The sequence below is a fragment of the Enhydra lutris genome, unplaced genomic scaffold (genome assembly GCF_002288905.1).
Source record: "Enhydra lutris kenyoni isolate GAN:26980312 unplaced genomic scaffold, ASM228890v2 scaffoldscaffold6, whole genome shotgun sequence".
In the NCBI taxonomy this organism is placed as follows: domain Eukaryota; kingdom Metazoa; phylum Chordata; class Mammalia; order Carnivora; family Mustelidae; genus Enhydra; species Enhydra lutris.
Window position 1 is genome coordinate 15,620,383 of NW_019154090.1, and position 70,399 is coordinate 15,690,781.

The window sequence follows — 70,399 nt, forward strand, 5'->3', positions numbered from 1 at the left end:
TCAGGAGGCAGACCTGGATTCAAATCCTATATGACCTGGAGTAAGCATTTTTTTTTTTTAAGATTTCATTTATTTATTTAATTGACAGAGAGACAACAAGAGAGGGAACACAAGCAGGGGGAGTGGAAGAGGGAGAAGCAGGCTTCCCGCTGAGCAGGGAGCCAGATGCGGGGCTCAATCCTCCTGGGCTCCTGACGTGAGCCAAAGGCAGACGCTTAATGATTGAGCCACCCAGACGCCCCTGGAGTAAGCATTTTACACCTCAATTTTCTCACCCATAGACTGGGAATCCTATTAGAGGTTATCTCACAGGATTGTTGTCAAGATCATATTATTAAAGGAGACAAGTACACGAAAAGCACTTAACACATATTAGTTCAATAAGTGTCTACTATCTGACAATAATGAAAATATAACTTTCCCTCCACACTTACTTACACCTTTTATTTATTTTTTGTTGTTGGATTACACGGATGCACTCCTTGTCGGCAACTGCCTTGTTTCTGGAGAAGCCGTCAGGCTCCTCATGAAGGATCTGTGCTGTAGACATCACCCACTCTTTCCTCCTCAGGAAAGGACTGCCATCGTTTTGCCCCTTTCATCTGGATTTTCTCAGCCTTTCCTCTCACTATTGGCTCTTTGCCATCAGCCTTTAAATCTGCTCACGTCTCTCTCGTGCTTAAGACTCCACCTTATTCCCGTCGCTCTCCATCCTTCTCGCTCTCCCTTCACAGTCTAACTCCTTCGAGCTGCCTACACTTTGTCTTTACTTTCTCACATCCCACTCTCTCCTCATCCCACTGATATATTACACTGAACCTTTGGGAGCTGCCGATATTCTAGATTCCACCCCCACCACTTCACCAAATCTGCTCAATTAGGTCCCCAGTGACCTCCATATTCATCTACCCGAAAGACACGTTTTAATGTTTAACTTCTTTTACTTGAAACCTAAGCAGCATCCAGCAAAATTAACCTCTTCCTTCGGCTTTCCTCACTGCATTCTCCTAGTTTTCCTTCTACTTCTCTAGTCATTCCTTCTGAGTATAATCTAAGTGAATTCTTCTTCCAATTCCGAGAGTGTGCAACACAGTGGCCTTGAATGATCTAGGCCTTTCTTTTTTTCTTCTTTTCTCTTTTTTAAAATTTCTTCCAATATTAAGTTCCAGCTGTACCAGATTCATATCTGTACCCCACGAATGTACCTTGGAACGTGTTTGGAATGCACGCCATGAGGGCAAGGATCTGAGTCCTTACTGCTCCCACAATGCCTGGCACATAGCAGGCGCTCAGTAAATAAATAAATATTTTAAGAAATATTTTTTTGAATCGCCATAAATGAATGGCTGCAGTGTGAAAAACAGATTGGAGGCATGAAGACCACGAGAGAACAGCAACAACAAAAACCCCTGGAACCCTGATCTTTCAAAACCATACCTCTGATCAAACACATGCAACATACACACACTGCCTGCCTAAAATCCTTGATGACTCCCCAATGCCCCCAAGCTAAAATCCAAACTCTTCGAAACTTACAAGGAGATACAAGGAAAGTCTTTCGGAAGGGGCACCTACTTCTCTCTGAAACATAGTCTAGTCAGACCACTTCAGCTTCTTGGAGTCAGTCTCTACCCAGCCTATGAAATCCTTGCCAAGGCCCAATAAGCCTGCACTCTATCCCTTGGGCTTTGCACATAAGGCTCTCTCTGCCTAGAACATTGTGCATTTCACCAGCCTCACCTGGCCAATACACCACCAGCCTTCATGTCTCATTTTGAAAGTCATCTTTTAGAATCTCCCTTTGACCCCCCTCCCTAGCTTCAGCCCCTGAAATCTACGTAAAATGCCTTCTCTAAGCGTTCAGTCCCCTGTAAGTCCAAAACCATGGCTCAAATCGCAATGAATTCTTATTTCTACTGTAAAACTAGAGCTCCCTGACGACAAGATACCTCACTCACTTTACCCCTGGCAATCACCCCAAGCCCTGCCATACAATAAATACAAGCTCAGTGATGGACTTCCTTGTAGTAGTTGTAATGATAAAAGCTCCAAGATACGGAGGACTTACCTGCAAAGGTTTTAAATATAATTTGCCTTATAAGACAACCATTATCATGCCCATTTAGCAGATGGGAAAACTGATGCACAATGAAGTCAATCCTCTCTGGTCCCAGAAGAGTCGCACGGACACACATTTTCTGCGGTTTTGAGTTATTCCCCGAGCCCCAAACAAGGGGGGGGGGTTCTTTTTTTTTTTCTTCCTTTCTTTTTTTTTCTTTCTTTCTTTCTTTCTTTTTTTTTTTTTAAGAAACTTTCTGTTAAAGCCATGCAATGGGCCCCAAATAAGCAAACAGCCTAAAGCGCACACCAAGCCAGTGCCGAGCGGGGTTAAAGAGCAGGAGGGGGCGCCGCCCGGGAGCCGCGGAGGGGATAAAGCTCTGGCCGCAGCTTCCCTCCCGCGGGTCCCCCGCGCCCGAGCGCCGGCCTGCGGCGACGAGTCGACGCCGGGGCGGCGCGTTTGGGTCGCGACTGCCCGCTCGGCCCTGCTCACCTGCAGTTCCGCCGCCTCGCCGAGCCCGGGCCGCCGGCCCGCAGCGCCTCCGCCGGGCTGCTTGGCGCCCGCAGCGCTCAGCGGAGCGCGTTGCCTTGGCGACCGGAGCTGCCGAACTCCCGCGGCGGGCGCTACGGCGGCTCGGAAGGGACCGGGAGAGTTCGCGTCCCGTTCTGCGGCCTCCGAGCGGCGGCAGAAGGGAAAAGGAGGGGGGAGTCGGGGTCCTGAGCCGCCAGGGACCAAGGTGGGGTTTGGCAGCCTGGATCTTGGCCCCGGGAGAAGGGGAAAGGAAAGGAATACTGAGGGGAACGGGGGCAGCAGGGCGGGGGAGGGGTGGGGACTTGTACCTCGGAGCCTGCCTTTGCCTCAGTTTCTCTCTCTGTAACCAGATACGGAACCGTTCGAGAAGAGAACAGGGCCATAGGCAGAAGCTTGCTAGCCTGGGACTATTTAAAGTCGAGAAAACTGATGTGGGAGGAGTGACAGATGCATTTCCATTTAATCTCAGACGGGGACGTGTGGCAAAGAATGAATAAACTTGTTTATTGGGGCTCAAGGTGAGAATTAGATCATCAGATCTCATTTCAATATGGCAAGTTTACTTTAGCTCCTGACCAGCAATTATACCTCTTGAAATAATCCTGCAGATATACTGGAAGGTGAGCACAAAGGATATCCATTGCTCCCATAAAATGAATAACTACAAGCAGGAATTAAGAGAGACTAAAGAAAGTAGGTACAGATGTGGCTATAGTTTCAGTAAAGACCCATCTTCAAGCTATGCTTACATGAGTGGTCTGACTAGTCTTGTCTTTGCTTCTACTCTTACTTCCAGCCTTACCCAACCCTGCCCCCAGTCTGTTTTCCACCTTGCAGCCAAAATGTCCTTTTTAAAATACGAGCCTGATCATGTCCTTCCTCTGCTCAAAACCTTTCAACACTTATCCCTGTGTCACATTCAGAATAAAATCCAGAGTAGTAACCACGTTCAGCTTCATCTGTCATCATTCTCCCTCTTGTTCATACTCCAGACACACACTGGCCTTGTTTTTAGGTAAAGCATGTGTTTAAACAGACACACACACACACACACACACACACACACACACACTACACAGAAATGGTGTCATTTAGAATTCCCAAATGGTGCTCAATACGTAATCTAATTGCAGTTTCAACCTCCCCCAGAGATATAGTCTTAACCAGTCAGCCAGGAATTTTTCAATCCTCACGGAAGTGTCTGCCACCTGCGCCCTTTCCATCCCCCAAAGAAGGACAAGGTAATCTGCATAAGACAACAGGCTTTCCCCTTAGAAAATGGCCTTGCCTAGAACAATCCTTTTCTTTTACTAATGACGTTCTCGCTCTCACTCTCCTTCCATAAAAGTTTCCATGTTGTTTAACTCCTTGGGAGTGCCTTTCTACTTGCTAGATGGGTGCTCCTGGATTGATGAATCTCTTAATAAAGCCAATTAGATCTTCAGATGTACTTTGGTTGAATTTTGTTACTTACTACGTGCTTCTGTTTCATGGCTTTTCCTCTTGCTGTTCCGCGTTAGGACCACTCTTCCTCCAGACAGTGCTGCAGCTTGCTTTCCCATTTCTTTAGTATCTCTGTTCAAGTATCGGATCTTCGAACACACCTGCCCTGACTACTCTGTTTAAGCAGGGCCCCACCAACTCTGTGTTCTCCTCACCTCTTTGCCTACTTTTCTTCACAGCTCTTGTCAGTATCTGACATATTTATTACTTGTCTTTTTTCATTACACTGGAAGCTCTTCTAAGGGCAGGCATTTTGTTTTGTTCCTGTGGAGGCCGAGAAAATTAAGGCCATCCCACCTCAGGTTTAGCTGATGTGGGAAATAGAGGCAGAAGAAAATCATTCAAATTCCTTACCTACTGACAAGCCCTTGAAACAGACAGAGTGGCTCTCCCCTGGGGACTTAACTGCCCTCACCTTGAGGTTTTGCTAAGGACAGTCCTAGCCTGACTGACCCCCTACCCCGACAGGTCCCACCAGGATTCCCATATCCTGGTGGATTCCTAACAATTCCTTTATCTCTAAACCTCCAAGGTAGTATCGAGAATCATTCCCAAGTATATGGCCCACTGATATGCATCTAAAGGGTCTCACTAGAGGATTTTTATTATTGGTAATAAATAATCTTTCTCCCAACAATAGCTAGCCCCTCAAGGTCCTGGAGACCTTGCTTCTGAAAGTCCTTAGAGATTTACACCATCCATAATCCCCTTTGTCCTCGCTCACCGCGGAGTCCAACCCTACTCTGTCTTTAAAAACTCTGGCTGTAATCTGTTTCGGGGTCCAACTCCACTACTCCGCTGTGCCGGGTATACTTGGGCCCAAGCTTAAGCTTGTCAAATAAACCCTCGTGTGATTGCATCGGTGCTTGTCTCCTCGGTGGTCTCTCAGACGCGAAAACTCAGGCATAACAGTTCCCTGCTGCTTTCTCATCACTGGGAACTGCCTGGCACATAGTAAGAGCGTGATAAATATTTATTGAATAAATGAAAAAAGTTAAGTGGAAAGAAAGCAATCATGCACCACTATGTGGTTAGAATGCTACCACATGTAAAAAGGGAATGACATAATACATATAAGATTGGCATAGGCAATATGAACTTTGGAAAGAGATCTGGGAGATGAGAGGGTAAGATAAAACATTTTCACTGTATGTTCTTTTATGCAGTAGTTCTAAAAACCACGTACATGTATTATCCTTTCAAACAATATATATGAATGTAACAAATCAGAATATTCCACTTTAGCATAAAGATTATTTTGAGCTGAAAGCATTTTTAAAGTAGACACAGAAAAGTTCTCGCCTTCACTCCTATAAATTCCTATATATGAAGGTGTAGTTCCCGTCCTCTTCACCAGGAAAAGCAGAATTTAATCACAGGAGATAACCAACTTTAGACTTTTATCAGTGAGAGGAATCTACATAACAATCCATAGTAGTACTAAAACAATCCTTATCTCCCATTAGTTTCCTGGGTGTATTTACCTTCCCACAGTCCGCTTCCCTAACACCCTAAACTCCTTTTCATTATCTTATCACTTCTCTACAAATTTAAAATTTATCATCCTTTGTCAGAAAGGTATAAAAGCCTCCAGGCCTACTCAGCCCCATCTCTGAAGCTAGAGGGTAGAGGAAAAATTTCCCTCTTAGAGGGAAAAAAACAACCTAATTTTGACAATCAACATGCAAAGATAGGAGGGGCTACCTTGGTTTGCAGTGAGCGTCACACCCTAGAGGAAATGTGGTTCCTGCATGATGTGGGAAGTTGGAGGTGATCCACTTTCCTCACTTTTGTCACCTAGAGGAGGAACACTCAACAATTTAGGGTCAGAAACACCGAGAGATGGACAGGGTCCCACTGACAGAATGGTGCAGACCAGAAAATGAAACTTTTTTTTTAAGATTTTATTTAGTTATTTGACACACAGAGATCACAAGTAGGCAGAGAGGCAGCAGAGAGGGGGAAGGGAAGTAGGCTCCCTGCCAAGCAGAGCGCTGGGTGTGGGGCTTGATCCCAGGACCCTGGGATCATGACCTGAGCCAAAAGCAGAGGCTTTAACCCACTGAGCCACCCAGGCGCCCCCGGAAAATGAAATTTCTACTGCCAGCTAGACCTAATATTCCTCACTGAACGTAAACAGTGCTCACAGAATATAAACAAGTAACAGGTAAGGCCAGTCTGTTGGAACAAGGCAAGGACAAGGCCACTGTGGAACCACAAATAATGAAAACATCCTCCTCATCTAACATGAGAGTGTCCTGCTTCCTTCTCAATCTTAACTCTGGCCTCACTTCAATCCTCCCAGCTCCTAGGTAAAACAGTAGGATCCCTACCCATTGAATTGCTCCTGCTTTTTGACTGTATCCAATTCAAAACTGTTTTCCACTTGCTTAAACCCTCCTTACAGATACCCTGCACAAACGCAAATCCTACAATAAGCTCTTCCCAATTCCCTTTTAGGAAGATACCTCATGTTTCCTCTAATGTGAATTCTCCCTTGCCCTTGCCCAACAAGCTAAATAAATCTGATTCTTTTTTGTGTACAGGTTATGTTCCTGATGGGATTTGATCGTGGACTCTATCACAGTCTTAGGTTTCTTCAGCCCAGTCCAGCAGTATCCAAACAGGAAGACGTAAGGATTTTAAGGGTTAATGTTATGCCCGAGATTTCGTGTCTGAGAGACCACCAAGGAGCCAAGCACCGAGGCAATCACATGAGGGTTTATTTGACAAGCTTAAGCTTGGGCCCAAGTATACCCGGCACAGCGGAGTAGGGATTTGGACCCCGAACCAGATTACAGTCAGAGTTTTTAAAGGCAGAGTAGGGGTGGACTTGGCGGTGGGTGAGGACAAAGGGGATTATGGATGATGTAAGTCTCCCAAGGATTTTTGGAAGCAAGGTCTCCAGGACCTTGAGGGGCTAGCTATTGTTGGGAGAAAGGTTATTTATTACCAGTAGTAAAAATCTTCCCGTGAGACCGTTTAGATGTATATCAGTGGGCCATATGCTTGGGAATGATTGCTGACACTATCTTGGAGGTTTAGAAATAAAGTTTCCTAAGGTAGACTTACAGGATCCTGGTGGGACCTGTCGGGGTAGGGGGTCAGTCAGGCTAGGACTGTCCTTAGCAAAACCTCAAGGTGAGGGCAGTTAAGTCCCCAGGGGAGAGCCACTCTGTCTGTTTCAAGGGCTTGTCAGTATGTAAGGAATTTTAATGATTTTCTTCTGCCTCTGTTTCCCACATCAGCTAAACTTGAGGTAGGATGGCCTTAATTTTCTTGGCCTCCACAGTTACCTGGAAGGGTTACTTTCCGTGACTGCAAAGCAACCTGACTTGAGCAGGTATTTGGTGGTAGGGGTTGGGGGAGGGGGTGGTGAGGTGAAAGGCTCAGGGGGGAATTAGGAAAGCTTGAGTAATTCTCCTTCCTCTGCCTGGGGTGAACCATTGCACTTTGAGCCTTTTCCATTTCTGTAAAAAAACAGATTCAAATATATTACTCAGGCTTCTTCCAACCTAAATATTCCAAGATTCCAAACTCTACAGGTTTTTATATTCCCAGGTAAATGTTCCCTTCTTAAAAGGTCATCTGTATCACACTCTTATCATTGTTGCCATAGCTGCATACTACCTGCACTTTGATGTATATATCTCAAAACTTTTTCTTTAAGTAGAGGCTCATTTTTTACTTAAATTTACCAAGTTGAATTTCCATCACTTCTTAAATGAAAGACCAGCATTGCTAAAGCTGCCTCCGCCCCTCCAGCCACCCCAGTAATCTAAATAAACTTCAGCACACACCCTAAGCCTGAATGACTGATTAACTAACCCTTTTTTGTGTATCTATAGATCGTGCATTCTTTCCTAGAAAGAACAGAGTACATCTGCACCTCACTTACAAAACAGAAACCAGACCCTCTTGCACAAACCCCGGGAACTAAGGAACCAGAACCCCCTTGCACAACCTCCCAGCACTGCGATAACGTTTGCAACCCGGCATCATTGAGTCTGCACGTAATCAAGAAATGTTGGGGCCACTGCACTCCCTTTACTGATTAACTGCCCTAAACCCTTTTATAAGTCCCTGGTACAGGCAGAAACCTCGGAATTGGCCTTTGGACAAGACTGTGCCTTGTCTCCAGGTGGCCAGACTCCTGAATAAAGCTCTTACTCCTTTCCAAGCAAAACTCTCTTGAGTACGGGCCTTTGGAGCCACGGGAAGCCAACCTGGGGTTCAGTAACACTTCTTGGGAGAAATCAAAGAATTTCTGCAAGTACACACACAAACCCTAAAACAAAAAATGCTATTTAACTGTGGATGGGCTTACCTTTTGGAGAGATTTGGAAAACGAAGCCTTCGCTCTGTCAAAAATGGAGATAAGCAAATGTTAGAAGTATGTTAAGTCCTAGTCTCAAACTCTCTTTGGTTTGAAACAGGACTTCCTGACTCTGCCCATGGGTGCTAGCTAATGTGTTCATGTACCCCGAGTGGCATGTATACCCCTCATTTTCAGAAACAACGCCCATCCTTCCCCGATTAGCTTGGACTCATCTTTTGGTTTTCAGACTAAATATAAATTCCCAGAACTCCCCTCCAGGGGGGCGCCTGGATGGCTCAGTCCTTAAGCGTTTGCCTTCCCCACAGGTCATGATCCCAGAGTCCTGGGATCGGGCGGGCTCCCTGCTCCTCGGGGGACCTGCTTCTCCCTCTCCCACTCGCCCTGCTTGTGTTCCCTCTCTCACGTCTCTACCAAATAAATGATATAAAATATTAAAAAAAAAAACAAACCCCACCCCTCCGGGGTTGCCCCCCGCCCCCCAGCGACATTACTTTTCCCTCACACAGTAAGCATTAAATAAACTTTTTTTTTTTTCATTAAATAAACTTTTATTTAAAGGGTGGTCCCTCATACTACTTCCTGGTACTCATCACAATGTGTCGTAGTGCATGTGTGTTCACTGTCAGACTCTTTTTTCAAGTAGGCCGTAAATTCCTGAGCACTTCTGTACGTCAGATGTCCACACATAACGAGCTGCCAAGGGAATACAGGTGAGGTGAAGGAATAAAGCCTTCGCAGCTCCGCAGCTCTGGATTGCTTTCGCCCCATCTCCCACCTCCCCGCGAGTCGGTTAGCCCCGCCTCCTCCGTCCGCGCCAGGCTATTCTAGCCCCGCCTCCTCCCGCCCCTCCTGGCGGGTTTAGCCCCGCCTCCTCCTAGGCGTCTGGTCGATTTAGCCCCACCTTCTCCCTCGTCCTGTTGCTGATTTAGCCCCGCCTTCTACCTTTGCCAATAACAGAGGCTTTCCTGGCAGCGGCGGCCTAGGGCGGTGGGCGGGGCCACGCAATGACGCCACCCGCGCGTTTCCGGCCTGAGAAAAACGTCGCGTTTCTGAGGAGACGCCCGTCTGGCAGTTACCACCGCGCTAGAAGCCTTCCGACCGGCCGCCTGCATCACCAGCGTCACCATGGGGGCTGTGCTGGGCGTCTTCTCCCTCGCCAGCTGGGTGGGTTCGGGGTCTGGTGTCTCCGTCGGACGTGTCGTTTGGGGGAGGGCGATAGGGAGACCCAAGCCCAGACGCGATCGGGCCTTGGCCGGGAGCTTGGGGGGACGGGTCCTGGGCTGCAGAGAGTATCCCAGGCGCAGACCAAAATCCGTGATGCCCCCGGCCCCCCCCGCATCGGGATCGGGCGGCTCGCCTTCCGGGTTTGGGGGGGACGTCGGAGGCCAGGCCGTCATTGTTTACAATTTCGATTGCCCCGCCCCCGCGAGGCTTCCGGCCTCTGGGTTCCTCTGGAGCTGGAACCCGGACCGCGGAATGAGAGTTCCGGGGCGCGGGCGCTCTGCTTCGTTTCGAAGTACCCACATAAGGTGGCGTCGTTTAATTTTGGGGCGGCTTAAGTGATATTTTTATCCCGGAGCATGGATTTGCCTTTGCTAGAGACTATGTGGGAGATTTGGGATTTTAACCCAGGCTTGTGTGCAGTTTTGGTGCAAAGGAAAGAAGGCCTTGTGGATTATTATTTAAAATTGGAAGCCATGGCGTGAACATTTTGGGACTTGTCCAAGGCATTTATCTCTGGCTTCCCGTGACATGAAGCTAATAACCCCAGCATTCCTCCTCTTGAGAGCTGCTGTGAGGATAAAGTGAATAAATGGGTGGAATCGCTTTGTAGATTGTAAATGCCTTACTTTAAAAAGGAAATTTTAGGATCTGTGGAAGAGAATATGGTGAGTTCCCTCATGTAGTTTCTCCTGAGGAGCACGATTCTTTAAATCACTTCTTGTCTCATAACTTTCCAACGATTTAATTGACCAAGGACTCAATCTCAGCTCATTCCATTACCATTTCTTAGGGACAAAGTACAAAGTGTATTTTCCATTCTTTAAGGTTGTTGATCCTAAGTCAAAAGGGTATTTGGTCATTTACAGGTTCCTTGAGAGCAGTGGCTTTCCAATTTTTTGACCTTGACCCAAAGTAAGAAATAAGTTTTACATAGCTGATTTAATATGCCCATTTACACACAAGTTTCATGAAATAATTTTTACCTTTATCATCTGCTGTACAATTTTTCTGTCACATTAGAACAAATCCAGGTAAGTTGAATTTTACAGTCCAGCAGTAAGTCAAACTATTTGCAAAGTAGATTTAGGAAAAAGTATACAGTTAAGGTAATTAAGGAGTGAATTTGTAAGTTGAAACAAAGTGGTCTTTCTTACTGTGATAACCTGAAACACATTTTGCCTTTGATGTAACGCTAATATTTATATTCATGCCATCAAAGCATTTCTATCTGTAAGTTGCTTTTCTATATTTTTAATCCCCTTTATTCAACAGGAATAGCAAAGAGTGCAGTGTACCAGAGAATAGGATGAGTGAGGGGAGGAAAAATAGGAAATGAAGTCAGAAAGGTAGCAGGGAGCCAAATCATGTAGGCTCACAAATCATATTTGTATTGGCCTTTACTCTTTTTTTTTTTTTTAAGATTTTATTTATTTATTTGACAGATCACAAGTAGGCAGAGAGGCAGGCAGAGAGAGAGGGGGAAGCAGGCTCCCTGCTGAGCAGAGAGCCTGATGTGGGGCTCAATTCCAGAACCCTGGGACCATGACCCGAGCCTAAGTCAAAGGCTTTAACCCACTGAGCCACCCAGGCGCCTCTTGGCCTTTACTCTTAACAGATATGGGGATCCATTATAGAAAAGAAGAGTGATGTGATCTGACCTGTGTTTTAACAAGGTGGTTGTTGGAGAACAGACTATAGAAAAGAAAGGGTAAAAAAAAAAAAGAAAAGAAAAGAAAGGGTAAAGCAGTGTAGAGGAGAAAAAACTTTGCTCGATTCCTCTATTGGGTTAGTGGCCTGTGAATTAAAGTGATAATCTTAGCGAGAGAAAAAAGAGCTATGTACATGTGCTACACACATACTGGCAGGATGTTATTCATCATTCAGTGATGAATAACGCAAAGGGATGGTAGAAAATAGGGCTTATTATATACCTTAGTAGGGAAAAGGAAAAAGGAAGAAAAGGTCTTCTAGTTAGGAAGAACAAAGAGGAGATAAGTAAGTTGGTGATAGTACTTGTTTATGTAGTTGCAGAGGTCTTTTTCTTCTTTATGGCCATAAAACTCCCTTGGAGAGAGAATTTATGGCACCCTCATATCCCAGAAGTTCTAGCTTTTAGTCACATGTGGAAACCTCCAAGAAGACTTTTTTCCCCTGTATCTGTTGAATCTCAAATGTCTTCACCTTAAAACAATCTTTATACCACCTCTGGGTTCTGCTCATGTGGCTACAGGAGTGAGACAGGAGTCATTGCATTTAATCCAGCTTAAAAGATGATAGTAGTGGTTTGGACCAACACGATAGCTAAGGGTGCTAAGAAAGTGGTCACATTCTGGAGATACTTATTTTTTATTATTTATTTATTTTATTCTTAACTATTATTTATTATCTTCAAAATTATGTAGGCTCTATACCGGACTTGGGGCTTGAACTCACGCCCCTGAGATCAAGAGTTGTATGTGCGTGCTACCGACTGAGCTAGATATGTTCCCCAGATTCTGGATATATTTTGAGGATAAAGCTGATGTGCTGACAGTTTGGATGAGAGTTTTGGAAAAAGAGAAAACGTCAAGGGTGACAAGGTTTTTGGCCTGAGTAACAGAAAGAATAATAGAGTTGTTACTTACTGAGATAGGGAAGTGACATAACATATAGTAGGACAGCTCTGGTCCTCAGATTAAGTAGCTACTGTACAGGCTCAAGAGATAAAACAGTAGGTGGTCCCTCCAAAAGGCACTTAGATTTTCATGATACTTACAAACAAATAAATGGCTATATTCATTTGCTAGGGCTAGATTAAAAAAAAAAAAAAAAAAGCCACAAACTGGGTGGTGGCTCAAGCAACAGAAGTGTGTTGTCTCTCCGTTTCTGGAGGCTGGAAGTCCAAGATTAAGATGCCAGCAGGGTGACACCCTCATCCTCAGCGTGATGAGGCAGAATCTGTTCCATGCTTCTTCCCCAGTTCCTGGTGGTTTGATATTCCTTGGCTTGCAGATCTCTGCCTTGGTCCTCACTTGGTGTTCTCCCTGTGCTGCCATGTCTATACCCAATTTCTCCTTTTTATGACACCAGTCATATTTAATTAGGTACCTACTCTTCTCCGGTATAACATCATTTTAGCTAATTACATCTGCAATGACTCTATTTCCAAATAAGGTCACACTCTAGGGTACTTGGGATCAGGACTTAAACATATGAATTTGTGTGTGGGGAGGTGGGGAGAGGACACAGTTCAACCCATAACAAACAGTAAGCAGTTATTGTGAGATTATTTGATAGGCCAGAAAATAAATAGAGTTAAGAGTATGAGAATGCAGACAAAATAAATGTAAAGCAATTAATGTCATTGCTTTTTTTTTTTTTAAAGATTTTATTTATTTATCTGACACACAGAGATCACAAGTAGGCAGAGAGGCAGGCAGAAAGAGAGGGGAAGCAGGCTCCCCACCGAGCAGACAGCCTGATGCGGGGCTCAGTCCCAGGACCCTGAGATCATGACCTGAGCTGAAGGCAGAGGCTTAACCCACTGAGCCACCCAGGCGCCCCAGTGTCACTGTTTTTGGCTGTAAAACCTGTTTCTGTCTGCAGCCAGCTATAGACCTCTATTATGGTCTTTTGGTCCAGATTGTAGTTAAGAATCGAAGACTGAAACTGGATAATCAATTTCCGATGGCTCTTGTGGTTACAGATGTTGATGGCTACCATGATATATTGAGCCCCTGCTATGCCAGGCAGCATGCCAGGTGTTGTCTGTTCCTGACATTAGCTCATTCTTTGTATAGTAACTGTTCAGGTAGGTGGTGTTATGCCCATTTTTACAGATGAGCAGACTGGGCTTTGAAGCTAAGATGACCTTAGCATCTTGTTCCAAATCACACGGAACCATGATGAAGTCCCCCAAGGTACCATCTATAAAAAGTAAAGACTGGGACCGTACTGTGAGACCAGCATCCCCCATTACTTACATCTGCTTTTGCTGATGATTCTGACTTCACCTGACTTTGTAATTTGACTTAATGTCATCTTTAAAAGCAATTTGAGCACTTTCCTAATTAAGCCTACATAAAACGACTCAAGATTATGCCATTATCTGAAATGCTCACCAGATATCCAGGTTTGTTTGTTTTTTTCAGTTGAGGTAAAATTAACCATTTTTAAGTGTATAATTCAATGACATTTAGGACATTCACAGTGTTACGCTGTTGTTGATGTCATCACATCAGTGTAGTTCCAGAACATTTTCATCACCCCAGAGAGAAGCCTGATTCTCATTAAGCAGTCACTCTCCATCCCATGTCCCTCCTCCTCCAACCTTTGGAAGCTGCTAATGGTTTCTGCCTCTGAATTTACTTATTCTGGGTATTTCATATAAGTGAAATACAACATGTGACCTTTGGGTCTGGTTTCTTTCACTTAGCATGTTGTTTTCTAGGTTGACCCATGTTGTACCATGTATTAGTACTTCATTCATTTTCATGACCGAGTAATATTCCAGTATATGGCTGTATCACATTTTGTGTATCCATTTGTCACTTGGTGGGCATTTGGGTTATTTCTGCCTTCTGGCAACTATAAATAGTGCTGCGTTGAACATTGATGTATGAGCTTTTGTTTGAATACCTGTTTCAGTTCTTTTGGGTGTATGTTTAGGAGAGGAGTTGCTGGGTCCAGTGGTGGATTCTGTGTCTAAATTTTTTGAGGAATCTCCAGATTACTCTTAAATTGAGCTGAATGGCTCTTGTTATCATTGTATATAAGGGTTTCCATGTAGTGTTACTTGGTGCTATAATACCAGATTTGGTAACTAGGATTACTTAAATAGCAAGTGGAGGTAGATTTTTATGTTGTTTTTAAATAAAATATGCTCTCTGTATAAGTAACATTTATCAGGCTCCTCGTATGTTTTAGGCACTGTTCCATACAGCAGTGTCTGAGGGAGGAAGATTCTGTTATTCAGTCTATTTTGCAGATGGAGAAATTAGCTTAGCTTATGTAACTTGCTGAGTTAGAATAACAGAAATAATATTGACTCCAAAACCCATCCTTTTTTTTTTTAAAGTAGGGTCCATACCCATTGTGGGGCTTGAACTCATGACTGTGAGATCAAGACCTGAGCCAGGATCAAGAGTCAGACACTTGATTGACTGAGCTACCCAAGCGCCCCCAGCACCCACGCTTTTAGCCACTTCCTCCAGCCACAACTCTCTCATTTAAAGCCATCAAAGCCTGATTTGCCTCATCTTCTACTCTGTGACCCTTATGACATGAAGGAGTCCCCTGAAAGAGGTCTCAAATGGCTGTGGTGTGCTTTTTACAGGTTCCCTGCCTTTGCAGCGGTGCATCATGTCTGCTGTGTAGCTGCTGCCCCAATAGTAAGAATTCCACAGTGACGCGCCTCATCTATGCTTTCATTCTCTTCCTGGGCGCTGCTGTATCCTGTATCATGCTGACAGAAGGGATGGAATCACAGCTGAAGAAGGTAAGTAGAAGTAACAGTAGACTTAAGGTGCTGGTTATTTGTATTATTTTTGTATTTTGCACAGTTTCAGTTGTGATTGACATTCTTATTTCTTTACCGTTGTAAATCTCAATCAAGTTCGTTGTAATTGTTCGGTTTTGACATTACTTTTGGGTATGGTCAAGACATAGAATATGAAAGTTTTAGTCCTTTTCCAAAAATGAGGGTACTCAGAAAGAACATGTTCAGGTTCTTCTCTAACAACTGAGAGAAAGATATTCAAAGAATGGCAGGAAAATATTATCTTCCCATGTATGTTTCAGATTTAAACATTTGACCTAGACTAGCCCTACACCTGTGGAAGGAATCAGTTGTAGCATGAAAATTCATGGCAGAATGGCAAATAACCACATCAGTAAGAAAAGCAAAGACGAGAACACTTCATTTTTATTTGCAAAATGCAAATTGTTAATACTTTTTGGTGACAAGATTGTAAGTGAATTGGAAGGCAAAGAGAAAAGTCCCTCAGGACAGACTCACTCTTGTTGAAGTAGTCAGTTGTATAAATTCAGGCTTTCTTACGATGGGATATAATATTTATTTAAATGTGGATATTCCCGTAACACTGAAATTGCTTTTTCCAGATACCTGGATTCTGTGAAGGGGGATTTAAAATCAATGTGGCTGATAGAAAAGTGGATAAAGATTGTGATGTTCTGGTCGGTTATAAAGCTGTGTATCGGATCAACTTTGCCTTGGCCATCTTTTTCTTTGTCTTCTCTCTGCTCATGTTAAAAGTAAAAACAAGTAAAGATCCCAGAGCAGCTGTACACAATGGGTATGTACATTAATTTTATTATTTACTTGTTAGATTATGGTGTAGATCCTCCCCTTGAGCAGTTAATGTTGCCATCCTTATGGAAGCAGTTAGAGTATTTGAATCAGTGCCTCACATAGATTTCTGACCCATTGTACATGGGAGGTTGTTCGAGTGTCATTTTCAGTTGGAGTTCTGTAGCACAGAGGGGCTGAAGGGGAAAAGGAGAGTCTTATTCTTTTTTTTTAATTTTATTTTTATTTTTATTATTTTTTAAGATTTTATTTATTTATTTGACAGAGAGAGAAATCACAAGTAGGCAGAGAGGCAGGCAGAGAGCCGGGGGAAGCAGGTTCCCTGCTGAGCAGAGAGCCCAATGCAGGGCTCGATCCCAGGACCCTGAGATCATGACCTGAGCCGAAGGCAGAGGCTTAACCCACTGAGCCACCCAGGTGCCCTTGTCCTTTTTTAAAATACCTTGGTTCAAGTTCCTAGATCTTTATCAGACACCTGTGAAACAGTTCAAGGATTGTGCTAGGCACTGCATACACACAAACATGTATACTTTTTATTGTTAAAAGATAAAAATGTATCTGATTTATTAAACAGTGTACAGAAAGATAAACTAGATATATTTGGGCCATGGATTTACAAATCTTTCGTTTCCCATTCCTGACTGCCCCCAGTTCCCCTTTGACACATAATTCTTACTTGAAGACTGAAGGGAGTTTTGTACACTTTATACATATTATAATCCTCTTTTTATAGATGCAGTAGCTAAATTTGAGAAAGGTCAAATAAAATGCCTGAGATCTCTGAGCTAGTGAGAGTTGGAGTTGGGATTGAAATTCAGGTTTGTCCAGCTCCAAAACCTGATTCTTTCCACTCTGCCATACAAGGCAGTCTTTAAAGGTCATGGACTGAAAGGGGCGTCTGGGTGGCTCAGTGGGTTAAAGCCTCTGCCTTCGGCTCAGGTCTTGATCCCAGGTTCCTGGGATCAAGCTCCGCATGGGGGGTTGGGGGCTCTGCTCAGTGGAGAGCCTGCTTCCTCCACTCTCTTGCCTGCCTCTCTGTCTGCTTGTGATCTCTGTCAAATAAATAAATAAAAATCTTAAAAAAAAAAAAAGAGGAAAGGTATGTGCTGTGGGGAAGGTATGTGCTATGGTGAGTGCTGTGAAGTGTGTAAACCTGGTGATTCACAGACCTGTACCCCTGGGGCTAATAATACTATGTTAATTGAAAAAAAAAAAAATAAAAAAAAAAAAGATCATGGACTGAAAGCCAGGTTTGGTCCTAGCTTCGCCAGTGAGGAACTGTGTGATTGTGGGCACAAGGCACTTTGTTCTATGTTGAGAAAGAAGGATTAGGTGATAACTTATCCCTAGATCCAATAGTTAATTGCTGTATATGTAGCTAACATTGTTCGTTTAGAATACTCCAGAATTGTAGAAAAATTCCTATCTTTAATCGCTAAATGTAGGGAAATTCCTAAGTTAATATGTTTTTCTCTTATTATGTCTATGAATTATTTGTTCTTTGGGCTAATATTTGTCCTTAAATTGTATGAAAGATTGAGTGGAGCAGTTTCATGTCAAATGAAGAAATAAGCCCAGATAGTCATGGTGGGAATGCTACTGAGTCCTTATTTTTGCATTTCGGAAATTAACTTTTCTCAGTATAAGGGCAAAAATTAACATTTCATAAATGTACTTTTATATTTTAATAGGTTTTGGTTCTTCAAAATTGCTGCCATTGTTGGTATCATGGTTGGCTCTTTCTACATCCCTGGGGGCCATTTCACCACAGGTACGGCTCACTACTAAGAAGGCTAATTATATACACACAGTCTACAAATGATGGTGTTGAAGCTACAATTTCTTTACTGGTTTTGCAGAACTGGCAATTAAATGAGGTGGTGTTCAATTATATGACTTCATACTAATATTAAGGGAGTAATTACTTGATTAAACCCAGGAGGCATTCAGCCCATTTTTTTTTTTAGCTGTTTTGGAACCATATGTTGCCAATATTTTAATAGTTTACCTCCTCACTTGGCAGTACTAAGTTAATCCGAGAGCTTGTCAACATGGGGACCTGTAACTCATATGTGTTCTACTATCCCTGTCTTAATACACATTTTTTATCATAATATCAAGTGACATTTGTGGATTTCCACTGTAATTTTTTTATTCCCTTGTGGGGGGAAAGGCTTATTGTACCATTTGGAATGTCAGCTCCCAGGCTACCCTGGGCACAAGGTAAACAAGCTTTAAAAGGTCTGAAGCCCAACCAGACTTCTCAGAGAATGCCTTTGAGTTTGGAATAATGTTGCTGTACTGCTGGAGACAAAATATGTCTTTACCACCTCTCTCTTAATTGAATGGAAATTGTTTTAAAATTGGGTAATAACATCTGAAATGTTACTCCTATGGTAAAAATAACTTTGTTCTTTTGGGTTCTAGCTTGGTTCATTGTGGGCATGGCCGGGGCCTTTTTGTTCATCCTCATCCAGCTAGTGCTTCTGGTTGACTTCGCTCACTCTTGCAATGAGTCATGGGTAAATCGAATGGAAGAAGGAAATCCAAGGTGCTGGTATGCTGGTAGGTATCTGAACTCACCTGTAAAAGCCATACTGCATTATGCTATCTTAAGCAGGATATACAGTAAACATCTCCATTGATTTAAGTGTGTAAACTTCCAAATTAGAGCTTTCTAAAAACTGTAGTCTCCCAGTTGAGTCAATTCTGAATTAGATGCATTACCAGAAGGGGGAAGCACAGATTGTAGAAATCATTGGCTTCTCTCAATTCATTTATTTTGCGATTTGTAACATAACTAAATGTGTTCAGATAAGAGAAAAATGTGTTAGTGATGTAGTTCTGGTTTTGATTTCTGTGTTTCCACGGACAGGGAACTCAGGTGCATTATACATTCAGGACATCTGCCCACCTCCCTCAAGCAGATAGAAGTGAACAGTCCTTACTGCTTTCTTCAGAGTATGGCCCACACTCCTTATAAAAGCTTTCTGGTGGAAAAGGGGCACTTAACATTTCTAGGGTGGAAATACAGGTTTTATAGCTGGTAATAATGGGGAGGGAATTTGGAATCCTGTACTTATTAGGGGCGATGACCCAGCCATATTTCATTTAAAAAAAGCAATAGTTGTTGAAATTCCTAGCCCCTGTACCCCACGCATTTTAAACGTGATAGCTCCTCTTGTGTCAAGAACTTGAACGGCCAAAAGTCACAGAAGAAAACAAATTCCCTGTTACCCAACTCTGTGGTAATTAATACTTACTGTTAACATACTAGTCTGTATCTTTCCAGTCTTTTCTCTTGCATATGTATCTTCTATGTATAGAAGAAAGTCATTGAAGAAGATGTATACTTGTATCTTTTTTTTTTCTTTTAAGATATTTATTTATTTATTTGACAGAGATCACAAGTAGGCGGGGAAGGGGGGGATGCAGGCTCCCTGCCAAGCAGAGAGCCCGGGCCTGGGCTCAATCCCAGGACTCTGAGATCATGACCTGAGCTGAAGGCAGAGGCTTAACCCACTGAGCCACCCAGGCGCCCCTGAATACTTTATCTTATTAATTTTTTATATGTGTTATACATTTGGATAGGTTATAGTTTGACTTTTTTTAAAACCTAGAAGGAGCCTGTGAATATGTGGCAGTAAATACCTAATAATACGTCTCTGAGCACATTTCTGCTTTTTCCCTTAGAATAAATTCCTAAAAGTAGAAGAGTGGAAGGGTATGGATATTTTAAAGGCTTTTAGTACACATTATCAAACTGTCTGGTTTTCTTTTTTTGTTATTTATCTAGCTTGCTTTTTAAAAAATAACTAATGCAAAAAAAAAAAATTAAAAACTAAAAAAATAAAAAATAACAAAAGCAAAGCCAAAAAAACCCCAAAAGTGAATACTGTGTTCACCATAAACACAGATTAAAAATAATAAAAAATAAAACATGCAGATTTCCACCCACTTGCAACCCACCTTCCTCTCCAGATGTAACCATGATTACTGGATCTTTATGTATAATTTATGCACATAAGCATGTTTTTGTTACTTAGATGTAAATAGGTTCATATAATACATTGTTCCATCACTCGCTCTTCTCATCAACTATATGAGTATTTTCTAACATATCTGTGAGTACAGATACATGTTAACTCACTTAATGGTATACAGTTTCATGGGGTTCCATGGTGTGGTATACCCTAAGTTATTTAACCATTGCCCTATTTTGTTGGTCACTTCAGTTATGTATAATGACTCTTTATTTTAGCATGAGATTTAAGAAATTGTTTTATTGTGACAAGTTGGAAATCCTGAAACACCTCCCCATTTCTGACTCATAAAAATTTATTTTTTTAATCTGTTTATTTCCTTTTTTATAATTCACTTGAATCATTCAACTTTAGAAGAATTTAATAATGAGTTGCAGATTTGTCCTCCTTTGAAATAACTAAAAAGTAGAGAAATCTTGCATATTCATATGGAAAAACATTAAGAACTGTACTAGTACTTTGACATACAATACCATTGTATACCAACATCATATACATCATTTAATTTTAAATATGCAACCATGGAGGTTATAAGTAGAAACTGGTTTTCTTAAAATTGTGCCTTGAATTAAGTACAGGTTAATCGAGCTCATCATTGCTACAGTTGGTCTGAGTATACTGTTACTCTTCCATGTTTTCTCATCTTCAGAGTTACATAGCTAATTGTTGCCTCTCCATGTGAACAGAAAGGAATATTATTTTTGAAAATAGCAAATACGCCACTCTCCCACAGTGAGGTGGTCTCATCGGGACAGGAAGCGGGCTTATGTAGCCCGTGGCTGCAGAAGACTAATGACACAAAAGATGGCTGTCGTTTTCTGCTGACACCATCCCTCACATTTAGCTTGCTGGAACTGGGCCAGTTTGAGGGCCTACAAGTTTTGCAAGTTCCTAAGAAAAGCTTATAATGCACATTATTTAGCCGAATTTACTCTAGCTTGTTTTTCAGCCCATGGAATCAAGGTAGATAATCCAGAAAGTAAGTCCACTTGCTTGAATTGAGCACCAGGCCACCTCTAGCGCTGTCTAAAATGTCATCCTTGGGTCTTCTGTAATTTCCCTGTAAAATGTTGACCACCGTAACAGTAAAATAATGTCTCTATTTTTATATGGAGTAGAAGCAAATTGGTCTTCATTTGAAAAGTGTGTTACAGTTGTGAGCATTCCTGTGGGTTTCCCTCCTTCCAGCTTTGCTATCTGTCACCAGCATCTGCTACATTCTGTCCGTCGTCTTTGCCGGCTTACTGTACACTTACTACACCAGACCGGACGGCTGCGCAGAGAACAAGTTCTTCATCAGTATTAATTTGATCCTTTGCTTTGTGGTTTCTATTATATCGATCCATCCAAAAATTCAGGTATCGTTTTCTGCTTTATCCTCCGTGAAAAAAAAATTTCTTTTTAGTATTTGTTCATTTGAGAGAGAACATAAGAGAGAGAGAGTACAGCAAGGGAGAGGTGCAGAGGCAGATGGAGAAACAGACTCCCCGCTGAGCAGGGAGCCCGATGTGGGACTCGATCCCAGGACCCTGGGATCATGACCTGAGCTGAAGGCAGACGCTTAACCAACTGAGCCACATCCTCCTGTGAAAAATTTTTAATTATTGCCAGACTTAAGCTGATGTAATCTTTTATGTGAGTTTATGTTTATCCACTTAAACATTTTCCCATATTATAAGTTCTTCATAATTCTAATTTATTAACTGTAAAATGTGCCATTGAGCACCTATATCATGATTAAGTGAATAATTTCCCTATCATTAAAAAAAACAAACAAAACCCTAGGTAACCTGAGAATTTTATAGCTCTTATAAAATAGTTTATATTAGGAGAATGATTCTTACGAATCATGAGCTAAGCTGTTTTAGGGGGATTAAATTAGAAAATCACTGCTTAAAAAAAAAAATCATTGCTTTTAATATAAAAAACAAAACTCATGCATGTGAGTTTCATCATTTAAATACCATACTTTAAAAAATTCATGGAGGTTTTTTTTTTTAAGACTTTACTTATTTGAGAGGCACCTGGGTTGCTCAGTGGGTTAAAGCCTCTGCCTTCGGCTCAGATCATGATCCCAGCATCCTGGGATCGAGCCCCGCATTGGGCTCTCTGCTCAGCAGGGAGCCTGCTTCCCCCTCTCTGTCTGCCTCTCTGCCTACTTGTGATCTTTGTCTGTCAAATAAATAAATAAAATCTTAAAAAAAAAAAAAAGATTTATTTGAGAGAGAGTGCAAGTGGGCATGAGCTGGGGGAGGGACAGAGAGAAAGGGAGAAGCAGACTCCCCGCTGAGCAGGGATCCTGATGTGGGGCTTGATCCCAGGACCCTGGGATCATGACCTGAGCCAAAGACAGATGCTTAACGACTGAGCCACCCGGTGCCCCAATTCATGAAGTTTTAGATGAGAAATATGAAAAGAATGTAGAACACCTCTCCTTTCAAAAATGAGAAAACTGAAGTTCCAGAGAGATGATGGTCACTCAGCTGGTTAGCACTGCTGTGGAGCTTTGCTTCTACAACTAGTAGGGACAAGTGAATCAGCCTCTGCGGGATACTTGGGAATTCCAGGGCTGTCAAATGCCTCAAGAACCACTAGTACACAGTCCTCTTTCTTGGTTCTTTTTCAGGTTAACTCAGATTGAAAGATTACTTATCCTCTTTCAGCTGTCAATTAGAATCAGAAGGTTCTCAGTTGTTCATATCTCGGGGCAGGGCCGGTGGGGGGGGGGGTGTTGGGAGAGGCCAGGGACGTCCTCTGGGTTTTAGAAAGTCAGCCTTGCAGTTCCCATGGCATTGTTTTCTTTTTGATTCCACAGGAACACAGGCCTCAGTCTGGTCTCCTGCAGTCCTCTGTCATCACCCTCTACACCATGTACCTTACCTGGTCAGCCATGACCAATGAACCTGGTAAGGGAATGTCAGTAGTACATGCACTTGATTGAGAGAAAGTAGGAAATCACTCTTCCAGCAGGTGCAAACACTGGAGTTAGAACAAATGGCAAATTGGAGAACGTACAAAAGGCTTCGCTTAAATGTACGGTGCTCATCATATGATGCAGATACTCGCGTTTCAAGTTTTATTCTCCATGTCTGTCCATAGCTCTTCATAGCTGACAGCCTAAAGGACCGCAGTCTTTATACAGTCTAGGCTTTTCCCTGGACTAAGTCAAACTAGTTAAGAATTGGACAAGGCAACATTGTTTTGGCCCTTTGTGGCATTGTTGTAATTGAATTTCACTTTGGTGTTACAGGCTCTAGAGGAAATGGCTGAAAGAAGTTTCCCTTTATAATTACTGCATTGTGTCTCACTCAGTATGGTATTCTACAGACTTGTTTTAAAGGAAAACAGTTATTCCAGATCCTCCAACGATGACTCACTTACTGTTGTTGTACTCTCTAACTGTAAAAACAAAACTAGGGAAAATTTCCCTATGGTTAAAGCCTTTGTACAGCTACAGACCCAAAAAGATTTGCCAGTTAAACTTCAAGATCAGTAAAATCAGGATTGACATTCATGAATTTGGCAAGTACTTTGTTGTCGTGTGTCTTTTGTTTTTTCCTTAAACTATGTCACTGATTGCAGCACAAATACGTGTAACTAGTTGCTGAGTTTCCAGATTCTTCTAAGTATGGCATCCCCATGTTTTATATCAGGACTGAATGATGTGTGAACCCTTCCCTCACATCCTTTCTCGGAACAAGAGGAGTTCTAACTAAGGACAGTAAAAAATATCCCACTTTCAGATCGTTCCTGCAACCCTGGCCTGTGGAGCATCGTCACGCACATGACTGCGCCAACCTTGGCTCCTGGGAATTCAACTGCTGTGGTCCCTACCCCTGCTCCACCCGCAAAGAGTGGGCATTTTGTAGATGCAGAGACGTTCATTGGGCTGACAGGCTTTGTTCTCTGCCTTTTGTATTCTAGGTAAGTTAAAAAGTACTTGGGACAAGATTCTCATGAAGGTTAAACGTAGAGCAAAGAATCTATTTTGCTTTCAGAAAGCAGTGTGAGGGATTGAGAAAACGAACTTAACTCATTATTATTATTATTAATTAATTAATTGATTTATTTTTAATTTATTTATTTGACAGATCACGAGTAGGCAGAGAGGCAGGCGGGGGGGTGGGGGGAACAGGCTTCCTGCTGAGCAGAGAGCCCAATAAGGGGCTCGATCCCAGGACCCCGAGATCATGACCCGAGCTGAAGGCAGAGGCTTTAACCCACTGAACCACCCAGGCGCCCCTTAACTCCTTTTTGGTGAAAGCCCCCGACTTGCTTCATGTCCCAAGTCATACATATTTCTTAAAGCCTAATAAATGTTCTCATCAAATACTTCCTTCCAAACTGACATAGAGATACCATCTCCCTGGATAGGATAAAGTCTTCACCTGACCCCACATCGGCTAGAGTAGTGACTCTGAAAATTGGTTGGTTTCTCTTTTTTTGTAAGAAGGTCTTAATTTCCTCATCATTGTAAAAAATACTTAGAAAACTGCAGAATTCTATACATCTAACTTTAAAATCTCTAGTTAATCCAGGGCCTCAGATAGAACCTGTGTTAGCACTTTGCATTAACCCTGTTACCCATTTTTTATTGATATTTTCTATATAATGGCACATATTCCTTGAATAATTTAAAAATATGAGATAAAAATGGACAAGGGCGAGCATATATTTATATAAATTAATAATTGAGATAAGTCTGAAGTGGGAATTGAAAGTAGCCTCCCAAATAAATAAATAAATAAATAAAAAGAAAAAGAAAAAAAAAAAAAAAAAGAAAGTAGCCTCCCTCCAAATTTACCTCTTCCATGGTTAAGCATTTTGGTACATATTATTTGATACTTTTTTCCTTCGCTTACACTTAACTACCTTATTTATCAATTTGTATTTGTGTAATTATACATAATTTTATTTACAGTTATATATATATTTACAGTTATATACAGTTTATATTACAGTTATATATATATAAATTTTATTTATATCACTTGATAAATAATTTTTTAAAAATAGGAACGTACTATATATATATATACAGTATTCTCAAATATGAATTTGTCATAATTTGGACAGCTTTCCACAGTATGTGTAGATTTATCTTTTTTTTTTAAAGATTTTATTTATTTATTTGACAGAGATCACAAGTAGGCAGAGAGGCAGGCAGAGAGAGGAGGAAGCAGGCTCCCCACTGAGCAGAGAGCCTGATGCAGGGCTTGATCCCAGGACCCTGGGATCATGACCCGAGCTGAAGGCGGAGGCTTTAACCCACTGAGCCACCCAGGTGCCCCTTTAATGAGTGTTTAAAAGAAAGATTGGCAAACTATAGGCCTTGTAAATAGAGTTGTATTGCAATACAGCTATGCTTACGTGTTTTTACATCGTCTGTGACTTTGTTTTGCGTTTGGCCTAATGTGTTTTGTTTTGTTTTTGAGATACAGTTTCCATACTATAAAATCACCCTTTTAAGGTGTACAGTTCAGTAGTAATTTAGTCTGTTCACAGGATCGTGCAACCACCACCACAGTCCATTTTAGAAGATTTTATTTTGCCAAAAAGAAACCTCATGTCTCCTTAGCAGTCACCTCCCTATGCCTTCCCACTCCAGCCACTGGCAGAAACTTGTCTCTCTAAGCTTGTCTCTTGTTTATTCGAGTGTTTCATATATGTGGAATTGTAAAACATATGGTCTCTTGTGACTGGCTTCTTTCACTTAGTATGTTTTCAGGGTTCATACATGTTATATCAGTACTTAATTCCTTTTCATTGTTGGAAATGATGCTCCATGCTGTCGATATATACCACATTTTGTTTATCCTTTGTCAGTGTATAGACATTTGGGTTGATTTCGCTGCAGAACTATCATGAATAATGCTGCTGTGAGTATTTGTGTACAGGTTTTTTGTTTTTTTTTTAAGATTTTATTTATTAATTTGAGAGAGAATGAGTGAGAGACAGCATGAGAGAGGAGAAGGTCAGAGGGAGAAGCAGACTCCCCAAGGAGCTGGGAGCCCAATGTGGGACTCGATCCTGGATGTCCAGGATCATGACCTGAGCCAAAGGCAGTTGTTCAACCAACTGAACCACCCAGGCGTCCCTGTGTACAGGTTTTTTGTGTGGATGTACATTTTCAGTTTTCTTGGATCTGTACCTAGTGTAGAATTGCTAGGCTATGTGGTACCTCTTTTGAAAACTGTGAATGTGTTTTCCAAAGTGTCTACATCATCTTCTAGTCCCACCAGCAACATATGAGGCTGCTGGTTTCATCACCTCTTAACCGTTAGATCATAATTGTTTTTTTATTGTAGCCATTCTAGAGAACATGAAGTGGCATTTCATTATGGTTGTAATTTGGGTTTTCCTCATGACTGGTGATGTTGAGCATTCTTTTCATGTGCTTGTTAGCCATTTGTGTGTCTTGAAGTGATGTCTATTTAAATCTTTTGCCTATTTTTAAATTGGGCTGTCTTTTTATTTTTTTGTATACGGCTTGGAGTATGGGTACAACTCCATTCCGTTGTAGTGTGGATATCTAGTTGTCACAGCACCTTTTGTTGAAAAGAATATTCTTTCCCCCATTGCTTTGTCTGGTATCCCTGTCAAAAATCAGTTGAACCTAAATGTAATGGTTTATTTCTGGACTCCTAACTCCATGTCATTGATCTGTATAGGTATCCCTATGCCAGTACCACACTGTTTTGATTATGGTGGCCTTGTAGTAAGGTTTGAAATCAGAAAGTATGAGGCATCGAGATTTGTTCTTTTTCAAGATTGTTATGGTTATTCCAAGTCCCTTGCATTTCTGTGTAAATTTTGGGTTTTGCTTGTCAGTTTAATTGAGATTTGGTAAGGATTGCATTGAATCTGTTCATCTTTTGGGCATTACTATCTCAACACTATTAAGGCTAGTTCATAACATGGGATGTTTCATTTGGTCTTCAGTTTCCTTCAGTGGTAATGTAGTTACTAGTGTACAAGTCTCAGACATGTCTTGTTAAATTTCTAAGTGTTGTTTTTGATAGTTATAAGTGAGATTGTTTTCTTAATTTATCTTTTAGGTTTTGCATTGTTACCATATAGACGTGGAATTTTTGTATATTGATCTTGTATTCTGGAAGATCATTTATTGATTCTAATAGTGTGTATATTCCTTAAGATTTTCCATGTATAAGTCTGGTTATTTGCAAATAGAGATCATTTTATGTCTTTTCCAATCTGGATGTCTTTTTTCTTTTTTCTTTTTTCTTTTTTTTTTTTAAAGATTTTATTTATTTATTTGACAGAGTTCACAAGTAGACAGAGAGGCAGGCAGAGAGAGAGAGGGAAGCAGGCTCCCTGCTGAGCAGAGAGCCCGATGCGGGACTCGATCCCAGGACCCCGAGATCATGACCTGAGCCGAAGGCAGCGGCTTAACCCACTGAGCCACCCAGGCACCCTGGATGTCTTTTTTCTTTTCCTTGCCTAATTGCTCTGCCTTGAACCTCCAGTACAATATTGAGTAGAAATGGTGACAGTGGGCTATTTGTCTTATTCTTGATCTCAGGGGGAAAGCTTTTAGTCTTTCACTATTTTAAAAAAATATTTTATTTATTTATTTGACAGAGAGATCACAAGTAGGCAGAGAGGCAGGCAGAGAGAGAGAAGGGAAAGCAGGCTCCCCACTGAGCAGAGAGCCTGATGCGGGGGCTCGATCCCAGGACCCTGGGATCATGACCTGAGCTGAAAGCAAAGGCTTTAACCTGCTGAGCCACCCAGGCGCCCTAGTCTTTCATTATTAAATGTGATGTCACCTGTGGGTTTTTCGTAGATGCCCTTTATCAGTTTGAAGAGGTTCTCTTCTGTTCCTAGGTCGAGTGTTTTTATCAGGAAAAGGTATTAGATTTTGGTCAGGTGATTTTTCTGTGTCTGTTGAGATGATTATGTGGTTCTTTAGTTGTATGTACTTCCTTTATTCAGTCATTTTAACTTGCAGTGAGCATCTGCCATGTGCTAGAAATGCATAGATGACTACGGTCATTGTTGAGCTCTAGGACTAGCAAGAAAGACAGGAATGCTAAGTATGGCAGAGGGGAGCAGAAGGAACTGTGGGACTTTAACCCAGTGTAGTGATGACTCGATGCCAGGGAAGGCTTTCTAGAAGACATAGCACATAGAGAATTGAAGAATGAGGCTCACTGGGAGGAGGCTGGTGGGTGGTCCATTCCAAGCATAGAAGAGACTTGTGAAGTCACGGAAGCAGACATGGAGAGCACGATGAAACTCCTAAGCAGTTAGCCATTAAATGGTAACTGATGAGAGTGCTCTCTGTCTTGTGATGACAAGCAACAGTTGAGAACTTTAAGCAGAGCCCTTCAGAAGGCCTTCAGTCCCCAGATAGGGGCAGTTCAGAAACAACCTGCATGTATATAGGCCAATAGTAGCGATTCATCTCATGGCCCCTTGCTGATCCATCTTCTCTCGGATCACTTTCCAGCATCCGTACTTCCAACAACAGCCAAGTAAGCAAGCTGACTTTGTCAGGAAGTGACAGCGTGATCCTCCGTGATACAGCTGTCAGTGGCGGCAGCGATGAAGAAGACGGACAGCCTCGGCGGGTTGTGGACAACGAGAAGGAAGGAGTGCAGTACAGCTACTTCTTATTCCACTTCATGCTCTGCCTGGCTTCCTTGTACATCATGATGACCCTGACCAGCTGGTACAGGTAGGAGGCATGGACAAACCAGATGGAAGACCACTTGACACCCCGCCCCCCGTGGGCTGCCTGTAAAATTTACCTCCATTGCTTGACCTCAGAATCCCCTTCATTTACCCATAGAGTGAAGTTGTGTTCAGTGCGGACTCTTTTCTGAAATACTTTTGACTTTCTCTCCTTTTGGATTTAAAATCCAGTTGGAATTCATGTTACTTATTTATTTGCCAGAGGAGAGGGAGAACAAGCAGGGGAAGCAGGCTCCCCGCTGAGCAAGGAGCCCAGTGCGGGACTTGACTCCAAGACCCTGAGATCATGACCTGAGCTGAAGGCAGATGCTTAACTGACTGAGCCACCCAGGGGTCCCTAGTTGAAATTCTTAGAGTACGAATCATGGAGAATTCTTCTAGACTTGAGTTACTTAAGAGAGAAAATCGTAACATAAAGCAGTCTGACCCATTTTTGTTCACGAATTTTCCCTTGTGTCTAGAGATGGCCATATGGAGTATTCTGGTCACAGTAATGATGTGATAAGGAAAGTTTCAGGGACGTCATTTCAATCTAGACTTTTGCCAATACCTAGAACAGCTAGGTATTCCTGAAGAGCTTTGCTCAGCAAAGAGTTCTTCGTGCTGGTAAGATAAAAGCTTTTTGAGAGGCAGAATCCCCTGCACATGAAAACTAATAATAGCAGCTTTCATAAGTTCCTTCTAGAACCTTACTAGAGTGTAGTGTTAGCCAACTTTCTTTGCTTTCGCTGCGGGGTGCTACTGGATGCTGCCAACAGGCTCTTACCTGACCATCTTCTGCTTACTTAGCCCTGATGCAGAGTTCCAGAGCATGACCAGCAAGTGGCCAGCTGTGTGGGTCAAGATCAGCTCCAGCTGGGTCTGCCTCCTCCTCTATGTCTGGACCCTTGTGGCTCCACTCGTCCTCACCAATCGTGACTTCAGCTGAACCTCTGAGAATTCATAAAGGTCTGCTTTGCTGAAAGCCCTTACCTGTTTTACTTTTGCTTCAACTAAAATATTAAGTGAACACTTTGCAAATTTTGACTGTATCCAAGTTTATATCAGAGAGCAAGATTAAGTAATGCTTGATGCAGGATCTGAACTTTTCATTTATATGTATATTACGTTTATTTGTAAGGATATAGCGCAAAGGGAACATTTTGCGTTTTAAAGTGAACTACAGCTGTGCTGTGAAGAGACTTCTTTATTAAGATCTGTAGGATCCTACAACTTTGATTTAAAATGTAAGAGAAATGTTGGATATTTGAAGCCAATCGTTAATATATTTCTATTGCAGTCTCCTTAAAAAGCAAAAACAAAAACAAAAAAACCCCCACCATTTCTATGATAGGTTTCCTCTGTGAAAGTCTTTACTTGTGTGATGCAAGCAAACAGTGTATTCAGTCCTTCATCCCCCAAGAAGTGTAGCATCGGAGTATGGGATGGGGGGGAGGGGCAGGTTGCGTGCCGCTGGCTCCTTCCCCAGAAGAGCAGGGTGGCTGATCGGGCTACTGCTTCTACAGCTTGAGTTCGTCTGTCCGGTGTTGGACACTACAGCAGCGATGCCACGCAGTCCAGCTTTGCCAGAAGTGTCCGTCTCCATAAGCGCTTTTGTAGGTTTGGCGAAAATGAAAAGTCACTTGGGAAAACAGTGCCACTTCGGTTTATGTCGTTCTCCTGTTATGAGTATGTAAAAGTAAAATGCATGTGAATTTATTATATTTGCACTATAAAGGTATTTGATTAAAACAGAGACTTAAGCTTTTAAGCCCCTTTCTTTTACAGCTTTTATGAGTTAGCAGCCATTCTATGATTTTTAGACATTCATGGGCAGTCAGGTTTATCAGGGATCGAGCAGAATGTGCCTGTCTCTTCTAATACTTGAGGTCTGGCTAGTAAGTAAAGTCTTGAACTCGTCCAAAAATTGTACGCCTAATACCTTGCCTGGGGAAGACACTTGCATATATATATGAAACACAAGGCAGGCGCTGTCAGGAAACTTTGTCAAGAGAGGGTAGCCCACAAGGATGTCGACTAGAACAGTTCGTTCTCTGAGCACACATTTATTGAGTGTCTGCTCTGCACCCGGCGCTGTCAGGTTCAGGGCTCCGACGTTAAACACAAGATACCAGCTCTGCCATCTTGGACTTAGAGTTTAGAGGAGGGTGAAGATGAGCGGACAGGTGTACAGCCTGGTGTGGTGAGTGCTGGGATTGAGGAATTGCAGAGAACTTAAAGGAGAGTTGCCTGGGGTTGGGCTGGGGGGATTGTCCTGGTAGGCTTCCTGGAAAAAGTGGAATTAGAGGCCAGAAATTGTTAGTTTTCCGAGAGAGAAATGGGGCAGAGTGCTGGCATTGCTACAGGGTAGACAGAACTTCACGTTAAAGCAAGGGGATGCAGACTTGTTCAGGAAAGCTGGAATAGGGAGAAGAGGGCAGGACCGGGTCATGAAGGGCTTTGCAAACCACAGCGAAGAGTTTGAACCTTAGTTGAGAGCAGCAGGGAGCATATTGATGGTGACGTGAACACACGGTCTTCAGTCACTGCAGCAGACACGGAGAGAGGGCGTTGAGAGAGGAGACCAGGGCAGGCCATACCCCGCTTCAAACAGAGAAGTGGAAGTGAGGATGGGGAGAAACTGACAGCTGAGAGCTACTTAGTAATTAAAATTTAAAAACTGGCAATTGATTAGCTGTAGAGGAGAGGCCAATTCCTGAGTGATGCTGGTTTAATCACCTGAGTTGATGGGGCTTCCGTTTATATGGTGAGAGACAGAAAGAGAAACACATTGTGCCAGAAGGATGGAGTTGGTCCCTTAAGAATGGCTGAGAACATGGTCTTGGAAGCCAGACCCGGTTTGTAGCCAGCATTGCTGTTTCTGTCTGTTAACTGGTCGGCTAATATTTATTGAGTACATACTATGCCTTATGATCTTGGGCAAATGATTGTGTGACCATCTGTCTGAGCCTCAGTGTTTGCCTTGTTTGAATAAAAGTTAGTACCTAGTACATGTTATTGTTTAAAGAGTTAAGTTACTTTGCAAAGTGCTTAACCCATTTTTAAACACTCTGGTGGCAGCTGCTAATTTCACTGTGGGTTAAAATGACACTAGACAGTATTCAAAGGTCAGAGATGTTCAGCCACAGTCGGATGGAGGCTAGATTTGAGGTGTTCATACAGAATTAAAGAGATGGGACACAGAGGGGACAGTCTCAGTTGGGATGGAGGTGGGTGGGGTAGGGAAGCAGGGCTTGATACGAATCATTGGAACCACCTGTTTTAAACCAGTGCTTTATGTCAGGGTACAGAGATAAAGTTGCAGGGGAGGTGGGCCGTGGTGCAGATAGGAGAGGCTTAGCCCCTTACTTTGCCAGCGTAAAGCAGATACCCCCCGCCACTTTCCTTAATGGCAGGGTAGCCAGATTAAGACCTGTAAAGGCCGTAAACTTCAGAAACAATAAGGGTTTTCCATCCCCTACTTTACATAATGCAAAATAAAGCAATACTAAACTGTAAAATAAGTGTAACAAAGTCCAATAAAGTATTTTTTTCTCATGATAACTTTTGATATTAATTTGAAATAACAAAATTTCTTTGTGAAAATTAGGGGACAGTATCCCTGTTTGCTGGACTGTATTCTAAGTTAAGTTGGTCTGTTGCTAGGAAACCCAGGATTACTCAAGACTCAAGGGAACCATACTCAGGAGTGCTGAATTACTCATGAGTATACACACAGGTAACATCAGCAGGTCGACCAGGAGAGTATCTTGACTCATCAGACCTTGTGGTGTCCTCTCATTCCAGATAAGTCATCTGGTGTTTCATCACCAGGAATGGGCCTGTCTGTCCCTCAGGATTGCAGATTGACAGCCTGGTTTTGAGGTTAGTGATACGGTCTAGGAATTCATCAGAGGCAACAGCAATGGCTGCTACGTTTACCTGGTTGGAGCCAGCTGGGAGAAGGCTTGTAGGCCCATGTGGCCCCTGCCAGATGTTTACTCTCTAGACTGGTCTTGTAAAGTACTTGGTTGGGAAATAAAAGCTTCTCTTATCCATCAAGGATCCTGCCAAAGAATGGCTGTGGACCTGTTTATCGCTGCTATTGATGTTCTGGACAAAGCTGTACACCAGCACGTGTTTTTGTCCATTACAAGTCCTTTTCCTTTTTATGCATCCAAGTGAGAGTGTTGTTACATGAGTCACGGTTCAAGCTCTACAAATTGATAATGGGCGCCAGGCTTATCAATGAGAGCTGCTGCTCCTTTCTTTTATCCTTTCTTGTTGTTCTGTCCATCCGGTTACCTAGGAGCCCAAATCAGGCAGCCTTCCCAGTGGCGTCCTAATCACTGCTGAGTGACCTGAGCTGCACGCGACCTCCTCAGGTGAAGAATAGCAACATGAGACAGTGCGTGTGCCCAGCTGTGCCTAGACGCTCTCCATGCCCCAGAAGGTGGGGCAGCTTCTCCCCCTTTGACAGATCAGACTAAAGCTTAGAGGAGTCAGGAACTTGCCTGTAGTTACTCAGTAAGAGGCAAAACAGAGAAATAAACCAGGCCTTTGAGAGTTCCCTTTTCAGTTAGACTCCATTGTCTCTTGGCATAAGGTTATAGGCACGAGCTGTCAGACTACCCCTCAGCAACGAGGGAGGATAAGCAATCCCCCTGAAGGCAGTAACGACTAGGTCACTTTATCTAATGGCTGGCACCTTATTAGGTAAGAGGTGGAATATTTGGTTAAAACGGTGTGTTTCCAGAAAAGTGGCAACCGTAAAGGATTTTCTTCCTCACCATCTTCGAATGCAGTGGCAGGACGCGTGTGCTGCATCAGGTACAGGCGTGCTGGCCCAGTGCCGTGTGAGGAGAGGGCATTGGGGAAAACAGGTGTTTCAGAAAACAGACCAGAGAGCGTGGACTCATAACATGGGAAATACCTCCCACGGCTTGTAAACAAAAGCATTTGCTGATCCTTGTGACTCTGCTGCGCTGGTCGGAGCCAGTAGTCCGTTTCCCCAGATGTGGAAATGGACTGAGTTTAGGGCTGCAGCTTCCTCGGGAAGGCTGAGCTGAAGAGCTGGCGTGTCGCAGTGTAAGGACTTACCTGCCACATCGTCAGAGGTCAGCGGTAAGTGTATGGACGTCCTGCATGAGACCTCAGCTGACCCACCACCAACACGCCAGACCCACCATGGCGCCTAGCTTGTGCCTCCTATGGGGAGACCACACGCTCCTGTACAGAAACCAGCAGGGAGCAGGTAGAGGAACAGCCAAGCATGTGTGGGACCAGAGCGGATCAAGCCAGACCCAGTCATCCCCCGGGAGTCTGGTTTCCTTTTAAGTGTTTCCAGAATAAAATGTTCTCAGAGGTTAAGAACCTCTGCTTTATATTTTATACGAAGCTAGGAAACGATCTAATTTTTAGACTGTTGCCCTTTAAAAAAAAATATTCTTCCCTTCTTTCTTTCTGTGGTCTGTCGGAGGGTGAATGACAGTTAAAGGCAAACAGCCTGGCTCTAACCATCAGGAGAAGTCGGGCTAGAGTCTGACTACTTGGCTTTGGAGCCCAGCTCCGCACGTGACCTTGGGTGAGCTGCTGAGCTTCTCCGGATCTCATTTCCCCTGCAGGGGGCAGTAATGCCATTTAAGATGAAACGAGGTTCTCTACATGAAACACTACATAATGGACGCCTAGCCCTTAAACGCCCCTGGGAGTTGTTCGCTGTGAAGGATCCTAGACCAGTCTAGAAGGGACAGCTGGGCCTCAAGAACTGAAAAATGTGCCTGTCGTCTCTACCGCTGTGTAGACCCGTTGCTCTTCTTTGTATACGCTGGCATCTTCTAACGGTGTGTGGTCCTCAGAGGCGGCCAGCCCAGGCCACAGGTGCACGGGGCCTCTCCCTGCCTGACCTGGAGTGACGCTCTACCCGGCCTTCATGTACCGTGAATAATAAAACTTCAGAACCTTGATCCAAACTGTCACTGTCACAGAAGGACTCCACACATAACCTTACAGGGATTTTTATTAAGACCCAGTCATGCATACTAAAATTACATGTTTTCACCACTTTGACTTAGAAAATGCACTAGAAAAATAAACTTTTGGTCAAACACTGAAGTTAGATGAATCCACCACCACGTGTCTGTATACTCAGAGCTAAACTGAGTTTCGGTCTGAAGCGAGGAATGTGACCAGTGGCTGAAATGGTGCCCCAGTCTGGTGAGAAAGTGAGCTCGACTCCCCCCCACCCCCCGCCCCGTCAGAGTGGGATCAGAGGCTCCTGGCCCCCAGTGGCTTCAGGCATTTCCTCCCCGTACCAGGTTACCACGTGATGTGCCAAGAGATGGAGGCACAGCCACAATCCCCGACAGCGGCTGACCTGCCCAACTAAGTGAGCCGCCCAGCGAGGCCTCAGAAGTCGAGAAATGGCAAACAGTTCATCAAAAGCATCTCCTTCCGTGAGTCTCACGGGGCCTCCCTGTGGCACAAGCTCTGTTAAGGAATCTCTGACTGACGATTCCTGTCACTTGGCATTTTGAGCAAACCAATTCTGAGTCGGGAAAGCAGAAAGGAATTTACTTTAGATTTACAAAGTTAATAGGCCCCAATACTGACAGACATCACCGGATGGACTTCCATCCCGAACGGTTGAGATGCTTCTGTTTGGTGTCTCCACAGAGCCCCAGAACAGCCACACTTGCACCGTGACCTCTGCTAACACTTCACTGCCTCGATGAAAGAAAAGGCTTCAAAGGTAAATCTTAAAAGCTAAAAACTTTACAATGAAGTATTATAATAATGCCACAGCTTTTGCCTGCCCAAGTGGAAAAGTAATCCCATGACTGATCTGAGAATCCGGTGGCATTTAAAGAAACTGCCCACTGGGAGAGTTCAGAACGGCTCAGTGTCTCATAGGAATTTGGGGAAAATACCTCTCATTGTCTGCTCAAGTTCGGCAAAAATGTAGTATCTTACAAGCTGAAGTGTCTGTAAACCTCTAGAGACAAGTGGGTCCTTGTGAAAGCGAGATGAAGCTAAAGCCACTTCTGCCCAGAGCAAGTAAGCTCGGGAGAGGAAGCCAGGGTTGCACAGATGTTTCTGTACATTTCTTCCGGCCTGTCCCCGTGAAGGTAGAACAGGATTCCAGGAAGAGGCACAATGTCCCAGATTCTGTACAAGAGAAGAGGGAGAAAACCCCCATATTACCTAAGCTTACAGACTCACTTGGGAGCAATTGATTCAGACCTACATCGCCTATAAAATAACCCAGATTGGGGGAAACGGGGGAGAAAGAGGCCTCTAAAAGGTAGAGTACAATGTCCTTGTGGCAGTAAAGCCAAATGATGCCTAAAACAGAGGGTTCGGAGCTCAGAGTGGGGATCCCTTTAGCATGTGATTCAGGGGTGGTCAGTGGCTTATTCAAGGCCACACAGCAGTGTAAAGCCAGAGCTCCGGTCTCCTGGTTGACTCCTTTCTCTTTCCTGTTCCACAGTACCATTAATTTAGGGAAAAGTTACTTTTCAGGTGTTCATGAAATGGGCCAGACCTTCTCCCTGAAGGAAAACACTCGCGGTTCTCCCGATGCTCGCTTGTTTGCCCCACTGGTGTACCCCCGCTCCCGAGCCAGGCTCCTCGTGTGCTCGCTTCATCATCCCACCACCCTGCTGGGGCGGCTCTACACAGACACCTGGTAAAGCCGCACAGAAACCGCCTTGATTTTCACCCAGGGAGCTCCTGCTTTCGCAGCCTGGTCCAGTCCTCCGGAGGTGTCCAAACTATCTGATCTCCCTCTGGAACCAAAACCAAGCCCAGCAGCCGCAGAAGGCAAACAGATCTTGGCTCTGACTCAGAAGCTGAATGAAACCGCTCCCTGGGCCACCTGGAAGACCCTAGGAAACGGGCAACGTCCCGGTCTTGGAGATCCTTGTCTAGGTGAGCTTACACACACGCAAGCTTTTCAAGTCAAGGGACACGGGCCACACGGGCCAGGAACGCCGTGCGGCCTGTAAACGGGAAACTTGGTGGGGCTGACCAGTCCCTCTCTCCCTCTGTCTAGCTTGGGGGTGGTGGGGAATCTCTCCTTCCTCTCTGAGGTCTGAGAACACCTCTAACCACTTCCCACATCCAAGCAGTTGGGTTCTGAACCTTCTGCTTGAGCCATCCTGCTGGTGCTGTCAAGATCTTTTCAGCAGAGCCGGTCACGCTGTTCCTGGCAGACGGAACTGAGGGCTGCCTGGGGCCTGCATGCTGGCACTTCCAGCTCGGCGTGGCCCCTAGAGGATCCAGGGTTGGTACCCACAGGGCAGAGCGTTCCCTGGACTTGGCACTGATGAGGTGAGTCATTTCCACCTTCTCCAGGCATTTTAAACAGCGTATGAAGATGACGAGCTTATTCACAGTAGACGGGCCTTTGCCTTTCAGAGCGCTGCCCTCCTCCTCACAGATGGTCCCCTTGCCTGCTGGTTTCAGAAATGCATGAATTTTTAAGGAATTAATATGAAAGGAAATAGGTCAAAAGCCACCAGAAGAACCACCTAGTTTGATGGTTGGGCTAAGGCTGAAGTTCTGACAGGAAGGGTCTGAGGTACTGAAACGCAGAGCTAACATTCAGTCTCGCTGGCTAGACAAGTCTGGTCCACCCGTACCAGAGAGAGAGAAATGCAAGTGTGTCTGGGAGGATGGGGGCCCCAGAATGATCTGGCGATAGCACGCACTTGCATTCGTTTCCAGAGACCAAAATCTAAGAATCCCAAGTAATTAGCCATTCCCTGCTGCCAGGTTTCCAGTGTACGGCCAGAGCCTCAGGGATAGAAGGAATTCCCACAAACCTAGGTCATCTCACCTGCCCTTTTCCAGTTTAACCCTCCCTACAAAAAGAAGTTGGTTATCACCAGGTCCCAAGAATATACATACACTTTCCTTAAAGGCAGGGCCAGATGGTGACACATACCTCTTGGAAAGGCCCAGGTGTACCACAAAAAAGCGGGACCCAACCACTTGCCTCTTTGAGAGCCATTTGAGAGCCATCTAGGCAGAAAACAAATGCCTAGCATTCAATGACTAAACCAAATCCCAGAACGTCAGCCAAGGCCCTAGGCGTCATTTCATCCAGCTTCATTTTACAGATGAGAAGGGTGAGGCCCACAGAGGTCCAGGTCTTGTCTACAGTCCACACTTGTGAGGCTGGAGCCCTGGTCTCTTCATTCTTGGGCCAGAATTCTTTCAGCTCCTCGGGCCTGGCGTCTAGCGTTTTAGGTTAAGTAGAATCACATCCCTCTAGGATCCTGTATGATTGTACTGAGAACCAGGGCTAAGGCTTTGTGGGTTTGGGAAAACTTCCATTTCTATTGCAAGAGTCAGTCAATAAATCCCAGAGGTTCTCTGACGCCTCTGGCTCCCAAATTTGATCAGGAGGTGCTGCTTATGCCCTGATGCTCCCATGAGTCGATTAAGGTGCTTTCCAAACCCAGTGTGGCAGCTGGGGTCTGGGCCTCCAACTAGAAACTTCCTGGTGAGCAACCCAAGTCTGTCGTTAGGGTTCAGATGAAAGACACGAACTCCTGAAGTCTCCTGTATGGCCATCCTGTAGGCACAGCCAGGTTCTTTCACAGGAGTGTGCTGACTGGCCAGTCAGGTGGTTTTCTCCCGGAATGGGGGACCAAAGTGATTTGATCCTGATTTCTCTTGTTCCAAGATCTCCAAGAACCAGATACAGCTTCCAGGTTAGTGGCTGCAAACTGGGATTCCAAATGTTTGGGAATCACTGGGGACATCTTCCGTGTCTTCCATGGATTAATTCAAGTCACCAAGGGCTTACCCCAGGGCTCACCCTCAGACTCTACAGGCTTTAATTTAATTACAAGGAGCAAGACAGACTCCACGGCACCTCAAATTCTCCTTGCGCCTCTCCAAAGAAAAAGGAAAGGATTTCAAGAGGGTGGCACTCACAGGGACTGGCTAATAGCAGGAGTAAAGCTGGGACTTCACGGCCCGCAGGGAATCATCACACTGCGAGTCCGAGGTCAGCCCCTCAGGCGGAAGGGCCTGGCCCAGGATGCTGTCGCACACAGAGACCGGCTGGCAGAACTCCCTCACGAAGTCCTCCTCCGAGGCCAGCAGCACTGCATTCCAGGCACTGATGTCCAGCTCTCCGGCCGTGCCCCCATACTCCTTGGGGAGAATGCTTCTGGGAAGGCTTGTGTGGAGAGAGTTCAGGTCAGACCCATGGAGGAAAAACTAAAGGGGAAACGGAAACACATGTGTCCTCAGGTTAGTCAGTCACCTGCGGGCCAGGTAGGTGCTCAAGCATCTGTTGAATGAATAAAAGAACAACTGATGGCAACTGGACCCTTCCAGTTCCTCAAAAAGCTTGAGGATCCATAATTCCCTTCCATATATGCCATGCTATGTTGGCTGCTCCTTCAAAATGTTTCCAGGATCCAGGCCACTCTGTGGCCCGCCTCGTGGAACCCTGCCACCCCCCACCTCTCCCCTGGATTCCCATGACGACCTCTGCCTGGTCTCCCTACTTGAAGCCTGCTCTGCAGTCTCTGCTCTTCTTGGCGCTGGTCAGATCATGCCAGTCCTTTCTGTGGGGCCTGCCAGTGCTTCCCACCTCACATGAGAGGCTGAAGCCTGCACACTGGCCTACAGGAAGGGCCTGTCGCAGTCTGAGCCCTGTGGCTCCTCTGCTGCCCCTCTGTCCCCTCTCCCTTCCCTCTGCTGCTGCTCCCAAGCCCAATGTGCTCCTGCCTCAGGACAGCGTCGCTGCTGGTCGTCTGAGATCTGTCAGCACCCTCCCTCACCTCTGCCAAGTCTTTGCTCAAAGGCCAGCTTCTCACTGACGCCATCCCTAACCCCCCTACTGAATGCTACAACCCCTTGCCCCTGTTCTATACTGGCCCCTTTCTCTGCTTCATTTTTCTCCACAGCACTTATCACATCTTAATTCTAGATAATATACATCCGCTGGCCATGTCTCTCTCTCTCTAGCACGTAAGCTCCCCTGGAGGCAGAGACTTTAGTTTGTATTATTCATCTAGAACATTCTTGTATACTATAGTAGTTGATCGAGAGATATTTTTGAATGAATGAATGAACATATGAAGGACGAAATGAACAAGATTATGGACCACAAATAAGGTCATTTCATAGATATAAAAGGCCTGTTCCAAAGGCTGCTTTGGCTTTAAAAGCAGGTTCCAAACAGGATCTCCAGGTACTGAGATAGGTTCAAACCCAGACAGGGACGCCACTAAATTATTCTCAAACCTGGCTATGTATCAGAATCACCTAAGAAGATTTTAAAAGCACAGACTCCTGGGCTCCACCCCTGAACTGGAGTCAAAATCTTCAGGGAAAGGGCCTAGAATCTGGATTTTACTTTATATTTGTAAAGATTTTCTTTTTAAGTAATCTCTATACTGAACATGGGGCTCAAACTTCAACCCTGAGATCAAGAGTGGCACATTCCACCGACTGAGCCAGCCAGGTGCCCCCTGTCTCTGTTTTAAAGTCCTTCCCTTGTAACCTTGAGATTCTCTCTGTTTATCCTTTGGAAAAAAAAAAAAAAGTACAAAATTTAAAACCCAGTCTTTAGAGGGACCACAATGTTCCTAGGCCTCGGGAAGAAGAGGAAAAAAACCAGACATCACATGCAATCACAGTACTAGCAAAGGGTGAGAAGTGGCTCTTTTAGGTCAGAGAGGAAGACCACCTTTCAATGTGCCATCTCTCCTTCTTAAATAACAGATAAGCTAAAACTCACCTATCTCATAAACCAGGAATTATTCCACAAACTTGATACAGCAAGACAACAAATTTGGTAAACAGAAGGGCTTAAAATAGCATTTTTAAACCCCAAGGAGCTGTTTTAAGACATCACCATAACTTTTTAACTACCTGCCCAACACTACCCTTCTCCCTGTCCTCTTACGCAAGAAATACAATGTTGGTTCACAGTTCCCAGGTCAGGATATTCAATAACGAGTCTAAATGACTACACAGCATTTAACTCTCAGGAGAGCTGCCCACTCTGCTCTCTCCTCTGTCAAATATTATATCCTATTAATTTTATCTTCTTTTCATAGAAAGGATTGCTCATTTATTTTATCTGTAACTCCGTACTTTCCAAATTAATCATCCCATGGCAAAAATAATAAACTAAGAGAAGTTCATTGATGTCACAAATAAGGGAGCCAAAAAAAAAAAAAAAAGTATCAGGTCAATAAAATCATCACTTACTCTGTTTGCTATTTTCTCCTTCAGAAATGGTTTTATGATGGCAAAAATGCCTTTAAATATTCGAGGTTCATTCACTACATGGACTGCTTTTATCCGAATGGGGAAGCCATCCTGTGGGGGAAGGGAAGGAGATGTTAGAACATGTGGGGCATCCACAGACAGTCCACAGCCTGCCCCCCTCCTTTAAATCTTCTTTAGGCCCCCAAATCAGTCTGATTGGTCTGATTCTCATGGCCTCCTCAAAGCCAGCTTAAGTGGGGGCTAACCAGGAAGATAAGCCTCAGAGAGATGGTCTGTCTTAGGGCCTAGTCTTAGGCCAACAAATGGAGGGCTGCTCCTCTTGTGGCAAACAGAACAAAACAAAAAACAAAATAGGACAAAAAACAGAGTCTGTGTAGCTGGATCTGGCAAACATCAGACCTTCAGGATTGGTGTTATCAAAGGGTATTTCTTAGGACGGTACTAGGTGTGATGCAAAAAAAGGTTCCATGGTAGGTAGGTAAGTTTGAGAATAGCACACTGTGTAGTCACACGGCCTTCCTGAGCTGCAGGACTGTCGTGTGCAAATGTGTTCTCACGAAAGGGACATGCTAAACTACATTTCCCAAACTTATTTAACCCTGGAACTTTCTCCCCCCAGATCACCTTAGGAGACTAGAAAACACTGATCCAAACTCCTTCTCCTGATACTTGAATCTACAGGGCATCAAAAGAACAGAAGCTAAGGGAAGCCAGAGTATTGGCTCCACATTTCTGATAATGACCAAATGGGACACTGATGTTTAATCAGCCTGGCACCTAGTAGGCGCTCACATGCATTGTGGGATTCACAGAGGAAACTGTTTTATCGCTGGTGCCCCACAGCTCACGACAGAGAGCATCCACGGGCCAGTCAGAGGGAACAAAGAGCCAAACTGTTAGAGCCGTAAGACTCAGGCCAGGCTACCCCTGCGAAGGCTGTGTCCCTATCCATCAAAAAGAAAAAGTAATTCGTGCTTGCTTCAGCAGCACATGTACTGAAAAGAAAAAGTAATTTTTGCCTTGTCTATCTCAGAGGAGTCCCTGTAGGACCGAATGAGTTATAATGATTGTAGGAGCACTTTGCAAACCATTGAACATTGTGCAGATAGGGGAGGAACTTTCTGGTTCCCCACACTTTTTTTCGTGGGCAGTAAAGCAAGGTTTATTGAGCAATAGCAAAGTGATAGCACAAAGCTCCCGAAGAGGAAGGGGACCTGAGAGGGTTACCCTACACTTAAGTTCTAAAACATAGGGTGCCTGGGGGGTGAGTTGGTTGAGCATCCAACTCTTTTTTTTTCCCCCCCAAAGATTTATTTATTTGACAGAGAGATCACAAGTAGGCAGAGAGGCAGGCAGAGAGAGAGAGAGGAGGCAGGCTCCCTGCTGAGCGGAGAGCCCGATGCCGGGGCTTGATCCCAGGACCCCGAGACCATGACCCGAGCCGAAAGCAGAGGCTTTAACCCACTGAGCCACCCAGGCGCCCCAGCAGCCAACTCTTGATGTCGGCTCAGGTCGTGATCTCAGAGTCAGGAGATCGAGCCCCGCCTCAGGCTCTGCACCAGGGGTGGGGGGTGTGGGAGTGTTGGGGGTGGAGGGTGGTGGAGGGTGGAGTCTGCAAAGATTCTCTCTCACCCTCTGCCCCCGCCCCCATACACACGTGCGCGGGCGCATACTCTCTCTCTCAACATAAAAACAAAAAACCACACATAACACACAAGATGTTAAAGCATCTGTCCAAAACAGTCCAACAGGCTCCCTGTCCCCAGGTCCCAGAGGGCAGGGCAGGGTCTAGCACATCAGACAGAAACACAAATTCTCAGTTTCTTTTGTTAGAATTGCTCCTCTGTCTTCTGAAGAAGGGAAAGAAAGAGAAGGAGGGAGTGGGGAGAGGGGGAGGAGGGAGAGGGAGGTGGGAAGGGAGGGAGAAAGAAAAAACATACCTAAAGCCTTTCTCTGGCTTAGGGCTCTTGCCCTAAAGCTGATCTTGCCCAGACTAAAGGGACCTCAGAAACTACTGGAGAATCTGACGAGAGTGAGCAGTTAAACGGGACATGTACATTCCTTCCCATAATGTTTTTGAATCTTTTAGACTGTAGGGGAAGTGGGGTTTCTATATTGTGTGGGACCAGCGGTGAACAGACAGGGACCTCTGGGAAAAAGCCCAAACCACCACAGAATAGGTTCACAACAAACAAGGGCCGTACCTGAAGGATGCCAATGACCTTTTTGGCTATAAAAGGGCCAAAGTGAGATGCTTTTGATAAGCTCACTCCTTTGTAGTCCGCAAGAATCACGATTCCATTCACTTGGGTTTCTTCAGACTGAATGAGTTTTTCTAACGTCAAGTATATAGCTCGGATGTTTTCAGTAATTGGGTAGTTGCTCGGTATCCATCTGTCTGAGGCCGTAAGAAATGGACGGAATGTTACAGAGATGAATACAAACAAGTCATCACAGGCCAAGATTTATCTCCTTGCTAGAACTCTTGTTTAAAAATGGAAAGAAAGATACTCTACCAGCATGACTCTCTTCAGGTTAGTAAATGGGACACCTTAGCTGCAGCTGGTGTTAATTCCAAAGGCAGCAGCATGTTCTGAAATGGAAATGCAACTGAGCGCTGAAGTTAAAAGCCGGGGCTCTGAAGTCAGACACACCCCGGGGTTTGAATCTTACCAGCTGCGTGAGCTGCTTCCTCACGCTGAGCCCCCGTCTCCCGAAGTAGGATGGGATCGTAATACTAACCTTAACGGTCACCTGTGCTATCTGCCAACAGAGGTGCGCCCAGATTTTCATACCACTGCCCTGAGCCACTTCTTCCCACGCTAGCCTTGCGGTTTGGGTACCAGTGACCTCCCTCCTGGCGGCAGAGGTGGACGTGGTCAATGCGGGTCTTACATCCTCCTGGCTACAGTGCATGACCCCAGCCTGATCAAACAGCCAAAGGGGACTCAATTCTGCAACTGTGGAAGATGCTCCCTTAGTATTCCCTGTATATCTAAGGAATCCTTCCTTTCTCTGGGAAGAAACGGCAACTTTTGACTGTTAAACCGCTGTTCTCAAGAAAATCCCACCAGCACCTGCGTGTCCTTCCCTTAGGAAGATGAAACGCCACATGACTGCCGCCACCACGGGGATATGGAATATGTGCAAAATTCCTATGAACAAAGTGTTTGTCGGAAAGCTGTGCCAGCTCGCTGTTGGATGTTGCCGCCAACTACACCTGCTTCTGCGTAACCGGAGGTCATCCTTCTCAAGAACGTATGTCCCCAAAGAGGCCAAGCTAATACCCAGTTGAGAACAAAACCTCCTCAGCGTGCCTCCCCCTGAAGAGCTGCATTGGTGGGGAGGGTCTAGCTCTGTTCCAGACACACGGGGGGAAAATTCATCTCACGAGCAAAGGGTTGAAATCGCGCAAGTGCAAGTGTTGAAAACACATAAGCCAAGAGGTGAAACCAGTGAGCTAATCTGTTTTGTAATATCCTTACGAGTTGAGTACAGAGGAGTAGTGGGAAAAACCTGCTGACTGGTTCCTAGGTCTGCTGCTGCCCTAAAATCTCCACTGTGCTGCTTGTTTTAAAATAAACCACCCTAATTTTGGAAAGGTAAAAACAGCAGGTTAAGCAGCTAACACTGTGCCTGGTACATAGCAAAGGCTCAAGAGGATGGTCTGGTTTCCAAAAAGGGCTTGGTAAATGACCGAAGTGATGTGGCTTTAAGAGAGGACAGCACAAGGAGGTCTCCACTCCCTGTTAGGCGTCCTTCCAAGAAGACTAGGTACGCGTGAGCAGAAGAGGGCTCCCGGCAGGCATGTTCTCCTGCTCCTGGCTTTGGTTGGGAGAACACCGCAATCTTACTTTCAGATTTTGTCTCTGCTCCGCTCTGACAGAGAATGATAAGGCTGTGGGGGTGGGGATCAGTGGACAATGCCCCTTCACTCCCGAGTTGATAGCACATTTGGCCCCCCTAATTAAAACTACTGCCAGAGAAATGGAAGACATCCTGATTACCATCAGTAAGTACTGAGACCAAAAAGTGAATCTGGAGTGAATCAATGGCTCAACAAAGTAGAGGAATGGCGGGAGAGGAAAGGAGGGAAAGGTGGAAGAGGCATGTGGCAGATGGTCAGACACTCCTCCCGTCACCCGCCCAGCCCCACTGATGCCTGCCTCACCTACTCACAAGGGAGGGACGCAGGGCAGGCCTGTTTGTACCCTATGATCAGGGCTGCTTTCTCAGCCCACTACATTCTCCATGCTAGAAATTCGGAATTTCCACGGAGGAACTTAACTGGGTGGCCCAGGAAGTCTGGGCACTAAGGGGTAGGAGACCTCGCCAGGGGCACGGAGGCAGCAAAAGCCAGTCTACAGAAGAGCCAAGAAGATACGCAAGGCACAGCAGAAATGTGTGGCCCAGAGGGGTACACAGATGGACAGAAGCAGAGACAGGGAGAATGGCTAGCTTAGTTCCTGATCGGGGAACGAACTGGATTCTGGTTCTGGGGCCCAGGGCCCTGGGAAAGCACTATGCTTTTGGCTCGCTGGTTCTGCGGGAGGCTCCTGTTTCATCAGACTAACTCCTTCCTTTCTTCCTAAGCCAGGTTGAGTAGCTTTTTGTCATCTGTCATCAAAAGAGCTTTGAGCAAACCAGGGAGAAGGCAAAGAAGACAAGGCATGGGAGAGAGGGTGTGGGGCACATGCATCTCACAGAGCAGGGCACGCGGGCCCCTGCCCACCGTCTCGGGGAGTACCTGGGCGCATGCACAGGATGTGGCAGCCCCGGGGGGCGGTGTGGGGCAGCACGGTGAGGAATCCCGAAGCGAGGACATCCTTTAAGGCCGAGGGCTTCAGGTTGTTGAAGACCTCAGGCCAGCTTCTCCTGCAGCTGTGGTAACTGACCAGGAGCTGCAGGGCTCGGTCGTAATCGAACTTGCGGGCCCGGAGGAAGCGCAGCAGGAAGGCGTCGTCCAGGGAGGTGCTCAGGTTCGGGCACTCCTTCCGCACCATGTCACGGAGGGCCTGCACGTCTCGAAGTCTCCATTCCGGCTTCTCCTGCAGCTCCTCCCTGGCTTTGGTCACCAGGTCCTCTGTCAGCGAGCACACATAGCCGGGAGGCTCGGCCGGTGGTGGCAGCTCATTTTCTGAGAGCGAGGCCGCAGAGGGGCTGGTTCGCAGAGAGTCACTTTCTTCTGACATTAGCTACCAGGATCCCTGCCAAAACACAAACCCTGAGCCAAGCGAACAAAGCCCGGAGCCACTCACTTCAGGGCAGCCCCATGTGGGGTGGGCGGGGGCACTTCAGTCAGAGTGGGGGTGCTCAGCTGGAATGAAGTGGCTCAGAACCCTGTGCCCAGGTCCCACCCCAGACTGAACAGAGGGAGGATCCCCACCAAGGCCCCCGGGCAGCTGCAGCAGGAGACACACACTCGCCACCCAACGCCACGGCCTTGCTTCCAGATGTATGGATGGTTGCTCGACCTACACGTAATTCGAGAAATGTGAACTAAAACAACTCTCAAAGTCAGATTGGCGAGAATGCAAAATGGGCGCTGAGATGCTTGCTGTGGGTCAGAGAACAGACTGGCCTAGCCTAGTCAGAGAGCAGCTTGTCTATCTCTATCAAAATGTAAAACCACACACCCTTTGGCTCAGCATCCTGCTTCGGGGACATATACTTCCGTGTGTGTGTGTGTGTGTGCAAAATACATACAAGGAGGATCACTGCAAGTACTGATTATAAGGAGACAAGACGGGAAATACTTAAACTGCAAACCAGCTGGAGACTGGTTATATAATATCATCCCAAGAATGGGATACTATCACTCATGGAAAGGAATTAGGCAGGTTTTTATGAACTGACACGTTAAGGAAAAGAAAGCAAGTTGCAGAACAGGGTGCATAAGATCATCTCATATTTTAAAAATATATATCTATATGCTGAGTGCATCTAAAATTTCTGTAAGGAGGGACGCCTGGGTGGCTCAGTTGGTTAAGCAGCTGCCTTCGGCTCAGGTCATGATCCCAGCGTCCTGGGATCGAGTCCCACATCGGGCTCCTTGCTCGTCAGGGAGCCTGCTTTTCCCTCTGCCTCTGCCTGCCATTCTGTCTGCCTGTGCTCGCTCTCTCTCCCTCTCTCTCTCTGACAAATAAATAAAATCTTTAAAAAAAATAAAATAAAATAAAATTTCTGTAAGGAAATACCAAAAAAACTGTTCTCAGTGGGTTCCTCTAGGGAAGAGTACTGGACCACAGGACACTTGAGGGAGAGAGACTTTTTCCTGTACTGTTTGACTTTTTTTGACCACACACACATGTGACTTATCGTGATGGCTGTGAAACTGGGCTGACTGGTTCTCCCTGGAGCATTACTGAGGGATGGCCCCAGCTGCTGTCCCTCTGCATCCTTCATCCAGCGGATGCCACTTTCCACACACTGTTCCCAGTGACTGAGTGAAGTGTGGGCCTCCTCTAACTTTGCCTTGAGGTTCAGCCTGAACCTTCTGTGGAACTGCCTGGCAGTCCATGACTCCCTGTCCAAACCTCCTTCCCAGGGGGCTGGACTTCTGTCATTGTCTGAAGCTCTCCCTGCAACTTCTGCAGCTCGCCTCCCTTTTCTGCTTCACAGGTGCTTCCTCCAATTGATTTCTTGCATGCCTGATCTCACCCTGATCCTGGTGTCTGCTTCTTGGAATATCTGAACACATTTGTTGAATAAAAAACAAAAACAAAACAGCTGCTTTAGATATCCCAGGAATAAGGTAGCAGCAGGTGTCCAGTTCTAAAACCCAAGCTCCTGTCCACAGACACCACTGGTCCCCATCTCCGAGCTCAAGGAGAACTGAGCGCATCTCAGGAGCCTCTGCACATAGCTAGTGCCCAGGTCCCTCCCCCCAAATCTTAGGAATGCCCACTCCATTCCTCGCATTCTAACCTCCAGCCCCACCCAGCTGCTTTCATTTCCTCCCAAAGCTGTGTTTTCTTGTCTTGCTCACATCCTGTTTCCTCTGGCTGGCTTCTTCTTCCTCCCGTTCCTCACCTGACCAATACTGATTCATCCTAAAGTCCCAATTAGATGCCACTTCAAGCATTCAACAAATACTGAGTACTTACCATGTATCAGGCCCTCTTCCTGGCACCAAGGACACATCAGTGAACAACAACAAAAAATTGTGCCTTTGTTGAACTTAGATTCTAATGGGAGAAACAGACCATAAGCAAGCTAAACTGTATAATCTAACAGATGAAAGTGCTATGGGGAGAAATAAAGCATGAGGAGGGTTAGAGGTACCTGGGAATAGGGATTACAATTTTAAATAGGATGGTTACGGATGATTTGTTCATGCAAATGACATTTGAGGAAAGATGAAGGAGATGAGGGAGCAAACCAGTAGGACATCTGGGAGGAGAACAAGGGCAAAGCCAGAGGCAGGAACACACCTGTTTTGTTTTGTTTTGTTTTTCCCAAAGAACAGAGAGGAGGCCACTATGGCTACAGCCTAATGAACAAGGTGGAGAATATTAGCAGATGAATTTACAGAGGTCCGTGGGCCCTACTGGTATAGGGTTTTGAGGGCAAGTAAGAACTCTGACTTTTATGGAGTTTGGTGGGACCCGTCTGAGTAGAGTGACATGATCTGATTTCTATTTTAAAGGATTGCTTGGCTGTCTTGCAAATGGATTGTAAAGGGACAAGGACAGAAGTAAAGAGACCATTCAGAAGCTACTGCAGTAACCTAGGTAAGAGATGATGGTACCTGAAGCAGGAAGCCTTCTCCAACCTCCGGGCCAGGGTAGGAGCTTCCCCACCAGGAGGTCTTTGGCATAGCACTCCCCTTCTGTTGTAATTGTCTACAGGCAATTTGTGGGCTACATCTATATCTGTCTTGTTCATCACCCTAAACCCATCCTCTAACAAAGTGTCAGACACATAGTCTGCCCTCCATAAATATTTGCTGAGTGAAATATATTTCATTCTGAATTAAGTATTTGCTTGGCGGAGGAATGCTAAGTGAGGAATGAAACAACCATCACAGTTCACAGGACCCACCCTGGGCTGTTTCCACACGAGTCACCAACAGATGCCTGTAATCCCAATGCAGTGCTTACCTCGGAGACAGACTGTAGTGTCCAGTACAGTGTGCTGACACACTGTACAGTGTCCACTGTCGTGTCCACTAGGCCTAGTGTCTAGAGGCCTAGCCTGGCACATGACGGTGCTCTGCAAATATTAGCGGACGACGGGAGGTTAAGTGATGTGCCCGGAGGGTACACACCTAGTGAGGCACAGCGAGGATGTGTCTAGCCCCACTCTGGGATCTACCCTCCACCTGGAGATTCCTGTTTAATTTCCAGGGCCTCGGTCGTATCAGGCTCAGAGCAGGACTCAGTCTCGAGAGTGAAATGATGGGTGGGCGTATGGATGGATGCAAACACCATTTGTTACGGTGAAGCCTGGAATCTTCCTCACCTGCAGCCCATCATGTTGTGAGCATCGCCTTCCTCCCCACCCCACCAAGAGGCCTGAAGGCCATCGCTCCTGGAGCCCCAGAGACCCCATGTCTCGTTGACAACCTTCTGAGGCCCCCCACTTCCGGCTGTCACCCCTTCCCCAGGTGTCCCCATTTCCTGGGGTCTCTCTCCTTGAGTCCCTTAACTTCCGGTTATGCCTCCCCCTCAGGGGTCCCTCTCCCCGACCCCCATGACACACGGAAGGAACCGCGGGCACTCACCGGCCGGGCTACCGGGCGGAGCGCGGGTATATCGGCTGCGGGAGCCTCGTCCGGCAACGCGCACAGAACCGACCCGCACTACCCGCCCGGCCGGCCCGGCCCCTCGCGCCGGAAGTGACGTCCGTGGGGCGTGGGAAGGCGAGGCGCCGCCCGTGAGTGCGCATGTGCAATATTCCTCCGCAGTGCCGGCCCTCTGTCCCCACCTAGCGGCCAAGTCCGCGCGCTGGAGGAGTCAGGCCTGCGGAGAGGCTAGTTGGGAGGGTTAGGGGGAGCGCGAGCCGCTTTGGGTGGTACAGTTGGGGAAAATGAGGCCCAGAGAAAGAAGAAAAGAAGCTGCCATTTCCGAGAACATACTACTATGTACCTAGTGTTTTACATCCGCTGTCTTATTAAATCCTCGTATTTATGGAATCCCCCTATTTCATGGAAGGGAAATTGGCAGTCAGTGAAGTGTAAGGGCTTCCGACCTAGACCTTGGGGGATTAGCGTTCCAGGATTCTTCCCACAGCAGGTGCCACCAGGACTGGCTGCTGCAAAAGGGGAGATGCTAATCCAGCGGACATCTGTCTGTAACTCAGTGACTGCAGGCCTCAGTTTCCTCATATGTTACATGATTCTTGCTTTGAAATCCCCATTGAATAATTACTTGTGTCCTGCTTTGGGACTCAAAAAGTCCCCTTCAGAAAGTGGTAGCTTGAAAAAGTGTTCCTGCCCCACCCCCAGTTCATTAAACCCCAGCGCCATCAGCCGGACACCCGCCCCAACATACATTTCATGCAACTATGGCTTTGAGACCAAACTCCTGGGTCGCTCTTTCAAGCAGAGTAAAGACTCTAAACCATTTCTAGAGAGAAATTCTGTGGCCTGGGAGAACTGAGAGCCCGAAGGTGTATCCAAGAGATGACCTTAAACAATCCTTTCCTTTCCTGACCCCAGAGGCAAGAGGAGCTCTGGGAGGTGGGAACTGACCCATGAGGGCCGCAAGAAGATGGCAATTTTTGCCAGATCCCATACTGTTGAGGAAAGTAGCGGAGCCCAGGAGTCATAAATTTTGACTCCTGCTTCACCACTTCAAGGATAAAATACAGAGTACTCAGTTAAATTTGAATTTCAGATAAACAATTTCTTTTTAAGTGTAAGTATGTTTCATGCAACCTTTGGGATATACTTATACTAAAAAATATATTATCTATCAGAAATTCAAGTTTAACTGGACATGCTGTGTTTTGTTTATTTGGGGTTTTACCCTCCAAGATTTATGTATTAGTTCCCTATCTGTGCTGTAACAAATTGCTACAAACGTGGTGACTTGAAACAACACAAATTTATTCTTTTACAGTTCTGCAAGTCAGAAGTCTAAAATAAGGTGTTAACAGGGATGCAGGCTCTTTGGGGACTTTAAGGGGGGGAATCCATTTCTTTACCTTTTTAGCTTCTAGAGGCCACTTGCATTCCACAGCTCATAGCTCATTTCTCAAGTCACTCCAGCCTCTTACTTCTGTTGGAACATTTACTACTGACTCTGAACCTCAAGTTCCTCTTTTAAATTTTTTAAAAATTTTCTTGTGGTGAGAGCACTTAGCATGAGATCTACCCTGTTAACAATTTTTTAAGTGTGCAATACATTATCATTGATATAGATACAATGTGTCCTGCCTCCCTCTTATAAGGACTCTGTGATTACACTGGACCCGCCCAGATAATCTAGAATTATCTCCCGTCTCAAGATCCTTAAGTGAATCACATCTTCAAAGTTCCTTTTATCATACAGGATAAGATAATAACAGGCTCCAGAGATTAGGACAAGGATATCTTTGCGTGCCATTATTCAGCCTACCACAATCCAGCAATCCTATGTCCAACTGTGTGACCATAGCCAAGTCACTCAAATTTCTAAAGCCTCTAGTTCCTTACGGGCAAAAAGGTTGATTAAATAAGTCATGGGGGGAAAACCTTGCTCTTTGCCAGGCAAACAGAAAACAGAAAGTGTTTTTTACAAATGGCAGCTCTCATGGCAAAGGGCGAGGGATGATCCTCTCCAAAACATGGTGTCCTAGTTATTGGAAGAAACTCCTCTACTCCACCCAGACCAGGACCCATTGGTGGAACGTCCAGGTTGCAATTCCAGATACTGCCAGCAGGAGGAGAAGAACCTAGGACTAGAACCTATCTCAAGGGCAGGGGAGGGTTTGTTGGAAGGCAATTCAGAGATGTCCCAGAAGTCTCTGCCCCATCCTCAATTGAGGGCCATTATTTTTGGTTACATATCAGGACACCAGGTTATTTTAGGATTAGAAGAGTCGCAGATAATTGCTTTTTGAGAGACTATATACACCAGATACTAGGTACTGTGCTAAATTGTTTGTATGATTTCAATTACTACAACCCTGTGAACTGGATGGGGAAACTGAAACCCAGAAAGGGAAAGTCACTTGCCTAAGGTGTCATACGTCTGTATGACAGCACAGCCCCAAATTTTACTTGGCCGTAGAGGCTACTTTTCCTCTTTGTTCTCACAGGTTGGGAAGCAGGCTCAGAGAAGGAGAAGAGATTGCCCTTGGTCACATGATGACTCCAAAACTGAGCTGGGATTTGAACTTGTCTTTTACTTTTCTGCACTCAGAAGTAACTCATTTGGAATTACTCCTGGAAAGCTCTATTCCCTTGTGGGTAAAATGGGGTATGTGTCCCACTGTCTAGGGAGTCCTTAGAAGGAGTCAGTAGAATGGCACATGCAGAGTCTTGTACATTGGGTCATGACATGTCTGCTAACTCCTGATGACTGCCCTGATGGAGAGCAGAAAAGTGACTGGAGGGAGGGCAGCTTGTCCTGCATCTTGGTTTGGAGGGCTCCACACACCCTGCCCTCCTAGGTTCACCCAGTCTCCTAAGAAAGAAGTCTGGCCATTGGATATGTGCTACAGGATGCCAGAAATGCCTGACCTACCACTGTTCTCTCTCTCTCTCTCTTTTTTTTTAAGATTTGCATTTATTAATTTGAGACAGAGAGGGAAAGAGACAGAGCATGAGTGGTGGGAGGGGCAGAGGAAGAGGGAGATGCAGACTCCCTGCTGAGCATGGAGCCCAATGTGGGGCTCAGTCCCAGGACCCTGAGATCATGACCTGAGCTGAAGGCAGGCGCCCAACTGACTGAGCCCCCCAGGTGTCCCTCTATCTCTTTTTCAAAGCATGCAATTCTCACTTCAGATGATCTGCTAGAACCGGTTTTAGTATTGATTCTAAGGTAAGGGTTGTTTAGGGTAGCACCATGATATAGGACATAGTTTCTTATCCACAACATTATTGACCTTTGGGGCTGTGCAAGACTTTTTTGAGGGTAGCACCCCACACTTACAGTGGTGAGAAGCAAAAATGCCTTCAGACATTGCCAAATATGAGCTAGGGAACAAAATTGCCCCAGCTGAGAACCATTGGTATAGAAAAAGAAAGCTGGCTTCTGGTCAGACAGACACAAGTCATCTGCGGAACCTCGGAACAATTACTTACCTTGGTTTCTTCAACTACAGATGCTCTACTAACAGCTACCACTGATTCAACACCTTTTCTTTTCTTTCTTTCATTTTTGGGGGGGGGCAGTGCCATGAACTCTTCGCTTAATAATCACATTTAATTGTCAATAACAGAATCCTGGAGGGACACTGGCTGGTGGAAGCAGGAAGGAAGAAGTAAGAGTAAGGGAAACAGGGGGAAAGTAGTCTGTTTTAAACATCTTCTGTGTACCATGCTGGGTGGCAGGTGCGCTCACATACATTCACCCCCTGTCATTCACTGTGTGATTTTGAGAAACTGACCGTGGGGCTCAGTTTCCTCATCTGTAAAATGTTCTGGTAAGATGATGGCAATGATACCCAACCCAGATTTAAATCCTCCCAAGTTCCCACATAAAAACAGAAACAACATTCCATACCCACATTTGCAACAGAACTAGGTGACAAGGTATATTCAGGAACTCCAGGAACAAAGGACTGAGGACAAATCAGCAACAGCTAGGAGGCCTGAGTGCCACTAGCACCTCTGGGAGGAGGTACAACAGGGAAGCAGCAAGGTATCTAACAGACCTAAGAACTGGAGTCCCCAAACTGCAACATCTATTCGTGGGAAAGCACGACCTGGCCACTTGAGAACAGCAGCCAAAACTGGGAAAGGTTTTGCGAACTCCAACTGGGGAAGGGCAAAGGGTCTGCCATGAGCCCTAAGGGCTGACAGAGTTCAATGCCCGTGAATTCCAGAAAAGACCACCAAACCTTCCTTCTAGGACAGGCCCCATGCTGAGAAACTCCTGGGAAGGAGATTGCAATGGAGCAGGATAGGGAAGCAGAAGTCAAGGAAATAACTGAGCTAGATGAAAGTGGGGGAGAAGAACAGAGCCAGAAATCTCAGAGGTAAAGCCAGATTTTTGTTAACAATATGCAGAAACAACAGAAGGGGGAGCTCTGTGAAAATACAAAAGTTTTCTTAACCAAGCCTCCTCTTCAATGTTCAGAAAAACTAATTTCATGTAAAAGTGAGCAATGGAGGGGCGCCTGGGTGGCTCAGTGGGTTAAAGCCTCTGCCTTTGGCTCGGGTCGTGATCCCAGGGTCCTGGGATTGGGCCCGCATCGGGCTCTCTGCTTGGCGGGGAGCCTGCTTCCTCCTCTCTCTCTGCCTGCCTCTCTGCCTACTTTTGATGTCTGTCAAATAAATAAATAAATAATCTTAAAAAAAAAAAGAGCAATGGAGGGGTGCCTGGGTGGCTCAGTCGTTAGGCATCTGCCTTTAGTTCAGGTCCTCATCCCAGGGTCCTGGGATCGAGCCCTGCATGGGGCTCCCTACTTGGCTGGAAGCCTACTGCTTCCCTCTCCTACTCCCTCTGCTTGTGTTCCCTTTCTCACTGTGTCTCTCTCTGTCAAACAAATAAATAAAATCTTTTTTAAAAAAAATGAGCAACGGAAAAGTACTGAAATCAAATCCTGGGAAAGCAAGATGGCTTAAAGAAGTCGGAGGAGGAGGAAGAGGAAGAAGAGGAGAGAGAGAGAGAGCAGGAGAGAAAAGAAGGAGGAGCAGAATAACAGCTCTACAAACAATGAAAGCCAACCAGAAAGACATTTATTTAAAAAAAAAAAAAAAGAGAGAGAGAGTAAAGCAAGATAAAAACATGAACAAAATGATGTAAAAAAAAAAGAGAACAACATAAATCAAAACTACAGAAATTCAGAAACTAGGTGGCAACTCATGAAAGAACCAGAGATAAAGGAAAAATTATTTTTAAAGTGAAAAGTGAACTAAACGAAATATAAGAGCAAATGAAAAATAAAATCAACAGATAGTTGAGCTAAATAGAAAGTGAAAGGGGGACAATTTTTAAAAATTAAAGTAAAATGAGGACATAAAAGAATTTGAGGGAAAAGGACAAATACTGAAGTTTGGAAATGAAAATCTAACTTAGGAATAAGAGGAGTCACTGAAGGGAAAAATATGACAAAGAAACAGCAAAAACCAAAAACAAAGCAAGGAATACATCATCGACCCAGAACAATCAATACCAAGGCACACGTTTATAAAATTACTGGTTTTTAAAGAGAAAGAAAAAATTCTTTAGGCCCCCCGGACATGCAGGCAAAAAAGAAATAAAATTATATTCTCATCAGAATCTTCAACAGCGATACTTTTTTTTTAAAGATTTTATTTATTTATTTGACAGAGATCACAAGTAGGCAGAGAGAGGGGTGCCTGGGTGGCTCAGTGGGTTGGGGCCTCTGCCTTCAGCTCAGGTCATGATCCCAGGGTCCTGGGATAGAGCCCCGCATCGGGCTCTCTGCTCAGCAGGAAGCCTGCTTCCTCCTCTCTCTCTCTGCCTGCCTCTCTGCCTACTTGTGATCTCTATCATAAATAAAATCTTAAAAAAAAAACAAAAAACAAGTAGGCAGAGAGGCAGGCAGAGAGAGAGAGGAGGAAGCAGGCTTCCTGCTGAGCAGAGAGCCCGATGCGGGGCTCTATCCCAGGACCCTGGGATCATGACCTGAGCTGAAGGCAGAGGCTTTAACCCATTGAGCCACCCAGGCGCACTTCAACAGCAATACTTTAAGGCAGAAGGAAATGGTATAATATAGGTAAGATACTCAAAGAAAGTACAAACCAAGAATTTATATCCAGCAAAACTGACCTTCTATGAAGACCCATTATTACCTTGTAAACACTCAGTATTTTTCCCATGAGCTCTTCCTGAGTTGTCTACCAAGAGAGAGTGGAAGCCCAACGACACGTTTGGAGAGACATTGCCTCCAGGACTGGTCATAAGCACTCGGTATTTATTTACTTGGAAAAGTAACACTAGATGATTGTTAAAAGAAAAACGAAGTTTAAAGTGCCTATATGCTCTAACAGTGTGGTTATAGCACAGTCCTCCAAAGTGGTGGGGAAGGGGCACAGTGGATGTGAGCAGTTTTGTATCCATTTCTGGTATTCTAGCTGGTAGCAGCAATTTTCCCATTGTTATTCTGAGATAGTTGCATGTAAAAAGTGGCAAATCAGTTATTGTAGAACCTTTCAAAAAAGTTTTAAAGATTTTATTTATTTATTTGACAGAGATCACAAATAGGCAGAGAGGCAGGCAGAGAGAGAGGGGGAAGCAGGCTCCTTGCTGAGCAAAGAGCCCGATGTAGGGCTCAATCCCAGGACCCTGGGATCATGACCTGAGCCAAAGGCAGAGGCTTTAACCCACTGAGCCACCCAGGCGCCCCAAACCTTTCAAATTTTGCATCCCCTGATATATATGTGGGAGGTTTACATATATATACTCTATAATCTATATTAATAAATATATAAAATCTATGTCTATATTTATATAAAAGACCTAATTCTATTACTAGAAAGACCTAGAAATAATGGCTAATCTAGTAGCAGTGAGCATACATAACACTCATCTTATAACCTTGTGATGCCTTTTTCTACTTAAGAAAATAGAGGGACCTTTTGGAGAAATTGCTGATTCTAGATGTGTGGCAGGAAATATAAAAGATGAGCCTGGGATATCTTGTCATACCAGTTAACAAGGAAGCCACCGAGCTATCAAGTGGACTTGGATACCAGCCTGATGTTGGTACAACTTCAGCTGCAGCAAAGATTGTAATTGCAGTCGAGTTAAATGCATCAAAAATTTAATAAGCTCATGGTGATCTTCGGCAAAAAACACTAACTGATCACCTTCTGAAGATGGTATAGGAACAAATTACATTCTTTAAAGTTATGTAAATAAAACAGAAAAATCAAGTATTTGTTCCACTTTTCTTATATGAACTGTACTACTTGGGTGACCAAGTAATAGATGAAGAAAAACATCTTACAAAATTTATTACAAATGATACAGGAAAACAAAATGATACAATATTGCGGTTTTGCACCCTGCCATGAATTAGTGTATGTAGCCGTTGTACACAATAGCAGCGAATATCAAAGAACAGAAAACTCTAGCTGTGTATGTGCTTCTTGACAAAAAAATACAGAACCACCTATAATCATGCCAGAGGGATGGAAACTGGCTGACTCAGCTGCTAATACACAGGAAATGCGGAAGGCAAGGGCCATGTTAAATTGGACTGTGAAGATGTAGTAGACAAAAATCCAGACTTTGAGAAAGGCTATGGGTCAAACAGCATAACAGATAGACTACAAGGAAAAGAAAGAGATATGGGGGGAATCTGTGGGTTAAAACACAGATTAAGTTGATTTTTTTTTTTTTAATGGGCAAAATGGAACTATAATGTCTAGGGATACACACTCAAATGATTAGCAAGGAAATAATTACTATAGAAGTCAGGCTAGGAATTACTTTTGTGGGGAGAGGCTATGATTGAGATGAGGTACATGGAGGGGCTCCAGGGGTCACTGGCAAAGTTTTGTTTCTTGACCTGGGTGGTGGTTACTGGGATGTTTGCCCCCCCGAATAATCACTATGCTACAAATTTAATTTGTATGATTTTCCATATCTGTCATTTATTTTATAATATAAAGTTTTTAAAAAATATATATATATTTTATAGATTTTATTTATTTATTTGACACAGAGAGAGAGAGAGAGAGAGATCACAAGTAGGCAGAGTGGGAGAGGGGGAAGCAGGCTCCCCGCCGAGCAGAGAGCCCAATGCGGGGCTCGATCCCAGGACCCTGAGATCATGACCTGAGCCAAAGGCAGAGGCTTAATCCACTGAGCCACCCAGGCGCCCCTTTAAAATATATTTTTAAAAATTTGACAGAAAGAGAGAGAGAGACAGCAAGAGAGGGAATAGAAGCAGGGGGAGTGAGAGAGGGAGAAGCAGACTCCCAGCGGAGCAGGGAGCCCGTTGTGGGGCTCAATCCCAGGACCCTCGGATCATGACCTGAGCTGAAGGGAGACACTTAATGACTGAGCCACCCAGGCACTCCCATAATACAAAGTTTTTAAAAGATGAAAACAGAACTACCTACTTCACAGGGCATGTGTGTGTGTATGTACACATGTTTGAATATCCGGCTTCTGGTACATAGTAGGTACTCAATAAATATGTTTCCTTTTTCCCGTTAATCCTATCGAATAGCCTTGCCTGTGGGATTTTAGCACCATTGCTAACATTACTAACTTGTGGGATTAATCAAAAACAGGTAGTACTCATTAAGTGACTATTATGTGCCGGGCACCGTTCCCAGTACATCTAATCTAAGCATCCTCACAATTCTATTATTATTACTCCCATTTTACAGAGAAGAAAACTGAGAGTCAGAGAGGTCACCTTTAGCCACACAGAAGGCGGTAAAGCAGCCTGGTTTTGAACCCAGGCAGTCTGCCTCCACAGTCCCTACTCACATGCACAGCATATATAACTCACTGGTTTTCATTTGGTGTCCAGTGAATGTTTGCAGGCATAACGTCCCCCTACCAAGCGCCTGTGGATGTGGGTGCCGTCTCTTGAGACTCACTACCTGAATCTCGAGAACAGCCCTGGTGGGTGAAGGTTCTGGCTAGTTTGCATTTGATGGTTGGGAAAACCAGACTCAGGGAGGCAAAGGAACTTGCCCAAAGTAAATGGCGGTTGGGGGTGGGGGATGGTAATTGTGGATGGGGAAGGTTTGTACTCTTTGGCTCTTGGGATTCTAAAGAACAAAATGTTCCATACTCTTAAACAAACGCTCATCTGATGAATCTGACCCAGTCTGAGGTCACGGGTTGCCCAACCAGCCGTCCAGAGCCTGACTTGGCTTGAGAAGTGTCCAGACGAGGGCTGGGAGAAGTCAAGGGCTTGGCAAGCACCAGACATGCTTGACCCCAACTGGGGGATCATGCGAAGCTTGTGACCCATGGGCCTAGCGTGCCTCAAGGAGCCAGAGGCTTCTATTACTCTCTGTGCCAGACTTTTCGCTCACAAGCCTTGGAGTCAGGGCCCAGAATTGGGCTGCCACTTCTCTGAGCTAGAGATAAAGATGTGAGTGGGGCTGGCTGTGCGAACTTCCCACAAGAGGTGAGAGCACAGCTGTGTTGTTCTGGTCACACATTGATTTTTAAATCTGAGTCAGCATGACTGTTTGGAGGTACAGGCTGTCTTCTCTGTTCCCAGGGGCTCTAGAGCCCAGTTGGGCTGAAGCATTTCCAAAACAGGGCCTGGAGTAGTAGGGGACCAAGAGGGGTGGAGATTCCACATCCCCAGCCCCAGCAATGCCAGCATAAAAGCCCACCCAGACCACCCTCCACTGAATGAGTAACATCCAGCAGTACTGCGTCCTTACCACTGTGAGGCGCTGTGCTATATGCCTCATATATATTCATGCCACCAACCTTGTGGAGGTGCTATCAGGTGGGGGCTCTTACCAGTACCATTGGACAGGTGGGAAAACCCAGACCAGGAGAGGAAAATCACTTGTCACCAGCAGTCACACAGAGATGGGATTTCAGGTCTTTGATTGTGGGATCCTAGAGAGTCAGATCTGGCAACAACCTATATACGTCACTCAGTCCTCACAATGACCCTACCATGTAGGTATTGTCACCCTCATGAAGATATGAGAAAATGGAGGCTCGGGGAGGCAGACGGGACTTGTACAGTGTTGCTCTAAAGCTCAGCTGTGTCAGCCAGTGATAACTTTTCAAGAACATAGTCCAAAGCCCACGAGTGCTAAAACTTGGCCATGACCACTTAAAACCCTGATATATATTATTATCCCTACATTTACCCACAGTTCTCCTATGGTAAGGAGAGAGGACAATGATCCTTTGGTGGCCATCTTCTTGGAAGAGTGGAATGGAATGATGGGGGCTCTTGGCAGGAGGGCAGAATTTGAAGAGCTTAATGTGGGCAGGGATGTCTGGAGGTTGGGAGAAATGGGTTGTCCTGCTGTGCTGGTGAAGGAGCTAGATCATGGGGGTGTGCTGAGGTCAGCCCACACGCCCACATGCTCCAAGGCAAAGGCTGCTGCAGTGTTTCCCACGGACCAGCATGAGCAGAGAGTACCTCCAAGGGGTCCAAGCTTACTTCTTGGTCACTGGGGACAGTGCAGTCATATCCCACAGGACCCTGTGGAAGGGCAAAGGGGTGGCAGCAACAGAAAGCTGGAGTTGGCTGCCAAATTCCTAGTGCTGAGGAAGGAGTGGCTAGAGACCCCTAGGAAGACAGGTGGATCTGTCAAGGTCAATGTAGAAGGGCCTGTGGCTTTGGCCATCTCCACGAGCCCACAACCGTGTCCCATGACAGAAAGGGGCAGGTTAAAATGTGTCCTAGAGAGCTCAAAGCCATCCAATATGGTGGCAGGTCAAGGGAAACCCTTCTTCTCCCCTCTCCATCTCTACCCAGCCCGCTAAGCACCACCTGTGTGGAGGGGAGGAGAAAGGGAGGAGCCTCCCACGCCACCTCCCACCACCGCCGCAGGCCGCTAGCCTAAAGCAGGACCAAGCTGGCCCGGGGGAGAAGCTTTAAACCCAAATCAAGCTGGGAGTTGTGATCAGTAGCTTTACTGGACATTCTAATTTCTAAATCAACAGTGTGTGTTTGACCTAAAGTGATTATAGAATTGTCTGTTTCCGGAGAATGAGCAGAAAAGTAACTGGGATGAGTTTTCACCTAGTTGGCAGAGAAAATGTCTCTCCACTGAATAAATTTTGAAAGGGACACTGGGAGACAAAAATAAAGGTGTGTTTAGATTACGTCATGAGTCCGGTCTGTTCCACATGCTGGTTGCAGCAGGACGGACGATTCTCTGAAACAAGCCTGGAGGTGGATGTTCCCGAATGCCCTATAGCTGGCTTCATGAGGCAGGCAAGAAGTGTGGGTGCCTCTGGGGACCTCTTGAGTCCTTCCTTTATGGGGCCAGCGCTGCCCCCAGTGCCCCCCAGATGCTCCAGTGGTTGGCATCTGACGTCTCATTCCATCTCCTTCTCCTGAGCACCGTGACCTCAGATGTCACCTCACCCAAGAGGTTACCCTCCTCACCCACAGGTAGTTCACAGCCAATGACCCATAAGAGGTACAAAAGGCCAGCCCCCTTGCCAGACTTTACCTGAGAACAAATCTCTGCTTGGTTCCATCCCATCCTGCGTTCCTCCCTCCCTTATGGGTGCCCACCTCAATAAATTGCATGTACCTCATCCCTGCCTCAGGCTCTGTTTCCAGGGAACCCGACTGAAGACCACCCTGAGCCTTGGGAGGCATTCTGTGATGGGGCCATGTTGCTAGTCCTGAGCCAGCTACTCCATTAGCAATTCTCCCAGATCCCAAATCGGACAGACAGACCTAGGTTCGAATCCCAGCTCAGTCCCTTAACTGCTGAATGACAGTGGCCAAGGCTGTTTTCCACACCTCAGTTTTCTGATGTGGCAAATAGAGGGAAAAAAAAAAACCCAACCACTCCCCTCAAGGCTTTATAAGAATGGGCTATTCACCCCCCACCCCACCCCCCAGTCCCCTCACTACCACCCCCACTACCCTGTACCTGTGACAGTCACTACCTCTCCTATTCCTCTGGGCTAGGAGCCCTGACTCTACACTGAAGGAGGCAGCTGTTACCCTCTGCTTTGAAGGTGTGTCCTGGGGTAAGGCCCCGGACCATGGGTTAGAATTAACCCTCATCTCTTAGAAACACCGGCGATCTGCCTGTCCCGATACTGTATGTTGCCTGGGTGCTAGCTCCCTATGTCTTCACTACCCTTCAAAGCTGTTATGGTCACTTCTGCTCTATACAGGAGAAAACTGGGATCCAGACGGGCCAAAGGACCACCAGTGGGGGCCACAGGAGAAGAAACGCTGGTGCGTCCTTCTGGAATGGCCAACATGAAAAAGACTTGCCCTGGCAACTGGGACTCTTTGTACACTGCTGGTGGGGACGCAAGATAGCACAACTAGTTTGGAGAATGGTTTGCAGTGGCTTTTGAAAGAGTTAAACATACACTTACATGACTCAGCAGAGCCACTCCTCGGCACTTGCCCTCGGGTAACGAGAGTGTCTGTCCACTTGGAGACGTGCGCAAGAATGTTCTTAGCAGCTGTATTTATGATGATCCCCAACTGGGGAAAACAATATCCATCCCCAGGGGAGTGTGATAAATGAACCAATATACATATAATAAGTAAAAAGAGCAATAAAAAGGAACAAACTATTGATACGTGCAACAACATGGGTAAATCTCAGAGTAATTATGCCCAGTGGTGAAGCCAAACAAAAAGGGTCCGTCTTGTACGATTCCATTTCTATAAAGTTCCAGAACTGTTAACATAATCTATAGTGAAGAGAAAAGTATTCCACGGTGACCGTGGTGGCTTGGGGATGGGAGTGGGTGTGATAAGGAGGAGATGGCTTACACCAGGCTACCAGGAAACTTCTGGGGTGATGGAGACGTTCATCCTCTTGATTGTGGTGATGGGTTCATGGGTATGCACATATGTCAAAGCAAATAAAATTACGCAGTTTAAGTAGGAATTGTTCATTGTACATCAAGTATGTCTCAATAATGCTGGTTTTTGTTTGTTTTTAAACTGGAGAGTGGCGCAATTAGTCTTTGAAGCCACGTAAGTCTGATGTAAAACCACTCAGAAGCTGGTGAATTATTAAAAGCCCCCCTTTCTGGGCTGGAGATATATAGTCAGCCCAAATGACACCACTTCCAGGAAGACTTCCATTCCCTCCATGGTAAACTATGGCTTTTCAGAAATTGCCGCTCCCATGGCCTTGGGTCCACAATGCCCTTCTACCTGCCTTTGGGATTTTTGTCAGTGGCTCCTTGCTCCACTTGGGGAACTTCCCTTGCAGTCTCCCCCATATTGTCCTTCAAATGTGCCAGTGGAGAGCCCAGGACCAGTATCAGACCCACCTGGGTTTGAATCCCAGCTCTGCCATTTACACCCGCTGTCCACCTGTCTGACCTCTGATGCCTCCTTTACTTCTTGGAGCTTCAGATTCCTCATCTGAATAATAATAGAAGCTACCTCGAGATTGCCTCCAGGATCAAATGAGAGATAGTTCGAGTTAACCAATTAGCATAGGGCCTGGTGTGTAATAAATCACTCAATAAATGTTAACTATTACTGATCTTCACCTGGGCAGTGGCGGCTGTTTAAGTTTCTCAGCCTTTGAATCAAGTACTTACCGCCCCAGCTATATTTATTGACATGGAAGGATGCCCAAAGCATACTCTTGGGGAGGGGTGGGTGGCAGAAAACAGGCTACAAACAAGATATACCTCCCAGGTAAGGATTAAAAGTGGGCGGGGGGGGGGGGGGAACGGACACATAGCTCTTCGCCTGGTGTGTGACACAGCACGAAGCACTCACTGAAAGCTAGCTGGGATTCTTGTTGATGTGAAAGCATTTTGTAGTCTGTCCGATGCTACATTCAAATAGATCATGTGAGTTCCTGGGAACAAGATGTTCGCGATTGTGCTGGGACAGCGAAACACAGAGACCTGTTCTTCACCTTCTGCTTGCCTTCTCACGAACTTCAGGGGGCTACTGTCGGCAGGGCTAGAGTTGGACTTGGGACCCATTAGTTCGATGTGGATTTGGGCACTTTCTTCTGTGTCCTGGAGCGAAAGAAAAGGAAAAGCACTGCACTTTCAAGCAGCGAGACTCCAAGCTTGGCTAAAGGGTGGTAACTGAGGTGTTATGACAAAATGTAAACACTGGAGGGCGCTCCATCAACCTGCGATAGAGAAAATCACAAAAAGGAGTGACGATGAAAATAATATGAATGCTGTGGTTACATTTATTGAGTTCTTACTATGAGCTCCTCAAATGTGCTAAGGGACCCACAACCTTTATCTCGTTTTATCCTTAGAGCACCCCTTCAAATACTGTTTACTTAGGATTTTATAGAGTGTATTGTTCCTTAGAATTTTTAAACATTTAAGGAGTCACAATTCACAAATCTTTTAAAATGAGCAGATATTAAGGGTACAGCTTGGTGAATTGTTACAAGTGTGTATACACAGGTAACCCCGCATCCAGATCAAGATATATGACTTTTCTTGCCACCTTTCCCCCCACCCCCACTGCCCGCAACTTCTTTCCTAACTTCTACCATCATTTATTCCTTTTGCTTCTTTTTGAACTTCATATAAATGGGGTCATACATATATGATATTTAGGTTTCCAGCTTTAGCACATAAAAAGCCAGGATGCCATATGAATTTGAATTTCACCTGGGAAATATTTGTGTTAAAAAAAAAATTCACTGTTTATCTGAAGTTCAAATTCACCTGAACATCTCGTATTTTTTCTGGCAACTCCGGTGTCTTTCACAACTGACCCCTTTCAACATAATTGTGAGATTCACTCCTGTTGTTAGAGTTATTGGCAATTCACTCTTTCTTCATGACTAATTAGTATCCCACTCTACAAGTATACCTCAATATATTTACTACTTCTACTGTTGATGGGGAAGGGAAGGTTAGTCTTAGGCCCTAGAGAGTAGTGCTAAGCAGGTATACCCTACAGGTGAATCGGAGGCCTAGTGGATTTGAATTCCAGTTCTACCTCTTACTGCTCCTGAGACCTGGTGACAATCTCCCTGTGCCTCCCTGTGACAACCTTAATATGGGTTAATAATAGTACCTCAAAGGGTTTGTAAGGTTTAAAGGGGACTTACTGTTGGGAGATATAAACCATTTAGAATAGGGTCCAGCACACAGTTGGTGCTCGATAAAAGTTGCCAGCGTCATTGTACCCATTAGGCCCAGGAGAAAATAGAAGTTCAGAGACAGAAACTTGCTCAAAGTCACATACCTAGTAACAGAACCCTTTTGTCACTGATATTGAGGAAATTGGACTCATTTATTCATTCAACAATTTTTGTTGAACATCTACTATACATCTGGCACTGTTTTAGACCTTGAAGTTATACACTGAACAAATCAACCAAAGTCCCTGCCCTTATGAAATATATGCTTATTAGTTAAATGAAATACTGTCTGGAAAGCACTTAACATGGAGCCCCACACGCATTACTGTTCCAAAAACAGCAGCTATTAGCCAGACTGGAGCCATCCGGTCTGTGGCAACGCTGTGTGATGGGTATCAGCAGTCCCATTTTACAGATGAGAAAACTGATGCTTAGAGAGGTTGAGGCACTGGCCCAAGGTGACACAGCCAGTAGCAGCAGAACAGGAATTCAGAGTCACGTCCACCTGACTCCAAACCCTCTTGAATTTCTCTGGGCTTGTTTCTCAGTCTTGAGCTCTGCCTCTGGACTCCAGATGTTACGAGGCTCAAGTCGCAGCTTTTGTCACCCCGGGTAAGTGACTTGCTGTCTGCGAGCCCTAGTTTCAACACTTCTGCACGGGATTGCCTTAGGGATCTGCGGAGAGCGCTCAGTGCAGATACAGGCCGAAGATAAACAGCCTCTAGAGGGCGCAAGTGTGGACCCACCGTGGGGAGGGGTCCTGCCTGTGGGAGCTGCTCCGCCCTTAAATCAAAACCTTACTTCCCTAAACGAGCTTGCAGACACGGAAAGCTGCCTAGAATATCTTGTTGGGTCTTCTACAAGCAGGTGTAGTGCGCATGAGTGGAACAGTGGCGGTGCTGTGCTGAGTGCTCTCTAAGTAGTTAGCTCAGTTCTCCTCGCACCCCTGGGTGCTAGGTGCTGCCATGGGACAATTTTGCTGGTTGGAGAAACTGAAGCAGAGCGAAGCTGACCGCTAGCTCGTGACATTTTGGCTTCAGCACTTCAGCGCTACCTCTGGGGAGGGTGGTCTGTCTCTGGGTGGTAAAATTTCAGTGTTTTGGACTTTGAATCTCTCTGTGTTATTTGAGCTTTGGGGATATGTCGGTTTTGTTTTTAGAAAAACAGCAATAGGAGGGGTTTTAAGGAGGGTGTTTGCTGTCTTTCAGAATTAGCTGTGAACACTTCTAGGGACAAACCACTCCCACTCTTTTTTTTTTTTTTGTGGTGGGGAGACCACAGTCCTTGGAGTTGGGGACTCAGGTTCCAGCTATCATGTCCTCCTACCCCAGGGTCCGGGGTCCACCAGAAGAGCAAGGCTCCTGGCACAGGGTAGGTCCTCAGCAAGGGTCCTCTGGCTCTAAGGGGAGGGGGTATCGTTGTGCCTGGATCTTGCTCTACACTTCCACCACCCAGATCTGTGTCCTGCCTTCCTGTGGGGCCCTGAGAATTAACGAATGAACCAAATCACAAATAGTTTACAGGTTCTAAGAAGTGGCAAGAGACACAAGATCCAACTAAAGGGATGATGAATGGTGGCCCACTGGGCTGGGAGAGCATGGCCATCTGGGAACCCCTAAATCCCTGTCCAGGCTGGTAGGATAGGAAGGGGCTGCTGGGAGTTTTCTGCCTGTGACCCCACTCATGACCCCAGCTCCTATCACCCCAGCCTCTAAAAGACTGGGCTCACAGGGCCATAAATTCCTGCTGTCGTTAGTCAGTATCTCTACAGCCCAGACTGTTTGCCAGGAGCCCTACAATTATTTTTATCACTTATGAGTCCCATAATTATTTTTTATCGCTTTTTTTTCTCACAGCAGCCTTGCAAGTAGGGCTAGTTTTGCTCTCTTTTTGTCTGGAGTTAGGGAAATTCAAGTCCTGGAAGTTTTCAGAGAAGCTTCTGGCTTTGCCCCAAACTCCAGAGAGGGTCAGTGTTCAAACTCACAGCCCCTCCGTGTCCCAGCTGGAACTCTGGGTGAGGCCAGGGCTGTGGGGGAATTGGGAGGTGGAAACAGGGGAGCCTTGGGAGCCAGGTAAAGACCTGAGGCTTGGCTACTTCCAAGCTGTGTGACCTAGGGCAAGTCACTCAACCTCTCTGTGCTTCAGTTTCTTCATCAAATAAGGATGTAATAATAGTACTCATCTCATACGTTAGTGCATATAGGTGCTCGGTAACCATGAGGTTCTACATAACCTTGAGTTGGGACCTGGATTCTAAACTCAAATCCTTGCCTACTGGGCGACTTGGGTCTGTCTCTTGCCCTTTCTGAGCCTCAGATTTCTCATATGTAACATGGGTGTAATCTTGCCTGCCTCACACCCTGGCTTTCTTGTCCCTGGTCCCATCAGCCTGATCTTCTCAGAGCCCTCAAACTGCCAACTCTTCCCTCCTGCTTGGAGCTATGCCCAACCCTCCCACCCCCTGCTTTGTAGGATAACTCTCCATTATCAGCTCAGGCATCCTTCCTGCCCCCCACCAACTTCTTTTCATCACTGGGTCAATAAATATTTATTGAGCACCTACTATGTGCCAGGACTGTAGTAGGTGGTAGGTAAGACAAGGCAAAGTCCATGTCCTCATGACAGGGAGATAGACAATAAACTAAAAAAGAGATTAAAAACAAAACAAAACAACCCACAGCAATTACAGACTGTATTATATACTTCATAAGGAAAAATTATAGCCCCATAAGAGGAAGTAAGCAGGGACGGTTGCTTTCCAGAAAGGCCTCTCCAAGGAGACGTTTTTATTTGAACTAACAATTTATTTGAATAGACACATGGTACAAAATTCAGGCAGTACTCGTCATCCAGCCAAAAAGGCCCGTATTACCAGTTTCTTGGTGGGGAGAGCGGGGACAGTGACATCTGTGGCAACATCTGAATCAGAGAAACAGCAGCTGATTGTAGATATGGGAGAAGAGGAGTCCAGGCAGAGGGAAGGGCCAGAGCAAAGGCCCTGAGGCAGGACCCACACGACTGGAGAGAGGGAGAAAGGAGAGCAAGCCATGGTGATTGGAGGCCTGTGGTAAGTGGGCTACCACTTTGCGTCATGGGTATAACTCTCGAGTTAGGGGTAGAGCAGGGGTGAGGCCTTCTGATTTGTATTTTATAAAAACAGCATGGAGAATGGATTTAGGGATCCGAGTGGGACAAGGAGACCAACGAGGTGGTGACTGCAGAGCTGGGGATGGTGAAGACCAGCTAGGGTGGCCCAGGAGGGCCGTGAGAAGGGGTGGGTTTGGGTGGTTTGGGAGGTAGGGTGGAGACCAATGAGGATCCCGGCCACTGCTGGTAGTTCCGTCTTTGTGATGACTGGATGAACATTACACCCTGTAAGCTGGCACAGAGTGGGTGCTTGGATGTTTGCTGAAGAGATGACTACAGATGAAAAGGCCCTTTGTAAGTGGAGACACGCCCCTGGAGAGATGGCTGGGGTGGCTCCTGGGTCCTCCCTCCACCCCCAAGGGCGGGCATTCCCCTGCCACCCAACCCTGCGGGTGAATCACCCCGAAACCCGTCCTGCCGTGTGAAGCCTGCTTCTCAGAGGCAGAACTTTAGAACCTTAAGGTCTCACATTTTAAACGTTAGCCACGAAACCCTTTTCCCGGGAAAGCCTGATCAATAAAATGTATAGAAATTTTTTTTTAAGATTATTTATTTATTTATTTATTTGACAGAGAGAGATCACAAGTAGATGGAGAGGCAGGCAGAGAGAGAGAGAGAGAGAGAGAGGGAAGCAGGCTCCCTGCCGAGCAGAGAGCCCGATGCGGGACTCGATCCCAGGACCCTGAGATCATGACCTGAGCCAAAGGCAGCGGCTTAACCCACTGAGCCACCCAGGCGCCCTAGAAATTTTTTTTTTATTAAATACCTCCACTTCCAATCAGGGCACACCTGACAATTGCTCTATTTGCATCTTTTCATCAAAGAGCCATTGGTCACTTCCTGCAGGGAAGCCAGTCCCCCAAATTCAATTGTTTCAGTATTTGGTTTCCTTCACATCTGAAGGCATTTCTGCTTCACCCAGAGACAAATTTCCAAATGGTAACAATCTGTGTGTATGTGTGCCTCGAAAGTTTTATGTAATGTTTAAAATATGCATTTTAAAAATGCACAAAGCCTATGTGGACAGCTCGGTAATCCTCACGAAGAGAACACTATCACCACCATGTCAGGGGCCCCCAATGAAGAACGAGCAGCCAGCCAGCACCCCATCCCCCAGAAACCCTGCTTGTGAATTACTTGTAAATATCTGAGTCTTCCACTCCAGCTACAATCCTGCAGAGGCGGCCCTTTTTTCCTGAGTCTTCACGCTAGGTAGCTCTGGCAGCCTAAGTTAGAATCCTAAACTGTCTCCACTGCATTAAACTTTGGGATGAATATCCAAGGGCTCAAAAAAATGTATTATCATTATGATTATTTGAAAACATGTTTTTAAAGGATATTTCTACTACCACCATCATCATCATTATCACTATTACTAATACCATTATCATCTCAAAGTTTCTTTTAAAATATATTCATATGGGGGCGCCTGAGTGGCTCAGCTGGTTAAGCATCTGCCTTTGGCTCAGGTCATGAACCCAGGGTCCTGGGATCAAGCCCCACATTGGGTTCTCTGCTCAGTGAGGAGTCTGCTTCTCCCTCTCCCTTGGCCACTCCCCCTGTTTATGCTGGTTCTCTGTCTCTCTTCCACGCTCACTCTCTCTGTGTCAAACAAATAAATAAAATCTTTAAAAATATAAAATATATTCATAGGTCTCATAGAGGTCATGGTTAAATGTGGGTACACTGGACCCAGATAACCTGGAATCAAATCATGACTCCGTTACTAGGGGCTTGTGTATCCTCAGGCAATTACAAAACCTCTCTGTGCCACTGTACAAAGAGGATGCTAATAATATTTATCTCACAGGGTTCTTATAAAGATTAAATTAGATAATACTTATAAGGTCATTAGAAAAGCAACTAACACAGAATAAACATTCAATATACGTTAGCTACTTATTATTTTAAAAATCACGTAGGCAGACTGATCATCTGACCTGCTAGGGAGACGCACCCTCTCAGCCTGCCTGAGACGGCGGGGATTTTCAGAACACAGGACTTTCACCGCTAAAACAGGCAAGGTCGCCGGCAAAAAAAAAAAAAAAAAGATGAATTGGTCACTTTAACCCTGCCTGACAGTTATATCTCACTGTAATTTAACAGACTGGGCCATTTACTTTTATTAAATTATTAATTAATTAATTAATTAATATTATTTATTTATTAAATTTATTAAATTATAGATTTGGTTTTGAAAATAGTATTTGAATCACATGCCCCTTTTAAGCATCCCTTATGATACAGTTTCTGCAAAGCACTAATCTTGCTTACATTTTGCCCATTTTACAGATGCCCAGAGATGCAAAGGAGCCCCCTCTTTGTGGCAGTCCCCACCTTGACGAGTCTCCTCCATCACTTCCTCCAGAAAGCTGACAGATACAGTTTCTTTTGTGCTCACCAGGCACTGAGTAACATACTAAGTGCTTTC

At 45.2% G+C, this 70,399-nt stretch overlaps 3 protein-coding genes across 7 annotated transcripts in view; 1 reads left to right on the top strand and 2 right to left on the bottom strand.

Moving 5' to 3' along the window:
• The window catches only part of LOC111141393 (cAMP-dependent protein kinase inhibitor gamma), a 96,705-nt gene extending 94,115 nt beyond the window's left edge, over positions 1 to 2,590 (bottom strand). The window contains exon 1 of one of the 2 annotated variants that reach the window (XM_022493906.1): positions 2,552 to 2,590. The gene's annotated coding sequence lies outside the window, so the exon portion shown is untranslated. Of the gene's footprint in view, positions 1 to 2,068; positions 2,086 to 2,551 lie in introns of those variants that run through there. The other variant, XM_022493907.1, reaches the window with a different exon arrangement.
• Positions 2,591 to 9,448: 6,858 nt separating this feature from the next.
• LOC111141738 (serine incorporator 3) lies at positions 9,449 to 35,081 on the top strand. 3 transcript variants are annotated; one of them, XR_002640222.1, is made up of 12 exons: positions 9,471 to 9,596; positions 14,971 to 15,132; positions 15,756 to 15,949; positions 17,655 to 17,734; positions 18,391 to 18,528; positions 21,195 to 21,364; positions 22,822 to 22,912; positions 23,750 to 23,930; positions 28,480 to 28,707; positions 29,514 to 29,672; positions 32,511 to 32,588; positions 35,021 to 35,081. XR_002640222.1 is itself a non-coding variant. In XM_022494530.1 (11 exons), the coding sequence occupies exons 1-10, from the start codon at positions 9,558 to 9,560 to the stop codon at positions 29,650 to 29,652; spliced, it is 1,422 nt and encodes a 473-aa protein (XP_022350238.1). In that variant the 5' UTR covers positions 9,467 to 9,557; the 3' UTR covers positions 29,653 to 29,672; positions 30,230 to 32,260. The 3 variants fall into 3 exon arrangements, 2 of the variants coding, with proteins under 2 accessions (XP_022350237.1, XP_022350238.1); XM_022494530.1 differs by lacking the exons at positions 32,511 to 32,588; positions 35,021 to 35,081 and adding an exon at positions 30,230 to 32,260 and having other exon boundaries at positions 9,467 to 9,596; XM_022494529.1 differs by lacking the exons at positions 32,511 to 32,588; positions 35,021 to 35,081 and having other exon boundaries at positions 9,449 to 9,596; positions 29,514 to 30,022.
• LOC111141739 (alpha tocopherol transfer protein like) lies at positions 34,705 to 49,926 on the bottom strand. Of its 2 annotated transcripts, XM_022494531.1 has the most exons (5): positions 49,067 to 49,926; positions 45,712 to 46,171; positions 43,169 to 43,362; positions 40,944 to 41,054; positions 34,705 to 38,936 (listed from the first exon to the last, which is right to left on the bottom strand). In XM_022494531.1, the coding sequence occupies exons 2-5, from the start codon at positions 46,154 to 46,156 to the stop codon at positions 38,658 to 38,660; spliced, it is 1,029 nt and encodes a 342-aa protein (XP_022350239.1). In that variant the 5' UTR covers positions 46,157 to 46,171; positions 49,067 to 49,926; the 3' UTR covers positions 34,705 to 38,657. The 2 variants fall into 2 exon arrangements, with proteins under 2 accessions (XP_022350239.1, XP_022350240.1); XM_022494532.1 differs by lacking the exon at positions 49,067 to 49,926 and having other exon boundaries at positions 45,712 to 46,954.
• Between the last annotated feature and the right edge of the window lie 20,473 nt (positions 49,927 to 70,399).

Bases quoted from the DNA above. Each gene is read 5' to 3' on its own strand.
- LOC111141738 (XM_022494529.1), top strand. From the start codon at position 9,558: ATGGGGGCTGTGCTGGGCGTCTTCTCCCTCGCCAGCTGG. The intron at 17,735-18,390 runs GTACGGCTCACT...TTTGGGTTCTAG, and splicing joins TGGGGGCCATTTCACCACAG to CTTGGTTCATTGTGGGCATG. The intron at 23,931-28,479 runs GTAAGTTAAAAA...ATCACTTTCCAG, and splicing joins CTCTGCCTTTTGTATTCTAG to CATCCGTACTTCCAACAACA.
- LOC111141739 (XM_022494531.1), bottom strand. From the start codon at position 46,156: ATGTCAGAAGAAAGTGACTCTCTGCGAACCAGCCCCTCTGCGGCCTCG. The intron at 43,363-45,711 runs GTACTCCCCGAG...TTACGGCCTCAG, and splicing joins CATCCTGTGCATGCGCCCAG to ACAGATGGATACCGAGCAAC. The intron at 41,055-43,168 runs GTACGGCCCTTG...CTTCCCCCACAG, and splicing joins AGGTCATTGGCATCCTTCAG to GATGGCTTCCCCATTCGGAT.